The sequence below is a fragment of the Alosa sapidissima genome, chromosome 21 (genome assembly GCF_018492685.1).
Source record: "Alosa sapidissima isolate fAloSap1 chromosome 21, fAloSap1.pri, whole genome shotgun sequence".
In the NCBI taxonomy this organism is placed as follows: Eukaryota; Metazoa; Chordata; class Actinopteri; order Clupeiformes; family Clupeidae; genus Alosa; species Alosa sapidissima.
The window spans coordinates 19,891,701-19,963,789 of record NC_055977.1 but is presented as its reverse complement, the minus strand read 5'-3'; the positions used below and the strand labels follow the sequence as shown (position 1 = coordinate 19,963,789).

At 43.4% G+C, this 72,089-nt stretch overlaps 2 protein-coding genes across 2 annotated transcripts in view; both read left to right on the top strand.

Moving 5' to 3' along the window:
• Window positions 1–6,760, top strand: part of pvrl2l (PVR cell adhesion molecule related 2 like) — an 85,166-nt gene extending 78,406 nt beyond the window's left edge. Inside the window, exons 9-10 of the mRNA XM_042075711.1 lie at window positions 97–177; window positions 3,543–6,760. Of these exons, the coding sequence (XP_041931645.1) occupies window positions 97–177; window positions 3,543–3,746 (285 nt within the window). The 3' untranslated portion in view covers window positions 3,747–6,760. The remainder of the gene's footprint in view (window positions 1–96; window positions 178–3,542) is intronic.
• Window positions 6,761–37,015: 30,255 nt separating this feature from the next.
• atp1a3a (ATPase Na+/K+ transporting subunit alpha 3a) lies at window positions 37,016–64,098 on the top strand. Its single transcript, XM_042076517.1, has 21 exons — window positions 37,016–37,382; window positions 46,816–46,938; window positions 47,727–47,786; window positions 47,987–48,190; window positions 48,461–48,574; window positions 49,151–49,285; window positions 50,116–50,233; window positions 51,631–51,899; window positions 53,945–54,143; window positions 55,820–56,064; window positions 56,509–56,701; window positions 57,840–58,152; window positions 58,738–58,888; window positions 59,287–59,455; window positions 59,989–60,143; window positions 60,762–60,885; window positions 61,151–61,296; window positions 61,461–61,591; window positions 61,759–61,860; window positions 62,320–62,411; window positions 62,677–64,098. The coding sequence occupies exons 1-21, from the start codon at window positions 37,377–37,379 to the stop codon at window positions 62,703–62,705; spliced, it is 3,078 nt and encodes a 1,025-aa protein (XP_041932451.1). The 5' UTR covers window positions 37,016–37,376; the 3' UTR covers window positions 62,706–64,098.
• Window positions 64,099–72,089: the final 7,991 nt, after the last annotated feature.

The window sequence follows — 72,089 nt, the reverse complement described above, 5'->3', positions numbered from 1 at the left end:
TGTGTGTTTGCAGATGCACTCGTGTGTGTGTGTGTGTGTGAATGTGTGTGTGTCACTTTGTTTGTGTGTAACACTGTCCCCTCTCTGTGCTTTCAGCTGAATAAGCCCCACAACCCATCGACAGAGACACAGCCACTCAGTCACATCTACTACGAGACCGGCGGCGAGCCCATTACTGTAAGCACCCCTGCTTCGACATCTGAACTCTGACATTTCACCTTTTGTAATGCAATCTGTGTGCCCAGTCTCTCCCTCTGTACAATAATGACCTAAAATAACAATAATCTTAGTAAGTATAGTACACCATTCAGTAGCATGCAGAAAAGAAAGTGGTGTTCATGCAGCAAGCTGTAATTGTGTGCTTATTAGCATAATTTGTAATTGTGCACATCTCCTACATGAAATGTATATTATTAGGATGTAAAAACCTTCTGTCTTGGTCTAGAAAATACTTCATGGTCTGTATTTACTGTAAGTGTGTGTGTCAAAGTCAAAGTCAGCTTTATTGTCAATTTCTTCACATGTTCCAGACATACAAAGAGATCGAAATTACGTTTCTCACTATCTCACGGTGAAGACAAGACATATTTTACCAATTTAAGTCCACAGACAAACATAACATTCAAGTAAACAAAAAAGTAAGTAAATAAGTAAATAAGAGGGCACATATAATAATGAAAAAATAAGAGCAGCAAAATTTGGTTGAAATTGTGCATAGACAGTCAATAAAATACTAGTGCAAAGTCAGGCCAATAAAAGGCTTGGGTAGTTCTGTTTGACCTAAGTAAGAAAGAAAGTGGCATAGTGGTGCAAGTTATGTAAGAGCAGCTGAAGTGTTGTGTTTTCAGGACAACAACAACAAGTTTTAAAGTGTACAAGTGTGCAAGTGGAGTAGTGCAGGCAGCCATTGTGGGTCCAATGTCCAGGATGTTATGTAGCTGAGGGTGGAGGGGGGAGAGGAGCTTGGTGTATGAAGCTGTTGGTGAGTCTGGTAGTGCGGGAGCGCAGGCTTCTGTACCTCTTCCCAGAGGGCAGTAGATCAAACAGATTGTGAGCGGGGTGACTTGCATCACTCCCAATTTTGGTCGCCTTGCGGGTGAGGTGGGTGGTGTAACTGTCCTTCAGGGAGGGGAGTGAAGCACCAATAATCCTTCCAGCTGTGTTCACTATGCGCTGCAGGGCTTTCCTGTTGTATTCAGTGCAGCTTCCGCCCCACACAGCGATACAGCTGGAGAGGATGCTCTCAATGGTGCCTCGGTAGAATGTGGTCATGATGGCTGGTGGAGCACTTGCTCGCCTGAGTTTCCGCAGGAAGTACAGGCGGCGCTGAGCTCTCTTCGCCAGTGATGCAGTGTTGGTGGTCCAGGAGAGGTCTTCACTGATGTGCACCCCCAGGAATTTGGTGCTGCTCGCTCTCTCCACCACAGCACCGTCGATGGTCAGTGGCAGGTGTTGGGTGTGACCTCTCCGGAAGTCAACAACAATCTCTTTGGTCTTGCTGACGTTCAGCAGGAGGTTGTTGTCCCTGCACCATGTGGTCAAATGGTCGACCTCCAACCTGTATTGAGTCTCGTCGCCCTTGGTGATGAGACCCACCAGAGTTGTGTCGTCAGCAAATTTCACTATGTGATTGTTGCTGTAGGTTGCAGTGCAGTCATGTGTCAGCAGGGTGAAGAGCAGCGGACTGAGCACGCAGCCTTGGGGGGCCCCTGTGCTCAGTGTGATGCTGCTTGAGGTATTGTTGCCAACACGTACTACTGTGTGTGTGTGTGTGTGTGTGTGTGTGTGTGTGTGTGTGTGTGTGTGTGTGTGTGTGTGTGTGAAGGTGGAGTTCAGTCTAAATCTATACACAGACTAACTGTGATCCAAGGGACTTTACATCTCAGTTATTAATTAACACCTGAGATGGAGGTTCTCGCTTTCTGTGACATTTTTCATCAATGCTGTCACCAGCATCTCTACAGTCTACTACACCACGTGGGTGTTTTTGTCTTTGCCCCAGTTGTTTGGAAAGTTTCAACGTGCTCTGAAGTGCTGAGAGAGAGAGAGAGAGAGAGAGAGAGCTCAGTTTCCGCCAGTGTTACGGTAACCTCTTCGCTAAAATGGCCATTAATTGATTTTACGCCGGCTGTGTGGATCGCCCTCTGTTTGCTTTTGAGAGTACAAGTCAAGACACTTCATGCTCATTATTCAATCTGCAAACAAGCTCGTGTTCGCTATGCTGCCGCTCTAGCCACTTTCGCAAGGCCACCCCCTCCACAACAATGGCACGCCAATCAAAGTCTAGTGGCAGCGTAGCTGTTGCTTCTCTTCTCGCTGGCTGCGTCGTGCGGCGGATTGAGTTCTCAAGACCGCCTTGTCTGTCCACGTTCCTCTAATTGCATTGCATTTACAGTATGCGCGCTGTCGACAATTATGCCATTTTCGATCGCAGCGGGCTTCGCCGAGCGCCACTTAAAGGAAGGGTGCTGATTATCATACACACATGCCCACGTGTTTGCGTCAGGCGTGCGAAGGAGGTGGAGGTGGACGTAGCCTCGGTGGAGATGCATAATTCTCCCGCCTGCGTGTTCCTGTTATGAATTGCGTTGCCCCAAGCAACAAAGTGCGTTTTAAAAGAAAACTGAGTGGGGGACATGTGTGTGTGGGTGTGTGTGTGTGTGTGTGTGTGTGCGTGAGTGCGTGTATGTACACTGTGTGCATACGGCATACAGTGATGCGGAGATGTGTACTTGAGAGGGACAGGGGGCATTCAATGAGGATCTCCGGCGTGAGAAAAGGGCAGTGGTGCATGACTCACAGGGATCACATGAACTGTGAATCATGTGAACCATGGGAATGATATGGCCTTCGAATGGGTGCGGTGGACTGTGCCGTCTCCACCGCTAGCTCCACTGATTGGGTTGGGGTGTTTGGTGGGGGGGGCGGGATGTGGGGGGATGGGGTGGGGGCGGTGTTCGAGGGAGATTAACGTGATGAGCCAGTTATTTCATCTCCGCTGATAACCGTACAGCCAATTACCAGGCCTCCCCCGCTGCGGAGCGCAGCCCGAGTCTGTCACCAGCAGACAGGCAGGAGGCGGGCGGTGGCTGATTGCAGACCTGCCCCTGCTCATCTTACAGTCTGGAGAGACTGTCAGGCCCTGTCGTGTTACAACCGAACTGAGACCTACTGTTCTTCATCTTGCTGTCGTGAAAGGCTGTTTGTCTTTGTTATGTTAGAGCTGAACTGAAATATGCACCTCCTCATCCTGTATCACCAAGAGACATTGCTCGTCTCTGCTGAGCTATAACTGATCTGAGACCTGCTCCTCCTCACATAATAGTGATGAATAGTGATCTGTTGTGTTAGAAGTGAACAGAGAGCAACAATTCGATGCGTTGTTTCTGTATCGCCATTTTCAGACAGTTGTTGGAATTTGATCTCTGAACTGCCCTGATGGTAGCCACCGATTGTGTTCTGACCTAAGTTCTAGGTGTATGTCAGAGCTGATCTGCGAACACAGCAGGCTTAAGTTTGTGCTTTCTCTGTCTCTTTTGCAGGATCTGGATGATGAGGGCCAAGATGGAGCCCCAGCCAATGGCAGCGGGCCAGCATTGTGGGACAGCTCGGCAACCCACATGCCCGCTGATAACCATGCCACGGCCGACGACTCCTACCCCGAGGCCCCGGAGCCGCCACTGCCCAACAGCGGAGCTACAGTGGCGCGTGGCGAGAGCTTCATGTCCGAGCCCATGCTGGTGTAGAGCGGTCCACGGGGGGCACCCCCAACACACTGCCACCCCCTGACCCCTGCCCCCCCACCCCCCCAACTCAAGCTCCGAGATGTGCCCACATTGCCCTGTGCCTACCACGACTGTGCAGGGGCCAGTTACAACTGTGGACTCAGACCCTCCTCCTACCCAATCCCCACCCCACCCTACTGCCATTATCCGCCCCCCCTTTCCCCCCCTCTCTGATGCTGTCCAACCCTTCCATTCAGTATTGCCAACTCTCCCACCATCTCCACTCAGCTAAACGTGAAACCAATGCAAAACATGGGACAGCTTGAATGGTTCATTGCAATTTCCCCCCCGAAGTTAAGTATCAATCCCTGATGGTGCCTGCGAGCAAGGCCTGTCTCTCTGGCTTGTGGCATACGCTGAATGCCAAGAGTTGACAATACTGAGTGTGGATTTATTGTCGACAAACTGTACAACTTCTAATAAGGGTTTACACACACACATCACATATGGCAAAGCACACGGTCAATTATTCCTGCCCAATCATAAGAGACCATAACGGCTGCGAGTTTTAATGTAAAGTGTTCTGCGGTATAAGTGTATACTAGATGGTGAGAGCGCACAGCATATACAGAGAGGCGTAACGATGATAAGAGGTCGTTGTGAAAACCTATGCACTCAACAACAAGAGATACAGTGCATAAGAACCCTCTCGACTGACATCAAAGCGATATCAAAGCAGTGTATGCTGAGCCTTTCCGCATTTTATTAAGCGTTCTTATTTGGGAATATTAGAATTGTTCGTTTTTGTCTTTTGGGTGATGGGGCAGCATAACCAAATTGTTTTATTCTTTTGAGTTACCCAGCTAAACATGGGAGGGTATTAAATGACACGTTTTGTAAATACTAATAAGAAGTAATATATATTGTCAGGTACATATGTGCACAGAGTGTAGAAAAACACACCAACAAAATTAAACAAAAATAACAATGCCATTGTTGTATGAAATGAAAAAAAAAAGTGTGCTTTTTATTTCAACGGGTATATTCTGGTTGTATGCTGATGTTTTCAGTATGAAAATGACTTGGACTTCAATTCTATATAATATGCATGGCATGATTGATGGCTTTTTAAAGAAAAGAACTAAAATGTGGATGCATCTGCCATTGTCCATGGGCTCTGTGGTATCTCTTTCTTTGTTTTGTTCTCTTCATCTCCGCCTCTCTCTATTGCAGTCAAAGCACAAACGAGGGAACAACAATAACAACAACAACAAAAAAAAAGTTGTCGGGAACAAAAAAAAAAAATGTCAGTCATTCAAGAGGTGATCAATTTTTTTCTAATTTTCTTTCTTTCTTTTGAGGGAGCAATAGAATTGGCAGTGTTGAATCTTGTTTACATCGAATGGAACATGTCCTCTCATATAGACCCGTAGATCAGTTAGCACGCGCTTCTCTTCCCCATGCCACGCTTTCATGCTCTTTCGCTCAATTGTGCTCGAGTACAAGTTGGAGTCAAGCTAAATTTAGACAGGAGAGTCTCCCCATGTGTCCAGCGACAGGTCAGACGATGAGCGGGTGGGGGGGGGGGGGGGGGACCCACTGAAGTATTGATCTTGTTGAACTGTAGGGTCTGGCTTCTCTGAATGAACAAGTGGGTCATAGAGGAGGCCATCTAATATGGCACATACTGATGTACTGATGTCAGGTCTGTTGTGGCACATACTGATGTACAGATATATAGGTGATAGGATGCATGAGTGAATGGAAGTGTGGTGGGCTACAAGAGTGAATATGTAAGATAATAGATAGACTGATGGGATCACACGTTGTCTACACATTGGTAGTGTGAGATATAGATAGATAGGTAGATGGATAAATAGACTGGCTGGACAGATAGATGGAGAGAAGGATGAATGGATGAATGGAGACCAGTAGATGAGATGAATATATCAGCAAGTAATTCCACCAAAACATCTCACAGATAACTGTAGGACTAGACAGCTGACCTATAGCACAATTGATATACTCATCACACGCATGGCTTGACATTCTCTCTCTCTCTCTCTCTCTCTCTCTCTCTCTGTACCACACACGATGCACGCACATGCTATAACATTATTTTTAATCACTAGTATATTCTCCTTTTATGGGGCTGTCAAAAGTCTGCATGCTGCACAGTGCACAGTGATCCCAGCGCTTGCATAAAAAACACGTTGGATGGGTCTGCTCCCATCAGACGGCAGTATCAGACAATCACCGCATTGCACACACACCCTAAAAATGGTCAAAGGGAATAAGTTATATTTCTATCCTTTCCCTTATTTTGAACTGTGATATTCTATTTTAAAGATGTATTTTTTTTTTGTTGAGATGTACTATAGGCTATATATATTGTTCCATGCTGTTATGAGTATACGTTTGTGATCCAAAAGTGGATATAATGTATTACTGTACCAATATCCAGACAAGTTTCAACGACAATCATTTGTGACAAAGAAAATAATGATTAAGGGTATTGTCGGCTACCTGCTTGATCCGTACCTTGCATTGCTTATATTGAGTTGCTGAAACCATGTTATAAGTCTTGAACAAAATTAATTTAATAGCAGTTTAATAAGGCATTGCGCGTCCCTGGTTTATGATTCCATGAGGTTTTATGTTCTGATGCCAAATACACAAACTGTGATTATTAGATAACACCGGCCGATATTGGTTCTCTCTCACCTCGTCAGATTGTGCTTCGCTGCTTCAGTGTCAACAACCAAACGTGCCTTGGTCACCTTTATTTTTAGCTCTTGAAATAACGCATTGCATATTCTCTTCAATTTTACAAAGGTTGAGGTTATGCTTAGACTGCGTGGCAAATGCCAGACACTGGAGATCATTGTGATTGTATTTTTTTTAACGTTTTTTTATGTTTGATTTTGCTATGTTTATTTCTGATTGATCATTTGTTTTGTACGCATTTTGAAAACAAACGTGTTCTGTTTTATTGACTGATCATGGTGTTGTCCAATAAAAATGTGTAAGCCAAATCTGATCTCCCTTTTGGTCACTTCAAAAGTATTTGTATTTACATACTGTCTTTTTCCAATGTGCAGGGCAGTCCAATGGACTTATGTGGAACCCTGCACTTTAAAAAATATGCTGAAAGGGTAGCCAGTGTGTTGAAAAGCAACTAAATACTTTGATACTTTGATCAAAAAACTTTGAACTTTTATTATTATTATTATTATTATTATTATCATTATTATTAAAACTTATCATGTTCCTACACTGTACACCAAAGTTGCACTGTGCAATACCGGGTGTTCTGGGCATGCAGTGGCAATAACAGATGCCATTCTCCCTATTATGAATTTGTGTACCATCAAAATGAGTTTAAAGCTGTAATTGGGAGGGAAAATAAACTATAGTGTTTCTTCAAGGGGCAGGCATGAACAGACATGCATACAAGGATATTGGCAAGATGCCGATATAAAATAATGGGACATATTTTATATCGGCATCTTGCCAACATCCTTGTATGCATGTCTGTTCATGCATGAAGTTCCTGGTCTGAAATTTTGAGAGGTTATGTTTTGACAACATAAGTCTTGATAAGACAGTGCTGTTTCCACAACCTTTTAGCCACCCCACAGTTCCTGTTGACATTCCCAGTGCCTTTGTTTGGACACAGTGTTTGGGGAGTTTAGGCCTACGTTTCTTCTAAGGTCAGAGTTAGTATTGAGGTCATGTAGAACGGCTCTGATGTAACTGCAAGTATTCGTATCGTGCACTTCCCCCCTATTTCCTCACTGTAAAAGCGGCCTTATGCCTGTCACAACACACGGATCAATTCTTTAGATCCATCGTATTGTTTCTCATCCTTCGCCACTAACCCTAAGGGACTCAGCCAGCTCAGGGAAGACAGGAAGACGGCCTGTCAGAGTCATCGCACGCTGACGTACTTCAGAGTCAAATTGGCATGGCTGCCAAAAAAAAGACCTCCATGGCCTCTCTCTCTCCTTCGCCTGCTGTTTGATGTAGGCATGCGGCAATGGCTGGATATCATCTCCTAATTAGCACGCTAAGAAACTCCCACAAGCCATAAGAGATCTGAGGCTGATTCTGATTGATGGTCACAGCTTAAGATCTTCAAATACCTGGATGAACCTCGATAAGCAGCACATCTGGGAGTCTCAAATGGAAGAAAGGGGAGGGGGGTGTTTAATATATCAGTCCAGAGGAAATTGGAGTGCAGCCATTTGGTGTATTTTTGTTTAACCTTTGTATGTGTGTTTGTGTGTGTGTGTGTGTGTGTGTGTGTGTTTAGCCAGCAGGAGTTTAGCCTGCATGGCTATAACCACAGTGGCCCTATTGCTTCTTCTCCTGAGGAATCCCTGGCCATTTGTGACAAAGCCTCTTTGGAGACCTGTCACCACTCATTCGTTAGCCCCTTGCTTAATTAATGATTCGGATCCCGGGGCCCTCCCTTGATGAGATGCTTTGTGAGCGGGAAGATTGCTGGGTGTCACGAGCGGTCACATCAGCATGCCGATGCACAAGGAAGTGACGGAAGGCGGAATGGGGGTGGGCTGAAGATGGGTATGGAAGGGTGATTAAATGTTTATCATCATAATGTGCGATCAGAGACGGAGGAGGGAGGAATCCTTACGCTCACAGTTTAACCTTTGACTGCTCAATCTGATCAGGCGATGGAGAAGGAGGAGGAGGAGGAGGAGGAGGAGGAAGAGGGGGGGGAGGGACGGATTGATGGGTGGATGAAGGATAGAGGAAAGACCTCATGGGGATGGAGGGTAAATGATGGAGAGAGTGTCTTAAGTGAGGAGGAAAGAGGATGAAATGCCCATGGGAAAACAGTAAAAAAAAAAAAATATATAAAATTATATATAGAGAGAGAGAGAGAACATGAACGATAGAGAAGAGTGCCCTCTGCTGGTGGTACACACACACGCGCGCACACACGCACACACACACACAAGCTGTCTAAATGGATACAACAACAAATCCAAGCAAGTCCCAATACATAAAATCATGAGCATCCATTTTTATGGTTATTAGAATAGCAGGGGAGAAGTCTAAAGAACTCTGGCTAAGTCTCTTCACAGCAGTTTGTAACCCAGTCTCACCATTTAATGTTATTATTTGCACACTAGATGTAGGGGATGAGGGCAAATGGACTGTAACAGCTGTGGAAAAAGACTCCTTTGTTCCTGTTGTGGTTCCTGGATGAATGTACATTGAACTGAGCTGACCCTGAACGTCCATTTCACCTGCACTCTCCGGCTCACAGGGCTGACAAGATCTCATCAAAGATTTCTTTCAGCACATCAGCATCAACCGTGGCTGGCTCCACTGGCGAAGCGAGCGCCGCCTTGCTCAATTCCCTGTGCGTGAATGCCACCTGATCATCAAACACAGTGGCGCGTGTACCTGTTGTTGTGCTGGGAGTTGTTGGGATTGAAAATGACTACAGACGACGCAAATGTAAATGTTTCAACTCATCAAAGGAGAGCTTTTGGTCCTTATCAGATGAGATATCTGTCACAGAGGAGGAAGGCCTTCCTTATGTGACCACTTTGATCTCTGCCACATGAATCCACAGCAACATGTACCGGAGGTGTGTGTGTGTGTGTGTGTGTGTGTGTGTTTGTGTGTGTGTGTGTGTGTGTGTGTGTGTGTGTGTGTGTGTGTGTGTGTGTGTGTGTGTGTGTCTATTGCGGTGTCTTTCATCTGGTGTCTGTGTGCTGCTGTTTGTATGATGTTCTCGTGTTACAGGGTAAGTGGTGTGAGCCTGCTTGCATCACGCTCTCTTTCAGGCCTTGAATAAGAACATCGCACTGTTTTTTTTTTCTCCTTCGGTAATGCCCGCAAAGGCTTGGCATCAAAGGAGCAGGGGACTTGCATCAGTCCCAGATGAAAGTATGAATATTACAGCCGGTCTTTACAAAGAGATGGGATTTTCAATAAAAATGGGATGAGGAGGAGGGGAGACAGTGAGCACAAGACTCCATCCCTGTCTGAAGTATGTCCTAATGGAATAGGTTAAACTCATGAATTGATTAAGTTAAACATAAGTAAAAGCTACTGTGCTCTTCCATATCTCTCTCTCTCTCTGTGTGCTTTCATTTCCACAGTCTCAAGTACACCGTCAGAGGATCCATAGATGATGACACACCTAGTACTGTGTCCATTTTTAGTCTATGAAAGTGCATATTGGTTGATTGATTTATTTTTTATTTCTTTCAAAAATATCTTTTAAGTATATTTCGTCAGGTAAGAAATTATTTCAAATACCAATTATACAGTGACTGTGTGACAATGGGAGAAATACGCATACAACTAGAGTAAAAGAAATGATGCACAATGTTCCTATGTTCTTATTTCAAACAATGAACACTATTGTGATTTCGTCTAAATGGTATGACTTTACTTGGATAATCTGCCCATAGAGACTTGATCATAAGATTCAAGTTCAGAATGTAAAATTGTTGTTGAACAATTACTGAATATCACCTTAACCAAATCCAACCCCTAATTTCAACTTTAACCATGAACTGTAGTTCACAGTTGTTGATAATCAGAGCATCTGCTGGTGAAGTGTGATCATTAGCACTATACTTTAAGTCTTCAGAAGGATGTGTCGAGTGCCATACTACAGAGGATTCTGAAACAGAACCATACCAGTACTGTTCCAGGGTCAGCGCGTGAACCTATGGAGCTAATGAAAAAACTGGTTGCTTGTGGTCGACATGATCTTGGCCCTCATGTTAAGCAAACTAACAAACAAATAAATAAAATCACAAACCAATATGTAAAATAAGTCATGTGCGTGTGGGTGGTGGTGCCTAATGCTGCATAATGCTGCATTTTCTTCTTATCTGCAGGCACTCCAGAGTCTGTGCAAAGGCCAGGCCTGCAACATTATCAGCTCTAAATGGAGTGTTTACTGTCCCAGCGGACATCTGTGTTGGTAAACCTTGTTAACGATATAGCTACACAACCAGCAAAGCAAATAAGAGAACATGACAAGCATTTGTTAGATGCATAAAGATATTTCCACTCTGTGAAACACAACTGCATATCATACAAGACACCTATTAGGCAAATTAATCTCCCTATGCGCCTCTAAAGGAGATGGACACAAGGTAGTGTTGGTAGTGTTGCCTGACCCTGCTTGTTTTCCATTCATCACACTCTGGGGTAATAAATTACTCAATTACTGGGGGAATGTGACTTGACTCTGGCAACCGCTCTCTCTCTGATTACTCCAGCCAGTAAGGGAGAGCTCACAACAAAGTGCACAGCTTGAAAGTGTAGAAATAAATGGATTCCATCTAAATCAGCCTGTTTTCATTACCTGTCTTCACTTGTTAGAACACTTGTTTTTTGTCATAACAGAGTAATGAACATCCACCTACTGGAGCCGGAATGCGCTAAGCAGATAGACTGCATTTGTCTCCGTCACCGTCTGCTTAATTAGAGCCAATCTACTTGACTTGGCCGTAAATCCTTGGTGAAAATAAATATGTGGCGTGAAAGGGTGCTGTGCTCATTACCTTGCTTGCAGAGGCACACAGAAGATTGGATTGCAACCCGCAAAATACATTCATTACACAAATGGGTGGCCTTGATGTAAATACGATTACCCACATGAATGGACATGGCGAGAGCTCCCTCTAGCTAAGGCCTGTCAGTCAACAACACGAAGGTCATTAAATATAAGAGGTGAATCTTAAGTATTAAAGAGTAGAAATATGGATAGGATTTTTCTCTCTCGAAATGACAGTACGGGGTTTGTCATCATGGAGACATTTTAGCTGTTTATGTCATTCAGATCTAGAGGCAAGACATATGGAACCCTCCCAAGGGATGAGTAAGGCAGGGAGTAAAGTGGAGGGAGAGAGAGGGAGAGAGATAGATAGATAGATAGAGAGAGAGAGAGAAGGTGGGGTCTAAAGATAGCACAGCACAGTGAGGGAGAGAGTGGTGAGTGTGTAAGATTAGTCATCCACTGAAATATTGCATCTGCTCTTGTGAAGAGACTGCCCTCTGTGTCCAGTGTTCACAAGGCCATGCCATGTAGCGAGTAGGATCCTGCCCGCTGCAATGTGAAAATGACAATCTGATAAGAGACACAAGGAGGAGGTGGAATACAAGGGGAGAATGTTGAGTTTGTCAAAACAAAAGTGCAGAAGACTTAAGCACTCTTAATCCAGAATCCAAGTCTGAGGCCGAGAACAGGGGTTCTTGCCTCTCTGAATAAAAAGCATTCTTTCCTAATACTTTACATGAAAGATTTTGAACATTCCTGTAAGGGTTTGCTTTTAAAATGTTTATATTAGTGATAGCAATTTAGACATAGGTTGCATTGTATGATAAATGGGGAGAATAGCTCTTAATATTGAAAAGCCAAGAATGGGGGTTTAATCCAATTTAGAAATGTTGCCACTTTAAATAGGACCCTAAGGGACTGTGGTGACCCTTTTGAAATCTCTATCCCATATTATGGTTATACAAGAATACAGCCTTACATAAGGATACATTTAAACATCAAAAGAAATATGTTATCTTGGTGTGCACATATCACATCAACCACATCACATCACATCAACCATTTGTTTTATTCAATTATGCATGTATGGGTGGGAAAATGAAATAAACGAGGGTAACACTTTATTTTAATGTGTCGCTGTTACAGTGTACTTACCTAATTAGGTACAGTGGTACAACCTGTGTAACAACATGTACTATCAGGTACTATCATTGTACTTGCATTATGTATTTGTGGGTACCTACATATACTGTAGTTGTTACATTGTAATACTGAGTGCTTTTACAAAACTTTGCCAATTTGCCTAAATTTTCATCAGAGGCAAAGAGCTGACCTGAGACCTGCTGGATGGGGTAAATCTGGTCATGATAGATTTGATACAAAGCATTCTTAGCTCCAGTCAAGGCATCATTGTCTTCAGTACATGTAACAGCTGTGCTGCTACAACCTTGTTACTCTTTGATACAGTGAATACACCTATTAAGTGTACCAGTTAATTACTTACATGTACATATGACATGTATGTTATGTCTTCGATGTCTTGGAACAGGTCTACTAATTCACTACATAGTACATATATCAACTGTGTTGGTACACACTTATTGCTCTTTGATACAGTGGCATAAACCCATTAAAATGAAGTGTACCAGTTAAGTACTTACAATTACATATTACATGTATGTTGTGTCGTTGGTGTCTTGGAACATGTCTGCCATTACCCTACATACTGTAGTACATGTATCAACTGTGTTGGTACACATTTATTACTCTTTTGATACAGTGGAATAAACCGATTAAAATAAAGTACCAGTTAAGTACTTACATCTACATATATACATCCTGTCAATGATGTTATGCATCCTGCAATTGATGTGTTGAAACGTGTCTGCTGTTACACCACACAGTACATGTGAATTAGTAGACCTGTTCCAAGACAAGACCTGTTCCAGTTTATTCCACTGTATCAAAGAGTAACAAGGTTGTAGCAGCACAGCTGTTACATGTACACTGAAGACAATGAGGCCTTGACTGGAGCTAAGCATGCTTTGTATATCAAATCTATCATGATCCGATTTACCCCATCCAGCAGGTCTCAGGTCAGCTCTTTGCCTCTGATGAAAATTTAGGCAAATTGGCAAAGTTTTGTAAAAGCACTCAGTATTACATTGTAACAACCATAGACATAATATACATAGACGCCGCATCGACCGCTGCTCCCTACTAGCGCTGACGAGATTTGGAGCCGCCATCTTGGACCGGTCATCCACTCCACTCAGTGTAATCTGTTTGGCCGGTGCAATGAGCTGTCAGCACACTTAATTAATCATATCTCACTGAATACCGAACAGATTTTCACGCGGTTTTTTTTGCTGCAAAGGTCATACATGTAGCTATGATACAGGCCACATTGTTCGAAAATACAAAATACAACCAATAGTACGGTAATGTTAAATCTTACTTGTGAAAAGTAAATCCCCCGAGTATGGTCCGCCGATTTGAGCAGGAACATGCTGCACAGTGCTGTCATCTTGTGTTTTCTGCTGCAACGCAATGAGGAGTATGACCGGTCCAAGATGGCGGCCGCATTTCTTGTTTCCAGCAGCCAATGCGGCGTCTATGTATATTATGTCTATGGTAACAACTATATGTAGGTACTCACAAATACATTATGCAAGTACAATGATAGTACCTGATAGTACATGTTGTTACACAGGTTGTACCACTGTACCTAATTAGGTAAGTACACTGTAACAGCGACACATTAAAATAAAGTGTTACCGTGGCATAGAGTCAAAGAGTGCTGTTGCACCTGCATACAAATTATTTACATAAGGTAAAAGTCCCTGTCAAGTTTACCATTTAAAAATAGTACAATTCTATTGATAAATGTTTTTTGTCACATCTTGTATCACTAACCAACCATCCAGACAGACAGGTTCTCTAAGTTTTCACTGTGAAAAACTACCGTTTTCATTTAGCTGGGGATGCTGAGATCTAGCTCTGCAGTCTGGAGATCTTCTATGTGGAAAGCGGACATGACTTCTTTCTACCATACTTCTTCCATCAAGTCTTTGCTCACTCTATCTTGCACCAACTAGTTAAAATGCGAACTAGAAAAAAACACAGTTCCTCAGTGGCTCTAAAGAAGGACTGAATACGATGGGAAAGGGGGGAAAACAAGAGAGGAAAGACTAGGGTGATACAGAGATGGACAGGAGCAGGAGCTAGGCTATAGCAGCACTGGAAAGCAAAAAGAAGAAGAGGATGAAAAGAATAATAAAACATAGGTTGAAGAGAAGAAGAGAACAGAGCAGGGACTCCAGGCTCACCAGGAGAAGGAGAGGCAGCCGCTGTAGGATGAAATGTAAAGGGTACACCATGACCTGAAGTTAGGGCAGCACCTGAGTGGGACTAGATGCAGTAGCAAGTAGCTGTAGCGGTAGCATGCAGTATTATGGACCAATGTACCATCTGGTAGAAGAACAACAGGACCAAAGCCCTACCAAGGACTAGGCAATGGGGAATGAGAGCCAATACTGGGATTCTGGGACTGAATTCTTCCGAGGTAACCAGCCACTCTCACACTGGTCCTTCTGCGGCAGAAATAATGGATCTGAGACACTCAGTAGCTAGTGGTCTAGCTGCTGTTCCATCAGTGCCTTGAGTACGGTGTTCATTTTAGGACATCCTCAGACTCAGAAAAACATCGGTCATCTTCATACAAAACTGCCTCAGCGTCAGAAAAACCTCTGTCATCTTCAGACAAAACTGCATCAGCGTTAGAAAAACCTCTGTCATCTTCAGACAAAACTGCCTCAGCATCAGAAAAACCAGACTCAGGTGTCAGACTCAGAAAAACATCTGTCATTTTCAGACAAAACTGCCTCAGCTTCAGAAAAACTTCTGTCATCTTCAGACAAAACTGCCTCAGCGTAAGAAAAACCTCTGTCATCCTCAGATAAAACTGCTTCAAACCAAACTGCCTCAGAAAAACATCTCTAAGGAGTCGGGTCTCAGAAAAAACGCTGTCAGAAAAAGTGGAGTCAGGTCTCAGAAAATCAGGTCTCAGAAAAGTATTAAGTATTAAATAAAGACAAATGTAGTACGCTGCTTACTCCGGAATGTGCCTTACAGCAGCTGCTAATGTTACTAGCGAAGTGAGGTTAGCTAAGTTACATCCATGGATTTCCTACAATGTGTATACCATTGGATCACTTTCTACCCCTACTTATAATTTCTACATCTAACCAAGCACCAAATATAACATGCCAGTGACCAGGCTTGGAATTTCACCATTCTGGGGGCAAGGCCACTTGGCCTTCAGTTGGGCATATTTGGTGGGGGGCACAAAGGCCACATGGGCACCAAGGCCAAAGTTAACTATACAGTAGTAGGCTATAAAAATGATCAAAGTTGTATTTAGCCTATTCACTGCAGTAGACCTGCATCATTGTATGAAACATAACAAAAACATGAAACATGACATATTACATATAACTGTAAATCATCTGATCATCTAATAAAAACAGATATCTAGGCTATATATAACATTTATTTTATATTTGGCCTGCTATGAAATCATGTATTGAACAATTTAAATTTAAGCACAGCTCATCTTTAAGAAACTCAAATAGCCTAGGTGCATGCTTAGCATTTTGTGATCAGGCTACTTTCATAAACTCTTAGTCAGCTGTCCTCTGATTTACCAATATCTAGGCGATATTTGTAACATTTATTTTGTATTTGGCCCGTTATGAAATCGTGTGGAACAATTTGAAACACATTGTAAAACTTAAAGCCCAAATTTGGAGACATCAGTGCATGTCGAAATTTACTGCAAATTCAAAACTGGATTACTCTGGAACGGCTAACTGTACAGGGGACTGCTTTACACCTTTATGTTCGGTAAGGTCTGCTGTTTATTCTGATATGTGGTTTGTCATAAAGAAGGGTTCGTAAAGTATTCCACCGAGATGAATGGGTAGGGAGATCATGGACGCAAAACCTTCAGTAGAATGTATGATTAAATTGAATTATATTATTTACTTTTCTCGCGAACCGTTCAACACAGCAATTATCGGCTAACATCGTTTAAAAGCTGAGAAAAAGCTCTTTCATGTGACATCACTTGTGATGTCTGTGTGATGAATAGGCTACTTCGCGAGTAGTTCAACTGAGAAGAATGGGTGAATTTGGACGCACTTTCTTGCGATGCACTTTCTCCACTGCGTAAAAGACTAAATTAATTTGCGCTGTGAATGCTAAGATTATTTTGACAGGCCGCAGGATAAATAAAAATCGCTATTAGTAGGACACAAAGCAGAATATTGAAAGAAGGGGGCACCAAGGCCACCGTGGCCTGTAAACCTATGATTTTCAAAGGGGCTTCACGGCCAACGCAAGGGGCTACCACGGCCGTCGTGGCCGCCGTGAAATTCCTACCCTGCCAGTGACAGAATAACGTATTAAGCATAATATTAAACTCACCGTTCTGTATCCGTCGTCTTCTTCTGTCCCCACAATAACTTTTCATTTGAGACTTTTTCGTCTGACTCTGTTTTTTCTGACAGCGTTTTTTCTGAGACCTGATTTTCTGAGACCTGACTCCACTTTTTCTGACAGCGTTTTTTCTGAGACCTGACTCCACCTTTTCTGAGGCAGTTTGGTTTGAAGCAGTTTTATCTGAGGATGACAGAGGTTTTTCTTACGCTGAGGCAGTTTTGTCTGAAGATGACAGAAGTTTTTCTGAAGCTGAGGGAGTTTTGTCTGAAAATGACAGATGTTTTTCTGAGTCTGACACCTGAGTCTGGTTTTTCTGACGCTGAGGCAGTTTTGTCTGAAGATGACAGAAGTTTTTCTGACGCTGATACAGTTTTGTCTGAAGATGACAGAGGTTTTTCTGACGCTGAGGCTGTTTTGTCTGAAGATGACCGATGTTTTTCTGAGTCTGACACCTGAGTCTGAGGATGTCCTAAAATGAACACCGTACTTGAGACAATGCTCAATTTGAGATAATGGTGCCATTTAAATTCCTGTAAATAATACATGAATTGAGTTGGAGAGAGCTGGATATTCTGGCTTGGACTGGGTCTGAACATTCCTTAAGTTATTGTCCCAAGACACTGATCCAACTCAGTTGGCTTACCTGAAAAAAGAAAAGAAATATTGAACCCGAGACAGTTGATCACTGTGGCTAGTGTTCCATTGGAACATATTATGGATTCCCTCTGAGTATGACTATGACTATGAGGGAAGAAGAACATGGTGGCCAAGCCACTGGCTGCTGCTGATTCAAAGCTTTTTTGGTCTGCGAGGCAGGGGGAGTGATGTGCAGAATGCCTCTGCCAAACCCACATTCACTGCATTCACTGAGGTCTGGATCTATTCCACTGGATTCCTATTGAGCTGGGGGCGTAGCTCGAGTGTCAAAACAAATCATGTAAAAAAGAGCTTGCATCAGCTGGCTAGCCACCTCCAGATTGCTAATTGCTAATAAAATGGATCCAAAAGGCTGTCATGAAAATATTTCAAATGCCCTGTTTGTCAGCACCTCAGTTAATTACCACAATTCACTGACTGGTGGGTGGCTCAACATGTTGGTTTAACTAGCTTTTCATACTGTATCTCCTATGAAATATGAATATATCTGTTTATATAGTTTCTTTAATATGTTGAACTCATGACCTTATTGTTTGTTTTTATTATAAATTGATTAACCTCAACTGTAAAGCACTTTGATACATCTCCTGTTGTTTTGAAACTTTACAAATTCAATGTGACCTGACTAACTGACACCAGGTCCTGTCATCTAAAGCAGAGAGACTTTTTCCAGAGAAAAACACTCCAATTACCCATTAAACATCTCTCCAGCCTTGAGTGATTAGTTTCAATGCTCTGTAAAGTGCCTTGAGAGAACACTCTGCTGAAAGTGCTTTAAATAGAGTTGAAATTAATTATGTGAATGGTGTCAGGAGCTCATGATGAGTCGGGTAATTGTGAGAGTTGAGAGGCTTGAGAATATGGCTTGAAATAACACACAACAGTGCTCCAAATAAAACAAAACTAGTTCATAGTGATCAGTGAGCGGTGATTTTGGTCTTTCACTTTTGCTTGAATATCAACTTCAAGTGTGTGTATGTGTGTGTGTGTGTGTGTGTGTGTGTGTGTGTGTTTCTGTCTCTCTCTCTCTGTCTCTCTCTCGGTTTGTGTGTGTGTGTATGTGTGTGTATATGCAGATTTATTGTGAAATCAAGCACCTCCCACCCATCCCACACTAACAGCAGTGAGTGACTCCAACTACCCTGTGTGCTTACATACAGGACTGTTCTGTAGCAGAAAACAATCATGCCCCCCCCCCCCCCCATTTGCAATGTATCATACCGGAAACAACACAAAGTATTGGATGTACTGGGGGTCATTTTAACTGGTGATGAAAAATAACAACAGTACAGTTTTACATAAATTTCACTAGCCTCTCTAAAACGAAAAGATGACCCACATCCTACATTTCTGCACCAGATGGAATTTCACAAAACTTTGTGTGCCTTCAGAGGCTGTTGAAGTGATTCCTACATGTCACATTTTTTTGTTGCACACCTTCTCACTGCAATATATTGGCAATTGAAATGGCCAATTTTTTTGTGTTTGGCGTGATGTGTTCTTCCACACGAGATGACGGTTTTTATTCCATTCTGTTTGGAGATACGTTTGAAAATTATGCTTTTGCAATGTTTTGCGATTCTGCATGGGTACATCCCCTGTGTCAGTAGCTATATGCTCCGGATTGGCAGGTTGGCACTAATCAGAGTCTGATTCAGTGTGGTCCATGTGAGATAGGAACGCCATCTCCCATTGGCCTGAAATGATTAGTCTGGGTGAATCCAGACAAACATGTTAGCACATCTGAATTTGCTCTGCAGGTCAGTCTGGAAAGGTGCCCATGATTGATGTCCGTTTTTGAATCACCAAAAACCCAGGAACCTGTATTTTCTTTTGAATTGAGTAAACAACTGCATTTAATTTTTTTGTTTACAATAACATAACATAATGATGCGACGGTTCCATATGAATTCCCTGCTACTTGAAAACAAAGATGATGGATGCTGCTGCTGGCGAACAGCGCGACACGAGTTAAGCTTTTTTAAGTTGGCAAAAGTTTGATCAACCAGCCAACTAGCTCCGCTGGTGGGAAAACGCATGGGACTCATGAGCTATCCTATTGCATGCAGAGGGAATTTGAAAGACAACTGTTTATCCCGCCCCCCAGATTGAGCATTGCGAATGGTGAGTTCCCTGACCCTACATCTCGATGTGGGTCTGGCTCGTCGTCTGGTTCGTCATAAATCCCTCAAAAATGTTGCAATCTTGGGTGTAATGGTTGGCAAGATTCGGGGGGCTGAGTGTAGGAGTGGTCCACAGGTAACAAAAGCTTCTATTCCTTATGCCCACCAAGTTTCAGGTTCAGGTGTTCCCAGAACAACCAAAAAATGCTGGGAAATATCCCTCTGACAAAACCTATACAACCACGCTGTGTCAACGCTACAACAGCCTCTTGGAAGATTCCATACCACTGAGAATGCACCGTCACCAGGAAACCATTAACCAAAAGAAAGTAACATGGTCTGCCAAAGTGATTTGCTAACCTTTTCAAATTGGTCTTTCACATTCAAGTTTTCTTGTAGGAGCCAAAAGTAATTACATATCCTGAGGTCTGAATAAAAATGGCTTAGTTCTGAAATAATTGTCCGTCATCCTACGGTTGCTGAGGGACATTCGAATGAGTTGACGTTGAGTTGAGTTGAGTCAAAATTATAATTAAGAGACCACTACAACTTGGAATATGACATTCGAATGTCAGTTAGCAACCGTAGGATGACAGAAAAATATTGTATATTGTGAAATATTGTATATCTGTTTGTGTGTGTGTGTGTGTGTGTGTGTGTGTGTGTGTGTGTGTGTGTGTGTGTGTGTGAGAGAGAGAGAGAGAGTGAGTTAACCTATAACTTACTTTAACCACTTATTTTTAAGTCAATATGTCATATGCAAAATATATAAATGTGTGTATACATAATGTTGTTCGCCATATGGCTTTGTGTTCAGCTGAGGCGGGTGTGTGTTGCACTCCCTCAGGGAAGAACCATTTGGCACCACATCTGTCAGTGGTTAAAGGGATTTTAATGTACATAATTATAATATTCTTGTATCCTAATCTGTTGCAGTGGCTCAGGGATCGTCTGTGTCTGTCATGAAAGGTCCGGCGGCTATGCAACATCCGGTCAGGTTTCTCTTTCATCTCTGTAGTGCTTTTATTGTCAGCTACTGTAACTTTATCTTCATTTTAGTGAGATGTAATCACACTGAGTTGATTGTGCACACTCTGACTCATCTCTTCTCTTTCTATGTTTTTTTAATGTCTGGATTATGGCCTTATTAAAGCATCACTTAGGCTCCATAATCCTTTCATGGCATTGTATTAATCAGTGTAGCACATTTAGCCTCCTCCCCACTCTTATCTATGTCCAAGGCAGTGAGTGACCAAGTGACTTTTTTTCATCACCGCATGCAGATTTTGTGCTGAATGTGTGATCTTCAGACCGTGGGAGAAAACCCAGTCGTGTGCATTTTGGTCGACTAAAAAAGTTCTGAATTTAAATAATCAGATTCATATATATGGAGTAATGGAGTAACTCCATATGGAGTAACTGACGTGTACAGAGCTGACTGAACACAATGCACTCCAGATGTTCTTTAAAAAAAAAAAAAAACATGAAATAGCATCCAATAATAATAGCATCATGCAATAATATAAAGCATTACGACTAGAGAATGTGGCATAGTGGGCTAGTAGAGCTGCAATGTCAATATAAACTCAAACCAAAACCTATGCTATAAGGACATCTTCATAGTAGCCCACACTCATGGCAACATCCTATTTATTCTATAAACTGGAAGAAGGGTGGCTATGTTGTCTCAACTAATTGCCATATAAGTCTGTGCATTCCCGTGCATTATGTTTTGGATACCAAATGAGTCAAGACATAGTGAGGTCTGAATAAACACATTTTTATTGGTAGGCTAAGACAAGAGGGAAGATGTGAAACATAGTCAATATAAGAGATTTAAGCAATATACATAATTTTCGTCATAGTGATTTAATTTAGGATGGCATATTTAGTTTATACTTTAGATCACACATAATTTGCTGGGCTTAGTCAATAGGTGTACACTTCACACTTTAACCACTGGGTGCTGCTCTTTTTCTGAATACAGGACCGGACTGCCATGATCTTGAAACCCACCATCAAAAACTCGCATTAAATTCAACAAATTACTGTTTACATTTGTTTATTTTAAATACGATGAATCAAAGAACTGAACCAATATTCATCCAGTGTGCTAACTGCTAATATTTACCGAGATGAGGAAACTAACTCGTAAACGAAACAACCAATAGGTCTACCTATTTAACCGCCAGAGGGCGATGTCTATTATTTGATACCAATGAATGCTTGATATATATAGTAGGTGAGCAAATGCGGCCTATCACCACAGGCTTTCTGTGTGTGTGCAATGGTGGAAGGCGTCTCTCAAGGTCATTCATACTATTGATGGAGAGGACAGTGTGCATGTGTGAGTGTGTGTGTGTCAGTTCATTAGGTTACGTGTGGAACCATCTGCTGCTTTTCTGTTTTGAATCTTTCAATAGCAGTTTGCTTAATCAGTTCCTCCAAACAATAGACTCCATTAAGGATAAGGGGAAATAGGCCTGTTTGTTATACCAGAATATGAAGAAATGCATTTATCAAATCTCTAGGGCATCTGTAATTATTCTAATGACTTGTTTTCGCGACAGGGATGTAGTAAGCCTCGTAAGCCTCCTGTCAGCAACTAGCCCCCATGGGCTAGTTAGCTTTAACATAACATCAGCTCTCCAGTCAGCACTGAAGAGAGGAGTGTCCTCTCTCTGCTGTAAGTATCCGGTGGGATACAGCCTCATTGCCTTCAGGGATTAATTATTAAATTAAAATGACCTTTTGAGCCCAACTCCTTTCAAATTTCTGGAAGAGTAAAGAGAGAGAGAGAGTATGGGAGGGGAGCCCCATCTCATTCCCCTCTCTCTCTATATCTCTCGCTCCAGCTTTCTCTTTGTCTTGAGCAAACACATGTAATTTGGTGACTCATAATGATCACTGTATTGCTAATACCGCTGGCTTTTGTGCTGTGTCTACCACAGGGGCCTGTGACACATTTAAACAGCTCTGGTTCACAAATGCACTGCTATTACCATAATGAATATCGGGGACCATGTAGAGATGTCAGATACTGCTCCCGGTGGTAGTGAATACAAAAAACTGCAGACCCTCTCACTGATAACAATTGTTTCCAAGACAACAATTGCATCAGGAGCACGCTGTCAATCTGATCCTTTGATTCAGTGCTTTTTGTTCCAGTACAAATTACATTCTTTTTGTGTGCAGGAAAATATGCTTCATGAAATTGTAACCTTGCTGAAATGAAGAACTGTCACTGGGCCTGGGTCATGCCAAGCTTCCCTTTCTATCGTCTAACTTGCGGTAGAAATATACCATCAGATTGTCAGGTGACTATGATTCATTGGGGACTGTTTGCAGCTGCTGAGCTCTCAATCTCAGCACTGTATCTCATCCACCATCTTAACTGCAGCTAGCTATCCCACAATCCCTCTCTGTAGCGGTAGTCCCTCTGGATCCCCGTCTCATCAGAGGGATCTGTCTCTCTGTCTCCTCTCGTTCAGCATCACCAACTTCTCTCTTTCTTTCCTTTTCTCTCTCTCTCTCTCTCTCTCTCTCCTGTCTTGCATGATTGAGTGCACAAACACCTATATGCAAACTGCCACAAACAGGATTTGGAAATGAATACAAACAGATGTGTTTTGTCACACATACTGTACACACACATCTCTCAGTCCTGTTTTGCATCCAGGCTCAAACAAGAACTTATTCCATTTCTCTTTCACCCTCTCTAATGTAAAGATCCATATGGATGCCCCCTGCTGTACACTTTCTCACTGTCACACAGAAATACACACACACACACACACATGCAAGCACACTGTACCCTCTCTCTCCCTGTCACATACACAAACACACAGACACACACATGCAAGCACAGTATACACTCTCTCTGTCACATACACAAGCATATAGACACACACTTGCAAACACACTGTACTCTCTCTCTGTTACACAGGCACACAAACGCATACACAATGCACATACATGCTAATTCACAGCATTTCTTCTTTCTTTATTACATGGGTACAGACTCTCTCTCTCTCTCTCTCTCTCCCATATAACCACACTTACACATATGCATGCATACAAATTTCACATACACACACATAAATAAATGCACAGACACGCGCACACACACACACACACACCGCCTTCCATTCTCTTTCCCCTCCTCTACTGTGGGTGTGGGTTTCTCTCTCTCTCTCTCTCTCTCTCTCTCTCTCTGTCACCCACCATTTCCTCCCCACACTCCATTTCCCTGCCGATCATCGCGGCGGGAACCTGTGCAATAAGCGATCTCCATGGAAACAGCCCGGCAACAGGCTGGCCCACTATGCCCAATCAGAGCGCTCGGTGCCTTGGGCTCTCCTCCAATAGCGGCAGCTAGTACGCCGGCTGCCTGAGCCGCCAAGGTGAGCTGACAGGGGGCTTACTGGCGGTGATTGCTCACTTCCTGGTCTGTAGATTTTGCATGCCGACCCCACCTCTCCCTTCCCATCCCTTCCTATCTCATTTCAATGCTCTCTCTCTTTCTTTTCCATCATCTCTCTCTCTCCATTTCTCTCTCTCTTTCTCTTCCATCTTCTCTCTCTCTCTCACCCACTCTCTCTCATCCATCCATCCTCTCTCTCTCTCTCTCTCTCTCCATCTCTCCCGTATGACCATCCCTCTCCTCCTCCTCATACTCAGCCCTGCTGTCTCCACTAAAAGCCCAATCTAATTGTGTAGACTTGTGCTGGGGATTATAACCATGCTATTATTACGCAGCTCCTTACATAAGACTGCATTCCCGCCTGGAGGGGAAACAATAGAGAGACAAATGTGGCGGCCAGGCAGTCTGCATATGTGTCCTGTTCTGCGTGCCGATGGAGGTTTGGTGTATGGTCATTTCATCACATTGCTCTGTTCTGAAAACCTGCAGCAGAGGTGAGAGAGATAGCAGTCAGTGGAAGGGATATGCAGTGATTTTGTTCAATTGTGTTAGCTGTTTCTTCATTAACATTCTTAAGTACCAGTCTGCTGTTTCATTCCTTTGCTTGTAATCCTGTTCAGACATATACTGTGCTCCTAGTAAAGTGGTTCTTCAGTTTCTTATTTCAGGAATTTCAGAAAGAGGTGCTGAGGTTTTAGATGGATTTTCCTACCCCAAAGAAAAAAACTGCAGTGATTAATCTGAACCATGACTTTTGTATAACATTTTGATTGGTTCTCCTGTAGGGACAAGGCAATGTATTAGTTTTCTTAAAATGTATTCATAAGATTGTAATAACACCTTGCTTTCAAATACCGTGAGAGCCAAAAAAACAGGAACCCCTCATTACTTCCTTCTACCCTGTGCCTTTTGCACAATACTCCAGCTCGTCAAGTTCCACAGCTCCATGGCCGAAGATGTTCTTGGTACAGTTATAAATGGCTTCAGCCCTTTGACGGCCTGCTCAGTGGAGCATGGAGCTGTTCCCAGTTCATTCATGATGTGAAGGCTCGTAGAGGGAGCAGCGAGGGCTGATGATGTCACGGGCCTACGCTGGCCGCCTCCTACAGGGCTGATTATGTAACGCTACGGTGCGCTGTGATGTCACTGAGATTGATTAGGCTTTCTGCCCCGGGCCTTTTTTGTGAAGGTGATGTGTGTGTCGTGCATGTGTGGGTGAGTGTGAGTGAGTGGAAAAGGAAGTAAGAGTGTGTATGTGTGTGTGCGTGTCTGTGTGTGTGTGTGTGTGCACACGCTTGCGTGTGAATGTGTTCACATATGTGCATATATTTGTCAGTTTCTGCCTCTTCCTCTATTTGCTGTGTCGACATGTGTATCTGGTAAAAAAGTATATGCATGTGTGTGTATGCAGATCTTGTGTCTATATGCCTGTATTTGTGTCTAAGTGTATGTATGTGTGTCGTGACTGAGTGAGACTGCTTTCTGTATCAATGCCAGTCTTCCCCACCAAAGTCACGTGACCGACCGTGGTCTCTTAGCAACCACCCCTTCTTCGTCTTGTTCTCTCCCTCTCTCTTCACTCATCCTGTGATTCCCCTCTTCTCTCTTTCGAGTGAGTGGGGATGCTGGGGATGGAGAGGGGCAAACGTGAGGGGTATTTATAGCACTGAGGGCGACAAGAGGGAGAGATCCATGTTGGCTAAAATTAAACACTCCGTGCTCTCTTCCACCCATAAGCCTCTCCAGCCTCCCCCTCTCTCTCTCTCTTTTTCTCTCTCTCTCTTTATAGGTTTCTTTCCTTTTCTCTATATCTCTTTCGATGGTTGAGAAGGATCATGAGATGGTAATGGGTAAGACAAGGAAAGGGTAGAGTTATGTAAGTAATGGTTTATCAACCAAGAGAAATGGCTTCAATGGCTGACGAAAGAGAAAATGATCAAAAATCGATACAAAATAGAATGATTCTTTACATAGATATCAGTGCTCATCATAAGAACTAAGAACCAATGGGCAGGGTTCACAGAAAATACTGGGATTGTTTGATTCCCATGTTTGTAACACAGCATGTTGTGCTGTTGTGTTAATCATGGCTGAAATTGGGCTCTGAAACACACAAGGTGGCATTTGTCCCCATTAAATCATCTGCATCGCCTTGGCCCCGACAGTTCAGCCACTGAACTGGAACTTTTTTAGATGGAATTTCAAGATGGAGTGTTCGGGGAGGAAACAAGTGTGTGTGTTTGTGTGTCTGTGTGTGTGTGTGTGTGTGTGTGTGCGTGCTGCACGCATGTGTGGATTTCAATTAGTGTATAGGTGTGGAGAGTGTGTGCAGGAGATGGATGCCATTGATTGGCGAGTTGTGCTGGAATGATTGATTGGTCTCCTCATTTCACTTTGTTCTTTTAATGAAGAGTGAGAAGTACAGAGGTGAACACACACACACAAGTCAAGGACTTCAAGAAACACTGTGGCAGTGCATGGCCATCACTTGCTGCTTACCTCGGGCTATCTATTATTTACTCACTGGGTGCTTCCTCCTTCCTGTGGGCTAATTAAAATACTGACACCTTTATGGCTTGATAAACAGGCACTATACAAACAAAACACACAAGCCTAATAATCTTCTCCTGCCAAATACAATCTCCTCCATTTGTGTCCTCCTGCCATCCCATCAAATCTTTACACTACTTCTGTATGAAGAGTAATCTACATTTACATGTAAGCATGCCAGCTCACTGTAGTAATGGTGCACAGAGGCAATTCTGAAAAGAGGATTTTGAAAAGTGTATCTTTACAGTTGATATTTAAGCCAAAAATAGATTCACAACACTGTCAATGTTCTCAGAATTAGTGCTGAGATTGTGGCATGTTTGAATCAGTGTTTGTATAGATGTTATTTAGATGGTATTCAGGTTAGATAAATAAAAAATGTCAAGGCATACCAGACTACCCCAAAAGTGTCTGAGTGTTACAAATATTTGGAACGCTGGTATGCTTCTCCCTTACTCACTACAAAGGAAATGATTTTCATCAGGAGTCAGGCTGTCTAGCGCTGGAACCGAAGAGGATGCTAGAGTTGTGCGTGATGTGAGGTGCAACATGAGGGTGTGCTAATTTAGGCACCAATGAAACAAGTCCTTTCAAATCATTGTCCTTTTATCAGGTTTTCCTTTCATCAAATACACACATCTGACTGTAAAATAGATTCTCTAGTCTCTTTAGTTTCTTTCTCTGGTGATGGAAGCAGGTTTTCTGTGCCCCCTACTCTTGCAGCAAAACCACAGAGGGAAAGGAAAGCAGCATACAAGAAAGGGGTCACATTCAGCTCTATTGAACACAGTCATCTGGAAGGCCAAGTCAGGTGTGACCTTGGTATTGCCCGTGCATTTTTATTTGGTAAAAAGCATATTAATTAATGTACAGTGCATGAAATACACAACTGTTTCACACATGGTAGAATGCTGGGGGGTATTGTGTGTGTGCCTGTGTGGCTGTCAACCACACAATGAAACAGGATGTTGTTAATGTGCATCTTCTACCACTAGACCAACCCTTGCATACCTGCATTGCTCGTGTATAGTGAAGTGTAGTCCATCCTTCAGTGGAGAGCTAGCAGGACATGATTCCTGATATATGAATGTATGAGCTGGGGGATGGGTGCTCTCTGTGTAAGTGTGTGTGTTCATGTGTGTTTGTGTGTATGAGAGAGAGAGGGGGTGGGGGTCTTGGTTCATGCAACACCCATGCAGGCAGAGTGATTATGCAACTCACTCACTCACTCAGAACCTACCAGACAGGAGGTGGAGAGAAGCAAGGGAAAAAAAAGGAAAATAAGGAGGGATGCGAAGGCTGAGGGAGGAGAGAAGGATGTGTATGCGGGTTGGACCACGGCTCAGTGGCTCCTCTCATCATGGCATCCAAGTGCACTCAGAGGTATTTTACACACCTCCATTAATCTCTCCCTTTAGCTCTCTCTTTCGTTCTCTCTCTTTAACTCTCTCATTTCCACCTATCAATCACCTCTCATTCTCACACATTCTGCCCGCCCCCCTCTTTCCCACCAAGGTCGTTTGCAAGGACGCCCTCATCATCGCAGCTCACCACATGATTGGCTGGTGCCGGCTGCCTCAATGCCTCTTAAAGAGACAGTAGCGTTCCTCTGGAAAAGGCCTTTCCTGTCCACCAGCACCTCACCCAGCCGAGGCAGCTCATGTCAGCAGCACGTCCATATTTCTCCTTCAGGCAGGTCGTTTACCAATCACAAAGCTGCTTCCTTTTTCTACACACAAACACACACATACACACACACACAAATGTCACACACATGCAAATGCTCGTGGAGGGATAATTTGCTCTGGGCCCTCGGAATCAGTGAGGCAGGGCAGGCCCAGACAAGGTCACGCAGGGGGTTAAACCGAGGATGAGCCAGTGGTGTCGATCAGCTTGGAATAGGCCCGTCACAGTGCCCAACCATGACCCATCCACACAGACCCCAATGTAAAGATTTACTATAGCCCATGCTATAGCAGGGATATGATATGGGCAGGGAGAGTGGATGAGGGTGGGGGAGGGGAAGTCAGTCCACTGGGAAATGGTGGACATGGAAGGATGGGGAAAGAGGGATAGAGAGAGTAGGAGAGGGAAAGATAATATTGATAGAATTCTGGGGGACAATCCTCATGGATCGATCAATGGAATTCTCTCTTTCTCTGTGCGTGTGTGTGTGTGTGTGTGTATGTTTGTGTATAAATTGCACTGCAGCAGGTTGAGTTGCATATACAAATCTGACCTGAGCCATGGGGGAAGTCTCCCCAGAGGAGAGGGTGACTGAAGCGTACAGAGAGAGAATACCAACTCATCGCTGCCACTCCATCACAAACACACACACACACACACACACACACACACACACACACACACACACACACACACACACACACACACACACACACACACACCACCACCACCACTACCACCATAAACACACAAGCGCACACGCTGACACTCCATACAGCCTAAATTATTCAGAGGTGCACTTTCCCAAAAATGTCCCTGTTTGCTTTGTGAGAGGTTCGGCATTGGGCTCGCTCCAGTGAGCACAGCCTCAGGCCACTACTCCTTCCTCCAACCTGAAAGAGTGCAGAGGAGGAGTGGAGGAGAGAAATAAAGAAAACGACAGGAACGAGTGAGAGAGAGAAAGAGTGGTGGGAGAGAGAAGGAGAGCAGTACTGTGTGGGAAAAGTGCTCCAGTGTAGTATTCTTGACACAGTCTCTGAGAGGCCTTACATAAAGCACTTCAAAAGCATGTTTTACCATCACAGCCACTTGCACTGGCTTAATGCATGTCTTTGTGTCTCTGCATCTTGCACAGCTTTATAAAGGTGTACAGACGACAGAGTGTGATGTCTCCACCGAGATGTGTCGGCAGGAGATGCTGTTTGCAGCCGTTTGAGCTTTGGTTAGATTGTATTGGTCTGTCACCTAGGTGACTGGCACATTTGTCCACAGAGTTCACACTTTGCAGGTGTGTATAATTGAACACATTTTTCTCGCCACTCTCGATTTTCTCTCTCCGTCTGCTTCTCTCCGACGTTTCTTTTCTTCCTCTTCCTGTTCCCTCCATTTTTCTTGCTGTGCAATGGTACTTCAGTGACGGCAACCGAGAGAGATGGAGGGAGAAAGATGGAGGGATGGAGGGAAATGGAGAAAGAAGAGAAAAACATTGCTGATTCTTGTAAAATGGGGTGACATAGAGAGTGAGCGAGAGAAAGAGAGGGAGCTAGAGAAAGAGAGCAAGTTAGAGGGGCTTCCCAGACATCAAAATGGAACAATTGTGGCAGTCATGGCTCAATCCGTGTCATACTGTGACTATTTGAACAGAAATAGCATCGTCTGCAGACAATCAATGAAATGCATTGTTTTTAGGTTATATGACCTTCTTCCAATTTCATCCGTTCATTCAGCCACTATCAATAATGGCTTCAATACACAAAACAATAAATGTCCTGTATTCTGGTGAATAAGAAAGCCAAAGGCATTCTCTTTCTCTGTGCCTCTCTTTCTCTCTCTCTCTCTGTCTGCCAGTCTCTCTCTCTCTTCCCTCATCCTTCATGTCACAGTGCTGAGCTCTCTCATCCACATCCACTTCAAGCTGAAGTATGCCAGAAGGACGCTCTCTCATTGTCTCTCTCTCTCTCACACACACACACACACACATACACACACACACATGCATTGCTGTTATGGCATAGTCTATGTGTCTATGTAAGAGAAACAGAAGGAGGAGAGACGAAGCTATCTTTTGGAGAGTGTGTCTGAAAGCACGTATACAGTACATGATTTTAGGCCCGATTTTCCAGACAACAGCTCCTGTGGAGGCAAGTCAGTGTTCTATTGGCGAATAGCTTTGTGTGAAAATGCAATCCGAGAGGCTTAGTAACATGTTGCAGACAACTACATATCTAGAAGGCTTGAGTCTGAGTCTGCATCAGTGTGTGTGTGTGTGTGTGTGTGTGTGTGTGTGTGTGTGTGTGTGTTTTGATCGTGCATGTATTTCCATTCCCATTCAAACCCTCTACGATGGATCTGTTCTCTCTGAAACCGTAATTCTGGCCACAAACATACATATATATCACACACATAGAAACACACAGATGTAAAGGTTGATCCCTCCCTTCCCATGCTCATTTTATTCTAGTTTTATTTTAGTCTTGTTGCTACGTTGCTAATCGGATCATAAATGGCCACAAAGAGAAATCACCAAAGAATTTGTAGTATTTGTTGGTAGATGTTACCAAAGAATTGGTTGGTATATATATACAGTATATCAGGGGCTTGCATATTGTCTGGTTATGTTGCTGATCGGATCATTAACGGGCACAGCAATGAAGAATATTGGCTGAAGACTGTTGGTATTTGTCGGTAGAGAACCCATCCTGAGTGTGGAGGTGGCTGGGTCTAGGGCGCCAGACACCACTGTTGAGGCTTCTGGAGGCGTTTTGGGCTTAATTCAATGAAACACAGATGAAAGAAGGTGCCTGCTATTTAACCTCAATAATGAAATGCTCTTGAAGGCTGTTTTGTTGGTTATGCTTTTTTGCCCACAGAAGTTGTTTTGTTGGTGATGTTGTTTTTGATGGTAAATAGGCTTTACCATATGAAATCCCCTAACTATAGCACAATGAAGTTAACACCTCTCCTATGTATATCTGAAAAAAAGGAATCTTTCTTGTTTTTATTACTGGTATATGCCATGTCATTTCTCTTGCTCCATTCCATGTTGACTTCCAGATTTGGTTATTTTATCTGTCTTTCTTTCATTACGCTCTCAACAACAGGTCACTGCAAGCCTCCCATAAATCCTGGAGAATCTGGAGCTTCAACCCTTCCATGATCCATGCACAAACATACACCACACACACACACACACGCACGCACACACACACTGATGATAAATGAGGGTCTATCAATAACATTGCACATACAGTATATACAAAGCCTACAACTTGGTCAGGTTGGTACAAAGTACATCTCATGATATGTATGAACCTCAAGGCTGCCAACAAAAATCAGCTTAGAGTGAGATTTGATAACTGAGAATGTGCATGTGGAGCATGTGCCAAAAATGTTTCAACACATCTAAATAGGCTAAATTATATTATTACTGTTTCAACACAACTAAATAGGCTATATTATCTTATTACTGTTTCAACACACCTAAATAGGCTACATTATATCATTACTGTACAATTTCAAGGCATGACTTACCTGCACACTGGTTTTAGGGCGTACATTTTACCAAATCAAATTGACTACTACAGATTTGGCAACTCAAGTGGTTCAAACTCAGAGATACAGGAGGAGAGGTCCCTTTAGGTCGCCCCCAGATTATAGTAAACCCTGTAGAGCATTTATCAGGACCCCGTTATCTGGCTCACTCTTTCACCCTCTTTTCCTTTCCTGCCTTCATTCAGAGACCCCTCGGCTCTCCTCTCCAAAACTGTATTCTGTGGAAAATCGGGCCTAAAATCATGTACTGTATACGTGCTTTCAGACACACTCACTAAAAGATAGCTTCATCTCTCCTCCTTCTGTTTCTCTTACATAGACACATAGACTGCGCCATATGGCATTGCATAACAGCATGTGTGTGTGTGTGTGTGTGTGAGAGAGAGAGAGAGAGAGAGAGAGAGAGAGAGAGAGAGAGAGCGAGAGAGCGAAGCATCCTCTTTCACCCTCTTTTCCTTTCCTGCCTTCTTTCAGAGACCCCTGGGCTCTCCTCTCCAAAACTGTGTTCAGGATAAACTGTTTGTCCTGTCTTTTTTGTTTTATAAAGAATAACAAGTCCATCAGTTTGTATTCTTTGATAAAAGCCTATGCCTATGTTGGGCCCTCATATGACGGTTTGAGCATGACATACGTCACGACCAAACGTTAGCGATTGGTTATGGCAGATCCAGAGTGGCTCTGGGCAAATCCAATTGTTTTAAACTTCAACAGAGTCGCCTTCATGGAAGTTAACGCTAATAGAAAGTGGCCAGACTCTCTGTACATTATGAAATGTACGAGAGTCTGGTAGGACCAGGCCACTGTTGTGGGTCAACCAACCAAAACAATCAACAAACCTACCACAAATTTGCTGAAATTTGTGTGAAATTTGCTGACGACACAACTCTGGTGGGTCTCATCACCAAAGGCAACGAGACTCAATACAGGTTGGAGGTTGACCTTCTGACCACGTGGTGCAGAGGGGCAACAACCTCCTGCTGAACGTCAGCAAGACCAAGGAGATTGTTGTTGACTTCCGGAGAGGTCACACCCAACACCTGCCACTGACCATCTACGGCACTGTGGTGGAGAGAGTGAGCAGCACCAAATTCCTGGGGGTGCACATCAGTGAAGACCTCTCCTGGACCACCAACACTGCATCACTGGCGAAGAAAGCTCAGCGCCGCCTCTACTTCCTGCGGAAACTCAGGCGAGCAAGTGCTCCACCAGCCATCATGACCACATTTTACCGAGGCACCATTGAGAGCATCCTCTCCAGCTGTATCGCTGTGTGGGGCGGAAGCTGCACTAAATACAACAGGAAAGCCCTGCAGTGCATAGTGAACACAGCTGGAAGGATTATTGGTGCTTCTCTCCCTTCCCTGAAGGACATTTACACCACCCACCTCACCCGCAAGGCGACCACAATTGCAAGTCATCCTGCTCACAATTTGTTTGATCTACCCTCTGGGAAGAGGTACAGAAGCCTGTGCTCCTGCACCACCAGACTCACCAACAGCTTCATACACCAGGCTGTTAGGATGCTGAACTCTCTCCCCCCTCTCCCCCTCCACCCTCAGCTATATAACATCCTGGACATTACTTAGGTCAAACAGAACTACCTCAGCCATTTATTGGCCTGACTTTGCACTATTATATTGACTGTCTATGCACAATTGCACAATTTCAACCCAATTTTGCTGCTCTTATTTCTTCATTGTATATGCCTTCTTATTTACTTTTAATTGTTTACTTGAATGTTATGTTTGTCTGTGGACTTAATTGGTAAAATATGTCTTGTCTTCACTGTGGTATAGTGAGAAACGTAATTTCGATCTCTTTGTATGTCTGGGCATGTGAAGAAATTGACAATAAAGCAGACTTTGACTTTGACTTTGACAAGGAAACCAACAGAGCTATTCCATGCAAATACGTGGTAGTTGTGGAAGCAAACGTCTAGACAAGTAGACAATGCAACTTCGTCATTCAATTATGAGGCAACAACCTGTCTGTTTTGCACAAGGACAAAAAACATCTAAAGCGCCATTGCCACCAAACATGCAAATGTGTAGCCTGTGAAAGGCAGGGACGCTGAAACCCATTTCTGTTTGGGGGTGCTTTGAAATGGATGATGTGTGCATGGCACCTATAGTGCACATGGGCGCACTTAGGCCTTGACCCTTAAAATCATCAGGTTGGACTTTGATATAAACGGGGATTTGGGGGTTTCTCTCCTGAGAACAAAACTCAAATTATGGTTGCTAAACACAACACCTTAACATAGTTTGAGACAGACAGATAAACTAAAGGCCTACAACCTACAGCCCGCCCGTTTAATTCCCGAATCATGTTAGGAGTCCAATCCATGTCTGAAAGCGGGCACATTTTAACACATTTTTTTTTTTAAGTATATATTTTTTGGGGCTTTATGCCTTTAATGATAGGACAGTGGAGAGTGACAGGAAGCGAATGGGAGAGAGAGCAGGGGTGGGATCCGGAAAGGACCACGGGGCGGGAATCGAACCCGGGTTCGCCGGCATACGGTGCAGGTGCCCCAGCCAGTTGCGCCACCACAGCTGGGGCCTTTTTAACACATTTTAATTGAATTAAGAATGCACTTGCAACGGAGACGTTTTAAACAGCTGATTTTTTTTTCTTTTCAGGTGAATATATTGCTTTTCCAGAACGTCCAGATTGCCAGTCCGCCCCTGCACACACCGTCTCTTGGCTTCTCTCCCACACTAGTGAAATGTCATGATTTTGTTTCAGCTTTTTCCATTATATACACCTTACTGAAGCCCCTGCATCAGATTGGCTATGACATGCTCTGAGGGCACATCAAAAACGTCAATCACTCAGCGTTATTGCTATTACATAAAGTGGTATATTTACTCATGATTTGATAATCGCCCATGTTCCCTCTCCCAAGCGAAGCAAGCACAAGCCACATTTTCAGTGAGCACGTCTCAGGTTTTAATTTCCAAATTCATTGTGTTGATTCCCACACCCTCCATCTCTCATATTGCCTCACTCAACTTGTCTGCGATGTCTTCCTGGACAAGGTCACCTGGCATAAGGGAAACAGTGAAACAGTGAGTGGTGGTTCAAAGTGGATCTGATGTCGGCCATTTTTATTTGTTTTGAAAGACTGCTGTGTGACTACTAAATTGCCTTGAAGGGATGTAGTTGAACTGTGCAAATATTTTACCTTATTTAGAGAGAGAGAGAGAGAGAGAGAGAAGACAAGAACATGGAGGTGTCTAAAACTGATAGAAGAGCCCTGAAATCAATTCCAACAAATGAAGGGATTTGCTAATGTGATAAAAGACTCTAACTATAATCTAGTCAGGCTGATAAAAATGGCTGTTTAATTATCTCAGTGTCAGTAATGGGGAATTTGGTACATACATCACAGAGTAATGTTATAGTCTTAGCAGATATTACTGATATGGTTATTGGAGATCGTTGGTGTCAACCCCTTTTGAAAGCATGAATGCAGATAATGCATTGATACAACTGACAGATGAATTACTCTGTTTAAAAAGATTGCATAAAATGTTGTTTGAGTGTAATTGGGTTATCTCTGGTGTTCCCGCACTCCAGCAGGACAAACACAGGCCAGTGATGTCTGAATTTAATACACCTCAAGTATTCATTACCGTGATAGTATTCAACTAAAGCTTTTACTCACGTGTGTCTTTCCCTCCCCCCAAACATACTATCCGCATCCTCCATTAGGCCTCTACTAATCATTTTAGGAAGGTAGGCTACTTCCTAAATTCCTTGTACCAATGCAGGTATCAAAGGTAGATCAGTCAGTAACACACATTTATACAGCATGAAGTTTCAAAACAGACTGGCAAGTACATTTTAATCCACTCAATGCATGCTTTGTGCATTTCTCTCCAGAGATGTTTCTCTTTTTTCGATTACTCTCTCTCTCTCTACCCACTCATCTCTCCTGATTTCCTGTGTTCCAGTTTCCCCACAAAGCTCTCTTTCTCTTCCTCCTGTTTCATCCCTCCTCTGGCATGTTAGAGGTCCATTTGTCATTCTGTGTGCCTCCAAATTGAACTCAGACTGAGTCATGTATTGACAGCGGCAGAGTCTGCAGTAACAGAACATCTCACTCAGAATGTATGTACACATTCTCAGAACGTTAGTAGTTCTCATTCTGTTGGTGTATACTCCTTGTGCACTTCCTTGTCTGACACAGTGAGAGCTGTGTGGTAAACTCAGACAAGCCTCTATAATGGTCCTTGTATGCGTTGAATGTTTTAGAATTCTGCATTTGTGTGTCCTCCCTCGTTTCCTGCATCCACTTCTTTTCTTAGGGGCTTTTATCTTCTGTTTCCCCTCCATCCTTCCCTGCATCCTTTTTTTCTGTCCATCGAGGGTCAAAAGGGACCGTTTGTGCTGCCGCTCTCTTGCTCTCTCTCTCTCTCTCTTTCTCACACACACCACACACACACACACACTTTTTTCTCTCACTCAGGCACACACACACTCTCTCTCTCTCTCTCTCTCTATCTATCTTACTCAAACACTCTCACACACATAGATTACAAATCAGTCTGTGTTCCTATTTGTGGCACCATGCCACCCTGACATTTCCCCAAATCCAAGGTTCTGAAAACACACTCTAATTACCTAATCTCCACGCAACAGGTGCCGGCTTTCAAAATAAGCATGCAAAGCTTTGGGTTTATGTCAGAAAGGCCTCCTTCCATGATGCTAACCTGTGTGTGTGTGTATGTGTGTGTGTGTGTGTGTGTGTGTGTGTGTGTGTGTGTGTGTGTGTGTGTGTGTGCGTGTGTCTGTGTCTGTGTCTGTCTGTGTCTGTCTGTCTGCATGTATTCTATGCTGTTTGTAACTGTTTCATGTCATGGTTGGACATATTGACCATGCACTGTCCATGCAACATCAGCATTTAAATGATGTGAGGAGTTTAAAGACACTTTAAATATCTATATCCATAGAAATTGATTAAATCCGCCTCACTGTACAGGACTGGAGATAGATACTTTTATAAACTCTTCGCCCAAGACATGTCAGATTGAGATAAATATAAAAAAGGATAGAGTCCTGATACACTACATTACAGTAAGCTAATCACTGAAACAGTGCTTTGCCATATACGACTCCACGCGGAGTCGTATATGGCAAAGAAGGGGGTGCCACGGCAGCTGGCATCATTGGCGGAAGAAGACGGCGAGAAGCGCCTCCGCTCTGTCATTCACCGGCATCATTTGCGCCTGGATCCGAGCACCGCCCGAGACGGCCACATCACTACGCGGTGTGCAATTTCAACACCTTATCACAAAACAGCTCATGTGCTTTTAAAGCGCATGCAGCTCCCCAAAAGTGGCAATCGATAAATTATTGTTTCTACATGAAGCCCCTTGTCCACACACGCTCTTCATGATATCGTAGACGTTTTTACATTTAATTTATTATTTTCTATAATTGAGCCAGTTGACTGCCGCTCGTGATTGCAGCGGTCCTTTTTCTCCAATCGGACGCGAGCTTAAGCACTTCCCCTCTCATCACCACAACTGCTCTGGTTGAAGTCAGCCACAACCCGTTTGATCAGTTGAAGAGACCCGACTGACTGCGTCGCTATGGGGGTAAGCGGATCATCTTTTAAATTGAATTTGCATGTTGATAAAAATAATGTACGATTGATTGATTAATATTCGTTATGTTATGGTGCTCTTAATGTGTATTCCGAATCCATTTTCAATTATGCAAACCAGAAATGATTTGAACGCTTCGACACAATGGAATTTGATCAACAAAATTGTGGAAATGACTTGGGGTGGGTCAGCGAAACTAGGCTAATTGATATAGGAATCTCTGCAACCAAATTAGCATGTTTGATATTAGTTCTGCATGAGGCAGTTTACCAGTCTTGTCGGTCACTGTATTTGCCAATATAGTGTTTCAATGCAATGAATCTGATGTGCTTTAATGCTTTTCATCAACGCCATGACAACGTTCAACAGCTGTAAAACTGTATATGTTGCGATGTCTCAAAATGCATCGTGTGTGTGTGTGTGTGTGTGTGTGTGTGTGTGTGTGCGATGTCTCTCAAAATGCATAGTGTGTGTGTGTGTGTGTGTGAGATAGATAGATAGATAGATACATAGAGAGAGTGCAAGGGCTCGTGTGTGTATGTGTGTGTGCGCGCGCGCGTGTTTAAACCGGTGGCCCATTCTCAGCCGTACACCCCAGCCGGTGCGTCATAATGCGGTTATGAGGCTAGACGGACCTGTTGTTAAATTTTAGAAATCAAGTCGACACCAGTCATATTATAGGCTAAGTTATCCGGCACTGAGAGACAGAATTTTCGCGACATTATTTGCATTCCTGGCATCCCACATCCAAACCAGCACACATCCAAACCTAAATGATCTATACCTTGCATGATTTTAAGGTCATGCTTGTGCATTAGTCTATAAGCTGTGTTTTAAAACAGTGGCTTTCTTTATTAATCACTCGCGCGTGTCATTTTCGAATATCCCAGTGTTACTGCGCGCGGTGTTTGTCCTTCAAACAGAATGTGGACATTTCCCAGGAGGAAATAAATGGCATCCGTGGTTTTACTATAGAGCTGATATACTAGGCGATGAGATGATGCGTGCATAAGCTAAATGTATTCAGAACATTCGTGACGACCTTTTCGATCGCCTTCTTCGGCACAGGACTTTGTGCGCAGTAGAAATCGAAATAATCGATGGGTTTGGGGATTGTTCGGCCTGCCAGAATGCTCCACGTTTTGTCGTCTGACAAAAAACTGACACAAAACTGACACAAAACCCCTTTACCAGAACGTTCCAATCCTCCACAAAAGATCTCCAACTCCAGCGATGCGATGACTCATGCTGCTGGCTAGAGAACGGCCAGTGTCTTTCAACAATCTCGGCTCCATCAAATATTGAGTCAAGGGAGCTTGCATGCACGTCACGGATCCCCCTCTCTACCATGGAGATGTCCCATACAAACCCTGAGGGGAAGCCAAACGCATGACTCGGGCTACTGCGTGAAAAAAGAGGTTGCCCAGTGGAAACTCCCTAACAAGGGCTGTGATTCGTTGACATTCGGCTATGGTTAATTTGGGTGGGGGTGAGGGGGGTAGTTGACAGGGACCAAAGGCCAACTATTCCATCAATACAAGGAGGCAACCCATAGCGTGAACGACTGGGTTGCAGCACCAGCATAGCTGAAATGAAGGCCAGACATTGGAACCTGGCATGGACCAAGAGAGGGGGGAGGGAGAGAAATTGCTAGAGCGAGAGATTGTATGGCGTGTAGGAGGGAGGAGAAAGAGGAGGAGAGAAGGCAGTAGTGAGGAGGGAGAGAGAGCAGCATGGAGAAGGGAGTGAGCGAGCAGTCAAGCGAGCGATGGTGGGTGGGGTTTGAGGGAGCCTCCGCTCGGTGTCACCTTGAGAAGGCCCAATGCTACGGGATGCTGGCAGACTCTCAGGTGCGATGACGTCCAGTGGGGGCTTGTTTTTTCCTGTGTCACAGCCAGGTGGAGGGAGGTCCTCAGTGGGGTCTCTCTGAGCTGGAATGGCCTTGGGCAGCTGGGTCAGGGCACTGGAGACTGAGTGTCTCAATGGCGGAGGATGATTTGAGATGAGGGGGTTGATACAGTTGACCCACCTCAGTCATCCCTCTCTCTTCCTTTTTGGGTATCTCAAGGATTATTTTGTTCTTCTCTTCCTCAGTGCTCACTGTCTTTCTCTGACCAGCATCACTTCCTGCTTCTGGTCCCTGCGCTGCCATTTTGAAGTGGTGGGGGTGGGGTTTTCCGACCTTTCAGTCCTCAGGCAGTTGCCACACACACACACACACACACACACACAGAGGCAGATTCCCCTGCTCCATGCTCTGGGTTTCCCTGAGAACACTGCATGGGAACCTGGGCATTATGTAACCTGGAGGAGGTGGTGTTTGGGCACCACTGCTGAAGACAGAGAGAGAGAATGAAGGATAGAGAGGGAAAGAGAGAGAATGCAGGAGAGAGGAAATGAAGGAGAGAGTCAAAATGTGATTGTATAACACAAGGCTTGATCGGTAATTGAATTTCATGAAACAGAGAAGCAGATGTCTTGAATTTCCCCCTGGGGATCAATAAACTATCTATCTATCTATCCATCTATCTATCTATCTATCTATCTATCTATCTATCTATCTATCTATCTATCTATCTAGGTTTGGTTATATAATACACAGAGGTTGATTGACAAATAACACACATGCGTAAAACAGTGTGTGTGAGAGAGAGTAGTTTTCACCAACACAATCAATCCATAATGATTTTGAATCTGGTCAGAAGGTCAATCCAGTGTATATCAACTATAATGATGTCATGGTGATGTCAGACAGCCTAGAATCAATAGGCTATATGGCCCTCAGATTCACATGTCTGAATAATCTTACAATGTTATGCTTAAACAGTACAGCAGTATTTTCAGCGTGTGACATTGAAAGGTTTAATCTAAAATATTAAAGTCACCTTGTGAATTATTCACTATTTGAGATGTTGAAGAATAATAGTAGGCCTACATGAATGCATTTACTTTCAGTGTAGTCGTGTGGCTTTTAATAAGTGACTTAAACCACAGGTGAGGTATGAGTTTAATCTGGATGCCTGGATCCTGGGAATCAACACCATGACCTTGCCATATTTAGCACATCCCACAGCCTGTTCAGCAACACAAGAAATGGAAGATGAGAATATGTGAATATCATTTTCAATTATCAAGACAGAAATCTGGGATATCTGAATGAGCAAATCAGTGATCTTTGCTATGTTAATACTGACCTTCAGAGATGCTACCTAATGATGTTAAGCAGAAAACAAACAACATACATACATATTTTACTATAGAGGAGGATACAGATTGATTATCCACTAAACACCAAGATATCAAACCTTGGATGTCACATCTAGGACACATACATCCCTCACCTCTTAAATTAGACATGAGAGTATAGCCATTGCAGAGGGCTCCCCCAAATTTGTTATTTTAATTCTGAATCCAGCTAGACGGCCATTTAAAAAAAAAAAGGCTACCCCTGCATCTCCAAAATGGCTGCTGTGAAGCAAATCACAACCCAGTTTGCCAGGACCAGAGCCAAAGCCACACTCACAGATTTCCCCTGGCCCACCATCACAGCTTTCATGACTTACAGAGCCGTTATTCGCCGGCTCTGTGAGAAGGAGCCGAGGCTGAGTCAATGTTTACTCTTGAAACTCTCCCCTCAGCCTGATTAACGCACCCTCTGGGGCTAAGGTTATCAATCAGTCGGAGCAGGTTGTCAATAGTCGTCCTGTTGTTTGGCATTAATGATCTCCTGTGGAGTTGCTAGGCCATGTATCTGGGCATCATATTACAAGACTGTTTTTGTCAGGAGCTTTGTCAATGTGTGCAATTGTGCAGTGGTATGGCCATGCCCTCATGTGTTTTGTAGGACTATTTGATCAATAAAAATTGACGCCAAATTATGTACATGGTTCAGTCTTTCATTTTCAAGTTTTGGCTGCTGTATACATTCACTGTCAAGCCCAGTCTAACACAAAAGGCAGTCAGTGTCTTGATACACATGATCCAAACACACACACACACACACACACACACAGACACACATGCACAGATACACACTTCTAGGCAGCTCACTGGGGAGTGATGGATAAAGAAAAGAAAGGGGGCGAAAAGCAGATGGACATGAGTGGACACTGCTGTGGATAAAAAAGGCCACTGTGTGCCTCTGCCCTGTAATACCCACGTGCGAGGCAGTGCCCACTCCACGGATGTCTGGTGCCATGCGGAGATCCTTTACATCCTGGTGAGACTGGAGACTCTGCAGATGACAAGAGCCTGACTGCTCTGAAAGCAATCTGCCATTTTGTGTGAAGATCTGCTGCAGTGATTGTTTATCAGATCTCCCATCTCAGCATGTGCATTCGCCTCGCCCTGTTAAAGGGGATCCCCAGCTGTCGATAGCTACAGACAGAGCTAACCACTCACACACTAAGTCACAATGGGGTTGCTTTTAAAGGACCATAGCATGGTGTTCTCAGGAGCTGAACCCAGGCTCCTGGCCTTGCTCAATGCTCAGTATAACCAACAGTTTTGGTCACAGACAGCGCATTCATCTATGATTTTCAATCTAAAGACAGGAGACCAGTCACACTGCTCATCCACTTGCAGGCTTGACTGGGGTGCTGGAGCTTAAAGAAAGCACACTGATGGGGGGGGGGGGTGGGCAAGTTTGAGTTTGGTGATGCATTTTTTTTCTCTTCAGTCTAGAGGAAGAGAAAGGGGATGACATGGTGCCCCCATTTCTACAAATTTCATTTAGCCTTGTAGCATTTGCACTGCAGGTAAAGGAAGTATAAACACCAATGCAGGCCAGCAATGTTGGACCAAAGATTGAGCCCCAAATAATTGTGTTGAAATGCATCATGCCTGCACCATGCTCTACCAACTCATGCCCAGAATCTACTTGTAGATATCTGTGGTTTTATTCCTGATTTTATATCAGCCAATAGGAGCCGATAGGCTTACTGGGCTAGTTCAACTGTATGGAGCATTAGCAAATGGTTAACAAGCTAAGCTGTGATGGCAGGCAAAGCAAGCAAACATAATGGATCAAAATGTTACAATCATGGCTCCAAATGGGAAGTAAGAGAAGTGCGGCTAAGATGTTGAGCAGAAACTGAAGTTGGTGACAGTGAGCTCAGCACAAGTGTCAGTGGCATCTTAAGCAGTGCCAGTCAAGCTTCCATGGCACCTGAAACCAGAAACCATGCTTTATGTTGATCTCTGATTTTGTTGTAGGATGTTTTTGGAATTTGCAGTTGGCTGAATGAAGGAGCAATGTATGAGCAAGTGAATTAAAATAGATGGAGACAAGTATAGAGGGATAGAAAAAAAGAGAGGAGGAGAGAGTGAGTGAGATTTACTATTGTTCACTGGGTTAATCCTGGGCTGTAGTAAACAGTCCTAATCCTCCTCTGATATCTCGCCCAGAGGAAATCGGGGAAGTCAGGACAGATGGCCTACTGATCTAACACACAGTCATACACACACACACACAAACACACACTCAGTCATACACACACACACAAACACACACTCAGTCACACACACACACACAAACACACACTCGGTCACACAGACACTCAAACACGCACTCGGTCACTCAGACATGCACGTGGATGTAGTGAACATATTTTGTTTTTGTCTTTTTTTTTGGCCAAAAAAAGGGCAGTGTGCCCGGCTGTCATTTCGTTATGACCAGTTCTAGCAAGACATTATAAATAGATACGTAATAAAAACAATGAAAAGAATTTAGTTACATCAGATGAGCAAGTGATATTTGCCAAAATATAAAGGTCTCTTTTCAGATTTCAATTATGGTCACATAATAAGATATTGTGTGCTTATTTAATATAAATATGACGTTACTATAATGGCAATACTAGTCAGTCAGTAGGAACAATAAAGGATGTCAGCAGCCTAAGCCATTAGATACCACAGGCCATTCATGACGGCATGGCAACATCTAATGTAGGTTAAACCAAATAAGACGACCCTCCCCCACACTGAACTAGTGCAGTCCCCCGCATTACACCCCCCCCCCTTCAACTACTCACAGGCACATGAACATGCGCGTGCACACGAGTCATCGACACATGCGTATGCACACACACACACACACACACACATACTAGGTGAAGAGGGCTTGAGGGCATGTCAGACAGTGCAAATGGGAACACTTTGACTGTGATGCTGTGTGTGTGATAAAGAGAGAGAAAGTGTGTGTGTGTGTGTGTTTCCGAGTGAATGTATTAAGTGTGTATGGTATTTCCGCTGTGACATTTCCCTGTAGCCATAAGCCCTTTGAGGATGGATGTTGGGGCTGTGGATGGTGCCCAGGCACTGGGGACACAGAGAGGGATGCTCGGTGGGACCCCTCCAAATCCCCAGCTCCTGCTATCTCTTCTGTTAAGGCCCGCCGTGTGTTAATTATTTTTCCCCAAGCCCTTTCATTGTCTTAGCCCTCCCAGCAGCTTATGCTTTTTTTTCTTGGGGAAACACTGTGTTTAAACCATCAATGTTTATCTGTGGGGATAGGGAATGTATGTAAGTCAACATAGGACAGACTTCAAGAAGTGTTCTGGGCAGTTACCACAAGGGTCATTTCCTTGTTTCACTGGCGCTAGGAGAGTCTGTTTTGAGGAAGGCAAGATAATGCCTCCAACCAATTTAGTGTGTAAGATAGGTCCTCTCTTATAGACTTAAAGAGAGGTGGATCCTAGACATGTTGAGTGACTCTTTAAGGCAGCCAACTTTTCACACTCTTGGCTTCTCTTAACTGAAATGGTTCCTATATAGCACATTAGTTGATTGATTTCATTCTTTCAGGTCAATCAAAAGGCATTCCAGATAGAGTTGGTTACTGCACTAACATATTTGTTGCCCTAATATGTCCTTGTTGCACTGTACTTTGATTGTTCCCTTTTTCTAAGTCATTTTGGGATAAAAAGCATCAGCTAAATGACTAGATGCAAATGTAATATTTTCAGTCAAAGAGCTTCGGACTTTCTGTCAAAGAGCGCAGAAAACCTGCAGGTCAGATGTCTCATTCTTATTCTTAGTCAGCATTGATGTTGAGGGAATATGAGTCTGAGAAGAGATGACTTAAACCATTGCCTCTTTTGAACCATGCAGCTTAATATAACTTTAGAAGAAATCAACGTCTTCCTGGACGTATAAACTGAAATTCAGGACCATATTTAGCCTGTGTTTTGCATCCTAAACGGTTTAAACACTCATGCCCATGGCCCATGGTTGTTTTTAGATAGGCTTCTGCTTCAGTGCAAATGTGTTTTGGCCATGGGATGTGTCACTCTCTATTAAATTCTGGTGAGTGTGTGTGTGTGTGTGTGTGTGTGTGTGTGTGGGCACGTACACTAGAGAAATGCAAGAGAGCGAGAGAGAGGTTGAGTAAGTGAGTGGGTTCATATGTGTGTGTCCTTTCTTTGGCAGTGGGCTGAAGTGTGTAGCAGACACATCATAAGGGCCCATGTGTAGCAGACACATCATAAGGGCCCATGTGTAGCAGACACATCATAAGGGCCCATGGCTTTTTGCTGCTTGGCGGCCCCCATTATAAGGGTCAACTGTTCCTGTCCTAAAGCAGACATCACTATGGCTGTGTAAGCAGATGGACTCATTTGTTCATTTGTTTGACAAAGATAAGAGGACATTGACATGCTGAGGTCCGTCCCTCTCTTTCGACGTGTTTGCATGTAGAGATTAGATTTATAAATCATGTCTTATCTGGTCTTATCTTCACAATGATACAATATGTGTGTGTTGTTTAACACAAATATTGTAAGCGATATTGAACTGTCATGCTTTTTATAGCAGGGGTTCTGTCCAGGATTTTATTATATTGATCATATACTGTAGGTCCTTAAGCAATGTATATTTATGAACGGCACGCTCTTTCAGTTTAACTTCGTTGAATAGGGTGCCAGATTTCTACAGAGCCTTCCACGCGAAACCTCGGCTACAACACACCGTAAAAAGGCCTTAATATGGCAGCATGCAGGTCACTTTGTCAAACTATGGGCCGTGGTCCGCAATGTGGACAATGGTCTGCAGAGTGAAATTATTCCCGGGCCATCGTCAAGGAGCCGCCCGGGCGCAATTGGTCAAGGAGCCGCGGACAGAAAAAGAAAACAAACATTTCTGCTATTAGTAGGAAATTAATTTGGTGTCATCAAACATAGAGGCATAGAATTAAGTCGTGGTATGAGCGTTTATTCAATGCCTGCGTGTGCACGTTGGTAGCAAAGCTACAGTAAGCTAAGCTTCAACCTATTGGAAGTATAAGTATATATACTTTTTTGATCCCGTGAGGGAAATTTGGTCTCAATCGGTGAATTAGTGAAACACAAACAGCACACAGTTTGGCTGATGTAGACGACAAAGCAGCAAGGAGGCATCATATGATCATTTAAACAAGTTTTATGACAAGGTCGGTGAGGATCCTGGGATGGGAAAAATCGTACATTTGTGCAAACTTTGCCCGCACTTCAGTCACAGTCATTATTAATTTAATCATTAAATAAAATACAGTACACGCTTGGTTCAATAGGTTACGTGCAGTCATTTTAATATGTTTTACTAAACATTGAACCAGTCCGGCCCTCGGCTTGTAGCAAATTTGTTTTTTTGGCCCTCTAATGTATTTGACTTTGACATCCCTGGTCTAGTTGTTTGTGCTGAAAGCTTTAGTATTGATATCAGCTAGCAACAAGAGTAATAGTGTAGGTGAAAACAAGTAAGCTAGTTTCATGTCCTTTTGCCCTTTTCATAAATTCTTCAGATTGTGCAGGCCTGTGTGTTAACTCTTAAAGACCATCACCTCATCTTTCTGTCCTGAATACTACAAACCCTATTTAGGAAGATGGAGTATCTGTCCCAAAGAGGCCATTTTAGGTTGTGCATGCTGTCTCTTTGGTCTGTCATTGTGCTTTTGTTGAGTCAGTGTCACTAACTGCCTCTTAACTGGTAATTTAGTCATTTCATTTAAGAATATTTTATTTGATGCATCTTTCATACTGGGCCTACATGACGTAACATTCTTATACGTGTTTTTTCCTGATTTACTACTATATGCTGCTATTCTACTACGATTTTAAGTTAATAAAACCCCCAGGTTCTCTCTGAGATGCTCCAACAGTGATTGTTTATTTGGCAGAAGAGCTGTTGAGTAACTGTTGTCATCCTCTTCTTGAACGTATTGGCTCTGCAATAATACATCTTAGCCTGGCTAAGGCCACACCTCGGTATAGTGAAAAAAATGTTTCCCTTGATCACCAACAAATCATTGTCTTTTCCAACTGTTGCCAATGGTTTGGTTTCTGTGTAGAGAAGATGAATGTCTGTTGTCAGCGCAATGTGTGTTGTAACATAATTCTGCATGATCACAGTGAGCCATACTTACATTGTGTACGTTTTGTGTGTGTTGCAGTACGGACGGTCGGACAGCTACCGCGTGGCTACCACGCAGGACAACAAGGATGTCAAGGAGTCGCCCAAGAAAGGGGCCAAGGGAGGGAAAGACTTAGATGAACTGAAGAAGGAAGTACCACTGGTGAGACACTCAAACACACACACACACACACACACACACACACACACACACACACACACACTCCCACACACACACACACACACACACACACACACACACACTCCCACACACTCCCACACACACACACACACACACACACACACACACACACACACACACACACACACACACACACACACACTCACTCACTCACACTCACACACACACACACACACACACACACACACACACACTCACTCACTCACACACACACACACACACACACACACACACACACACACACACACACACTCCCACACACACACACACACACACACACACACACACACACACACACACTCACTCACTCACACTCACACACACACACACACACACACACACACACACACACTCACTCACTCACACACACACACACACACACACACACACACACACACACACACACACACTCACTCACTCACACACACACACACACACACACACACACACACACACACACACACACACACACACACACACACTCACTCACTCACTCACACACACACACACACACACACACACACACACACACACACACACATACTCATACTTATACTCGTCTTTCCACCACATGTGTAACCAAATATTTCCTTGATCTCTGCTGATTATTAGGCTCTTAGTCATGGTTGGGTGGAACAAAACAGTTCCATCAAACTAAAAACACACTCACTGACTCACTGTCCCTTATCCTCCTCTCTTTCTCTCTCCCTCTCTCTCTCTCTCTCTCCCTCTCTCTCTCTCTCCCTCAGACGGAACATAAGATGTCTATAGAGGAAGTTTGCCAGAAATTCAGCACTGACATTGTGCAGGTAAGACCTTGGACTACTGTCACCAGAATCACCTCATAAATTACTGACATGGCCTGTCTGCAATTGCACACAACACTTGAACATGCTTCATGGCACTCTTTCACACCTGCCCCTCTGTCATATCTTCTGTCATTGCACCTCTCTGTCAAACTCTCACTGTTTCTCTCCCCACCCACTTTCTCTCTCTCGTATGCAAACAGGGTCTGACCAACGCCAAGGCTGCAGAGTACCTGGCCCGCGACGGGCCCAATGCCCTGACCCCTCCGCCCACCACCCCAGAATGGGTGAAGTTCTGCCGGCAGCTGTTCGGCGGCTTCTCCGTCCTGCTGTGGATCGGAGCCATCCTCTGCTTCCTGGCCTACGCCATCCAGGCCGCCACCGAGGATGAGCCCGCAGGGGACAATGTAAGGGAACACACACACACACACACACACACACACATATACACACGCACACACACACACACACACACACACACACACACACATACACGCACACACACACACAATGCTTCTATGTTGTAGAAAAGTAACGGGAATGTTACGATATTGATTTGCGGCGCTGGTCATAAACACAGCGACATATTGTAGTTGTTAGATTCACAATGCACACACACACATACACACACACACAACCTTGTAATTGTGTCGCTCTCTCTCTCTCTCTCTCCACAGTTGTATTTGGGTATCGTGCTCTCCGCTGTGGTGATCATCACTGGCTGCTTCTCCTACTTCCAGGAGGCCAAGAGCTCTAAGATCATGGAATCCTTCAAGAACATGGTGCCCCAGGTAACACACCCTGTCCATGACCCGAAAACACTTTAGTTCTGCTCTCTGGTCAGAACCGAAACTTATAAGGCCATTTTCATGTAAACTAAATAATGGTAGATAAATGGTATCTCAACCTTTTGTAAGTAACCCAATGATGTCCATTAGCCACACACAGGTTTCCATCAGCTTTTCTCTTTCTCTCTTGCTTCTAAGATCTCTACGGAGTGTAATGTGATATTTAATCTCTGAGAGAAAGGAAATAAAGTGTGTGTGGCTGATCTGAGGTCAGATGATGCACGGTTGGGGAGCTGGGAGAGCGTCTGTGGTCAGGGTGTAAAACAATAACAGACAGCACCAGACCAGACACACTTAATTAGCCACAAACACTGTGATGTGTGTGCTGATGGGATAGGTGTGTGTGTTCATATTGGTGTGTGTGTGGACAGGATGTGTGTATGGACAGGGTGTGTGTATGTGTGTGTGTGGTTTGATGATGGGTATTTGTGCAGACATTCATGCACACACTATGTGCCTGTGAGACAGTGTTTGTTTGTGCGTGTTTGTGTTGTAACAACCGTGCCCTGTGGCTCACAGCAAGCCCTGGTGATCCGTGAGGGGGAGAAACTGCAGATCAACGCTGAGGAGGTGGTGGCTGGAGACCTAGTGGAGGTCAAGGGCGGAGACAGGATCCCCGCTGACCTGCGCGTCGTCTCTGCTCACGGCTGCAAGGTACACACACACACACACACACACAACACACACACACACACACACACACACACACACGTGCATACTAGTGCATAGTAGGCTACAACAAATGGCAGTACAGACTAGAGCCATTACACAACTTGTGACCCAGAATATATGTAATATGTTATATTGTACACAAATTCACAATTAATATCTGCTTATAGTGGCACACTCTGACATAGACATTTAACTTTACTGTTTAAATAATACCTGCTAGATGAAAAAAGCATAACTGATAAGATGAATATGATGAATATTTTATATGCACTCACATATAATTTACATACATACACATCCAGATAAGCTGTAACCAAATACAAATGAATAAGTCTACTCTTAAAAACATTTTACGAAAGTATAGAGTGCTGGTAATGTTGTCTAATAGATCTGTTGGTTACACTTTACTTGAAAGTATCGACATAAGAGTGACATGACACTGTCATGAACGTGTCATAAACAAGTCATAAACATTTATGACATAACGCTTCTGTTATTAAGTGACATTCGGTTTTTGTCATAACAAGTTAGGGTTAGGATTAGGGTTAGGGTTAGGGTTAGGGTTAGGGTTAAGGTTAGGGTTAGAGTTAGGGTTAGGATTAGGGCTAGGATTAGGATTAGGATTAGGGTTAGAGGATTAGGGTTAGAGGTTAGGTGAAGGGTTAGGGTTCATGTGTAATGACAGTGTTGTGTGTTCATGAGAGTATCATGTCACTCTTTTGTCGATACTGTCAAGTAAAGTGTTACTGATCTGTTGATATACATCTGTCATGTACAGCATGATTGTTTTCACATTCTTGTTGTTGTTGTAGGTTGACAACTCTTCTCTGACTGGTGAATCAGAGCCCCAGACCAGGTCACCTGAAGGTACCCATGACAACCCTCTGGAAACCCGTAACATTGCCTTCTTCTCCACAAACTGTGTTGAAGGTATGGTTGCCATAGCCACTGCAATGATGACACAGTCATTCTTTCTCCCTGTTTTTTTTTTCTTGTTCAGTCTTCTTTCGTTTGGCTCCTGTTGCCATGTCATCCCTCCATCTCTGCTCTCGTCCGTCCTGTTTTTCTGCCTCTGCTGTTCTCTCTCTCTCTCACAAAGCCAACTGAACCAAAAGTGCTGCCATGGTAACAGCTTAGCTCTGACTCTTTCGTTTAGCGAGTCCTTATCCATCACCTACGCACCCATTCTCCTCTCTGTTATGCCTCTCCCCCTTTTTTCTTTATCTTGTCTCTCACTCCTTTTAATTAGAATACTGGCCAGTTTCTTCCATGAAATTGGTTGTCTTCCTCCCTGTCAGTGTCGTAAAGGGTTAACTTCTATACCTTGATGATGAAGCCCTGCGTACTGAAACACATTGGATTAATAGAATTTCTTTTCTAATTTCCTAATATGAAGTCTGTTTGGTCTCTCATCCCCCACCACTGGCCTGTATTTTCTAAGTAGCCTGTTACAACAAAATTAAAGAGATAATCACCTCTTCTCCCTATTCCAACATTATTTCTAGAGAGTGCAAAGATTATAAGTCTTAAATCCTGTCTTTTTTTGCTTTTCTGTCTTCCTGTTGTCTGTTATGTCTCACCCTCTAGATTTCTCATCTCTCCCTCCCTCACTGTCTCCATGTTTCTCTCCTGAGCAGTCTGTTGAACTCACTCTGTTGAATGTCATAGAGTTGCTGTGTGAGGTCTTGTGCATGTCAGCGATGTTAAGTTGTGGTCTGCATGGTCAGTGGGCAGCATATGCTTGTCTCACTGTGGCCAGTAAATGAGCTGTGTTGCCCCTTAGCTGTCAGGCCTCTACAGCTGTGCCTCTACTGCCATCTGCTGGTCAGTGCTGGCTAGTGCACAATGCACATGTTATGCAGCCATTTCTCTGTTACAACATTCATGCAGCTGAAAATGTTAAATGTGATATTAATCATTTTGAGCATTAATATAGCCCATGTTTTAATACAATCAGATAATCATGGAGCCAACGTTGTTTTAAAAGTAACCACATACCCTTTTTGCTAGACATGAGTTAACTATCTGCAAGAAGTCAAGGGCACTGCATTTAAATTTACTGTAAACAATAATAATTTGCCTGACAATCTACTTACACCTATTACAAAATCTTATCATTCCAGAGGATAAAAAATTGATTAAATATGTTATATTAAGTTATGATGATAATAATAGTGATCATTACTATTATTATTAGTAGTAGCAGTAGTAGTAGTAGTAGTATCTTTTATAATTTACTTTAATCATGAGATGATGGATACAAAGGTTTATTATTAACAATGAATAATTAATAATAACTAATTATTTTCTCTTTTTCCCTCTCCTAGGTACTGCTCGTGGTATTGTGATCTGCACCGGCGACCGCACCGTCATGGGCCGTATTGCCACGCTGGCCTCAGGCCTGGACACGGGCAAGACGCCCATCGCCAAGGAGATTGAGCACTTCATCCACATCATCACGGGCGTGGCCGTCTTCCTGGGCCTCTCCTTCTTCATTCTGGCCGTCTTCCTGGGCTACTCCTGGTTGGAGGCCGTCATCTTCCTCATTGGCATCATTGTGGCCAATGTGCCCGAGGGCCTGCTGGCCACTGTCACCGTGAGCACCTTTCCTTGGTCAAAACAGTGGTTGTGTGTGTGTGTGTGTGTGTGTGTGTGTGTGTGTGTGTGTGTGTGTGTGGTGTGTGGTGTGTGTGTGTGTGTGTGTGTGTGTGTGTGTGTGTGTGTGGTTGGATAAGAGAGAGTGTTGTAAGTGTGCCTTTTTCCTGTGTCTGTCCCCACTCTTTCTTACTAGAACTTTCTGTAGGCTGTGCCATCCCCCATGTTTGTTGATCTACCACTGATCTCAAAAGAAAAAGAGACCAGAATGTAATCAGTAGTTATTAGAAGAGCCTTTTCTCCTGAATCCATGTGTCTGTATATCTCAATAACTCCACTAGGCCAGGAGTGGACATTCCTATCTGCTTAAGGGTTGGTATGGCTTGTAGGTTTCATCACAACCAAGTATACCTGTGTCGACCCATTGGAGGTAGTCAGCCATTCAAAGATGTTTGTGCAGTGTTGAGGTTTCTAGTCATGATAATTGACATCCTACAGACCCCAGTCAACCTACTACAATTCTTGATAAAAAAGTATGTTTTTTTTTTTATTTATTTTTTTAACAATGGCGACAATACAATGTAACAATGCTTTTCTTGCTTGTTACTCGCTAGTGCATTTCTGAAGAGAGGATGAAATTATCTATGTGCAGTGACTACTGCACTTGAAGTAAGACATGCAACCTCAATCTAAGATAATGTACTGTACACATTTTCTGGAAATCTGGAATTATAACTGGAGCCCTTAATCTCCGTACTGATCATAATCTTGAAAAAGATGACTAGCTATGTTTGGTTTGGTGCTTGGTTGATCAAAAACCTGAAACCACAATACATCCCAAACCAATTACATACCTTTTACATACCTTTGACTGTGTATATGTGTGTGTGTGTGTGTGTGTGTGTGTGTGTTCTCAAAATTACTTCTTGATTAATTTATCTATAATCTATCCGTTTTATGTGCAATTCTATGTACATTGCAAATTAAGGACACTTCAGAGACCACTTTGTCATTTGGAGTCCCATTCATGACTTCTCACGACTATGACTCTCTCTCACCTCTATGAACACCATTTGTTTGTCTCTCCTAATCTCTGTTGTTGTCATTGTTGCTGTTGTTGTTGTTGTTGTTTTTGTTGTTGATGTGGTAGGCTTGCATCTCTGATGTCTTGATCCGTGAGACTGTTTTGTGTTCTCTGTTATTTGAAACTCTACAGCTGTGAATCCTTTGTTTTTCTGACTCTTGTGTACCTTGTAGCTGTGTGACTCTGTGTTTGTGACTGTCGCTCTCTCTTCTCTTTTCTTCTCTCCCTTTTTTTCTCTCCTCCCTCTCGTCATTCTCTTCTGTGTTTGTGTCTCCTTTTCTTTCCTCCCTCTCTGTGTGCTCTTTTTCAGACTCTCACTATTGAAATCGTAAACCAGTCTGAACACTGACAAAAACAAACGTGTAAATTGACCTACCTTTATAATGTGGTACCAATGCTAGTTGCCTGTTAGCATTTTTTCCCTTTAGCTGACAGTATGCGAGAGTCTTTGAGATGTTGCTTGGCTTCTGCTTGGCTAGGCTGCTCTTCTTTTGTCCTGCTGGCTGTTTTTGTGCACTGTAGCCTACATTGCTTTACTGTTCTGCACTCTGCTTTGCTTCTGTTGGCTGAACTGAACTGTACTGTCCATACTCCACACTATACTGTATTTTTTACTGAAACCTTCATAGGTTTGACTAGACTTGCTTGACTATACTCTGACTCTTTGCATTGCATTGCACCGCAACCTTCTGACTGCTCTCAGATGGGGTTGGATACTGACATGCTTTCTGTTTTTCTCTTTCTCTCTTCACTGGTGTTTCCTATTCGCTTCCTCTTGTTTTTCTTCTCTTTTCTTCTTTTTTCCCCTCTCTATCCCTTCTTCCTCTCCTTTTTCTTCTTATCTCGCTGGCTTTCATCTTCCTCTGTTTCTACTCTGTTCCTCTTTTTCCTCTATCGTTTCTTTCTTTCTCTCTCTCTCTCTCTCTCTCTCTCTCTCTCCTCCCCCTCCCTTCTTCTATCAGGTGTGTCTGACCCTGACTGCCAAGCGTATGGCCCGTAAGAACTGCCTGGTGAAGAACCTGGAGGCCGTAGAGACACTGGGCTCCACCTCCACCATCTGCTCCGACAAGACCGGCACCCTGACTCAGAACCGCATGACGGTGGCCCACATGTGGTTCGACAACCAGATCCACGAGGCCGACACCACCGAGGACCAATCTGGTACGGTTTGGGTCCATACCGTAATTTCCCAACTATTAGCCAAGGTTTATGCATTGATTTTGCAAATTTTCTTAGGCCATAAGGTTAATACACGGGGACAGTTTATATGACATTAATATGGTTTCGTTTTTTTAACCTGCATAAAACACTGTACTGCGGTTTATACACAATGCGGCTAATACACAGGAAATTACTATAAATTCTCATCTGGATTATTGTATTAGCAAAATGTTATAGATTGTGACTTTAACCCAGGGATGTCAAAGATATGGCCCATCTGCAGGTTTCATATGCGCCCCCCCCCCCCCCCCCCCCCCCCCCCCTCTGAGATGGTTTGGGTGGGAAGAGAAAATTATAAGTTGAATAAAATAGATATTCACATCCAGTTGTCATCGACTATGTGAAATAGTTTGCTGCATCGACAATTACATTATGTTGGTGCAGTCATATACTCTCTATGCAGGTGAAAAAGAGAAAGACGGTAGGGTATTTCAAGGAGGTAGGTTTAAGGAGATTTCAGAGATTTCAGGGTATTTCAAGAGCAGTATATGACAGCAGTATATGATGAACCTATATGATTTGTGTGTTCAGAAGTGGGACATAATAAAGGAGTAAATCACTAAACCACAATCTCATGCCCCCAAGAGGTCCCATTCCAAGAAATCCGGCCCATTGACACCCCTGCTCTAGCCCATTCAGACTGGAATCACAGTTATGCTCTTCTCTATGCCCCATTTTCAGCTGAAATGCAATCACAAGCGCTTCATCAGTAGTGGCCTACTGGTTAGGGCTTTGGGCTTGAAACCGAAGGGTTGCCGGTATGATCCCCGACCAGTAGGAAAAATGTGGGCGGGGGAAGCCCTCCCATGCCCACATCCATGGCTGAAGTGCCCTTGAGCAAGGCACCTAACCCCTCACTGCTCCCCAAGCGCCGCTGTAGCAGGCAGCTCACTGCTCCGGGTTAGTGTGTGCTTCACCTCACTGTGTGCTGTGTGTGTTCACTAATTCATGGATTGGGATAAATGCAGAGACCGAATTTCCCTCACGGGATCAAAAGAGTATATATACTTATACTTATACTCATCTTTGGAAAGGGAGAAGCTCATTAAAATATACAATAAGTTCAGTTGTGATTCTAGTGCTGATACGTTGTTATTCAAGTCCCTGAAACAGTTGACTGAATTTCACATCCCTGTCTATAAACTTTTTTGGCAGCCTGGTTACCATTAGCTTTCATTAAATTATGACCTGACTTGACTTGACTATAATCACATCTGACACAAACTTGAAGGCAAAGGTGACAGAAGTTGAAGTTGAATGTTGAAGAGAAGTCATAAGCTGATATTCAGTCAGTGATAAACTGACAACCGTAAGTATAAAGACCCAGAGCTCATATGGAGCTCCATTCCTTCCTTCCTTCCTTCATTAATAGGTAACCATGAGAAGAGGAAACAGCTCGTTTCCTCTTCTCATTCAAGTAATTTAATAAAGTTAGAAATCTCTGTCACTGGTTTAAATTCCAGCATGGCATTGTTTTCTACTTCAATATCAAATTAAGTCCTTCTAAGACAGAAAACAGTGCTGTGGCTGAAACGCAGCAGAGCCAGACTCAGTGGGAAACCCATTAGGGCACCTTCTCACTCCTCCCTCTCTTCTATCTCTCCGTCCATGTCCAGGCGCCTCGTTCGACAAGAGCTCTGGGACATGGGTGGCCTTGGCACGCGTGGCTGCCCTCTGCAATCGCGCCTCGTTCAAGGCCGGCCAGGATACTCAGCCCATCTTGAAGCGCGATGTGGCCGGCGACGCATCCGAGTCTGCCCTGCTCAAGTGCATCGAGCTGTCCTGTGGCTCCGTCAAGGCCATGAGGGAGAAGAACAAGAAGGTGGCCGAGATCCCATTCAACTCCACCAACAAATATCAGGTGAGCAGGAGAGACTGGGAGGCCAAGGCTCATAACCTCATTGTGGAAAATCATGGGTGTTTGCTTGGACAGAATATTCTCTATGCCATCTTGGCAATCATGGGATCCTTCAATCAATCGTAAAAAACTTCAAGTAATCATGAGAATAAGATCTTTTTGACCTCTGATTAGTGGATACAACCCTAATTCATATCATATACATTTCCGTTAGGATATAGGGATCTATCTAATCTAATAGATTAATATTGATATAATCTATCTAGGGATCTATCTAATAATCTAATAGATTTTACATGTCAGATGCCTAATGTTAGCCCAACTATTATCTATAACTGCATAATGTTTTTGATTAATAACATTCAATAACATCTAAGTGTCTCTCTCCCCCCCCCCCCCTCTCTCCCTCTCTCTCTCTGTCTCTCTCTCTCTCTCTCTGTTCTCTAGCTGTCCGTGCACGAGACCGAGGATGAGAACGATAACCGCTACCTTCTGGTGATGAAGGGCGCCCCTGAGAGGATCCTGGACCGCAGCTCCACCATCATGCTGCAGGGCAAGGAGCAGCCCATGGATGAGGAATTGAAGGAGGCCTTCCAGAACGCCTACCTGGAGCTCGGAGGACTGGGAGAGAGAGTGCTGGGTGAGAGAGAGAGAGATGTTTGCATGTGATGAGTGTCAATTATGCCATAGGTCAGCTGTCTAGTCTTCCAATTATCTATGAGATGGATGGAATACTTGCTTATATATTCATCTCATCTACTAGAGAACGAGAGATAGCGAGAGAGAGAGAGTAGGGGTAGGAAGGGATTAAGAAAGAGAGGTCTCCATTCTGCTAAATGCATAATTATGCCCACATGCTTCTCTTGGATTAAGAGAGAGAGGGAGACTGTGAAAGAGAGATAAAGGGGGGATTTGAAGCGAGGGATGAAAGGAAGGATTGGGTGGAAAAGGATTAAAGGACTGAGGATGAGTGTGGTAGAATAGCAGAAAAAAGGGAATACTCTTACCATTTGCCATTTTCGATAAAGGCAAGTTGTCATTTAAACTCTATACAGCTCAGTGGGTAAGAGAAAGATAAGAAAGGAGATATGAAAGGAAGATGAAGAGGAGGATGAATAAGATAGAGAGAGAGAGAGAGAGAGAGAAAGGGAGAGAGAAAAGGTTGCATACTGGTATTTAAATCAGTGGCATTTTAGAAGACCAAAATGTTGTGCAGTAGAGAGAAAACATAAGATTCCAAATTCAATTCAGTCAGCACAAACAGGAGAACATAGTAACCTGAGCAACAAGACAAGGAAAATAAAGATGTCTTTAAATAAGATTCACTGGTAGAACATTTTTAAATATTGTGATAAGACAAGGCCAGAGATATGACATAATAAAAGACAAAGGGACAGCAGACTACTGAAGTGATATCCAGTCTCTTCACTTTATCTGTCACAGTTGGGTAAAAAAGACTTTCATTGAGAATTGACTCTTTCATTGAGCATATTCACTGTGTGTTGTGCTGCATTTACTGTCCATCCAACTTCCTTTGATGAACTTCAAGTGAAACTATAGTCAATGATTTTTTTTTTAAATTGTCAGCGGAGTCCTTATGCTGTCGGCTGCAAAAGGGACTTTATGCTGATGGCAGCACTACCCAGTAGATACAGGGAAAAGGAATGGTTCAAAGCCTAGTGCAGGCTAACAAGTTTGTCAATATAATCAATACCCAGCTTAGTCATTTGACCTGACCCCTAACCTCTGACCCCTGTTCTCTCCCTTGTGCTCCACAGGCTTCTGCCACTTGCTGCTTCCTGAGGACCAGTTCCCCAAGGGCTTTGCCTTTGACACCGACGACGTGAACTTCCCCACGGAGAACCTCTGCTTTCTGGGCCTGATGTCCATGATCGACCCGCCCCGCGCTGCCGTGCCAGACGCCGTGGGCAAGTGCCGCTCCGCCGGCATCAAGGTCATCATGGTGACGGGCGACCACCCCATCACAGCCAAGGCCATCGCCAAGGGCGTGGGCATCATCTCCGAGGGCAACGAGACGGTGGAGGACATCGCCGCCCGCCTCAACATCCCAGTCAGCCAGGTCAACCCCAGGTAGGCTCACTCACACAGGCAGTCATACAGTCATGTCAGGGGCAGCCGTGGCCTACTGGTTAGGGCTTCGGGCTTGTAACTGAAGGGTTGCGGTTCGATCCCCGACCATGTGGGTGGGGGAAGTGGTTGAGCACTGCTCTCCCATGCCCACATCCACGGCTGAAGTGCCCTTGAGCAAGGCACCTAACCCCTCACTGCTCCCCGAGTGCCGCTGTAGCAAGGCAGCTCACTGCTCTGGGTTAGTGTGTGCTTCACCTCACTGTGTGTACACTGTGTGCTGTGTGTGTTTCACTAATTCACGGATTGGGATAAATAAGTATATATACTTATACTTACTTATACTCATACACCTGTGCACAGATAGATATACATACACAACCACATACACAAACACATACACAACCACATACACATACACATACACATACACATACACATACACATACACTCATCTACACTTAACACCTGTTAATATACTTAGGCTGAATTTACACTAGCAGGGCTTGATGCACGGGTACCGATGTTTTTGCCTATACCAATTAGCTATTTTGTGTGTGTGTGTGTGTGTGTGTGTGTGTGTGTCAGGGATGCCAAAGCATGTGTGATCCACGGCTCAGACCTGAAGGACCTGTCCCAGGAACAGATGGACGATGTGCTGAAGAACCACACAGAGATCGTGTTCGCCAGGACTTCCCCTCAGCAGAAACTCATCATCGTGGAGGGCTGCCAGAGACAGGTACAGGCACACCACACCGCCATCTCTCTCTCTCTCTCTCTCTCTCTCTCTCTCTCTCTCTCACTCTCTCTCTCTCTCTCTCTGTGACTTTATTTCTGTGTGTTATAACTTCATATCCCTTTTTCTCTGTTTCATGTTTTTCAAAGCTCTATGTTTACTTTCTCTCTCTTAGTTACTTTCTCTATGTGTCAGCTGTCTTTCCATGATACATTAGATACTGTTTTGCTGTCACAGTGTTGCTAGTCAGTATCTTGTACTGCCACTGCACCCAAAAGCTTTATTTACTGCATGCTAATTCATGCTACCATTTATTTACTAAATGCAAAAACCCTACCATTGTGAATATTTAACTTTGAGTATCCACTCTCTCTCTTTCTGTCTGTCCCTATCTCTCTCAGGGTGCTATCGTAGCTGTCACTGGTGATGGTGTGAATGACTCCCCCGCACTGAAGAAGGCTGACATCGGCGTTGCCATGGGGATCTCCGGCTCAGACGTGTCCAAACAGGCTGCCGACATGATTCTGCTAGATGACAACTTCGCCTCCATCGTCACTGGAGTGGAGGAGGGTGAGAAAGAGGAAGGAGAGAGATTGAGAGAGAGGGAGGGAGGGAGGGAAAGAGAGAGTGACACGCATGAAGAGAGGGAGTAATGAAAAATGGAGCGAAATGGAGGGAAAGATGGAAGACTTAGAGAAGAAAAGAGAATGACAGAAAGGACGGACGGTGAAGAGAAAATTGCACAGAAAATGGTCACTGGATGACTTTTCAGAATGCCAGTTATTAGGTCAGAAATCTCAGAGATCTCACAGAAAGTAAGATAAAAAAGGTAGACACACACAGAGAGAGAGAGAGAGAGAGAGAGAGAGAGAGAGAGAGGCATGACAAAGTGCAAAGAGAACAGAAAGAAAAGGGTTGTGAAAAGAGATGTGAGGATGTGCAGATGAGAGAATACATAGAGCTAAAACATTAGTCACACACAGTTCAAGTAAGACCAATGACTCAAAACAACTCCTGTGTGTGTGTGTGTGTGTGTGTGTGTGTGTGTGTGTGTGTGTGTGTGTGTGTGTGTGTGTGTGTGTGTGTGTGTTTGCTTGTCTCAGGCCGTCTGATCTTTGATAACCTGAAGAAGTCCATCGCCTACACCCTGACCAGCAACATCCCAGAGATCACGCCCTTCCTCTTCTTCATCATCGTCAACATCCCACTGCCCCTCGGCACCATCACCATCCTCTGCATCGACCTGGGCACTGACATGGTAAGGCAACAGAATACCGACACACACGCACACACCGACACACACACACACACACACACACACACACACACTCACACACACACATAGACAAACATACAGGACAATGGGCTAAATTGGCTAAACATCTGCTGTCAGTTAAAGAATAGCAACTTGATTATACTCTTGAATTATGAATTATGTTTTCCTACCTCAGTCATCATCCCTACTACTACTACTACTATGTTACATTTATATAGCGCTTTTCTCAACACTCAAAGCGCTTCACATGGAAGGGGGGACCTCACTAACCACCACCAATGTGTAGCACCCACCTGGCCTGACCTCTGACCTTTAACATGTCTGTGAACTTCGGGACTAAGTAATTCAGTAAATCAGCTTTAGCTCAGTACCTTTAGGATATCTTTGCTGAATATCTTCATCATATCTTTACTATACATTGTGAGAACTCATATCTATACAGTTCTTCAGGGGAAAGTCCCTAATGACATCACATAAATTCCATGACATTCTGACAACCCACACTTTTCACATCTTAAAATGGAGAGAGAATTGTGTGTGAATAAAAGCTAATTTTCAGATGTGAGTGAAAATGAAAACTAAAACCCACCCCTCTATCAGGTGCCAGCCATCTCCTTGGCCTATGAAATAGCAGAGAGCGACATCATGAAGCGCCAGCCCAGGAACCCCCTCAGGGACAAGCTGGTGAACGAGAGGCTGATCAGCATCGCCTACGGACAGATCGGTGAGGCTGCACACCTGCACATGAATGACAGAGTGAACAACATGCTGTCAAACTGTCATACAAAAGATGAAGGCACAGGGTTGCTGCTCTACACATTCCCACCCTGAAACACATAGCATGTTCATCTCGACACATACCAACCCAGCCAGAGCTGACCCACTACCTCCACAAACACAGCTACACTATCTTAGTATTTAGTATTCAGTAAACTGCAGTTATGTACTCATTACACAGCTGCACTATCTCTATCTTGTTCTTTCTGCAGGTATGATTCAGGCCTTGGGAGGTTTCTTCGCTTACTTTGTGATTATGGCAGAAAATGGCTTCCTCCCCTCTCTATTGGTGGGCTACAGGCTTCCTTGGGATGACCGCTATAACAATGACCTGGAAGACAGCTACGGACAGCAGTGGGTAAGTGCAGCACCATGCTCTCTGTCTCTCTTGTACAGTAGACTATTTGCTTATACTACTTGTTTTTACTTCAAGGAGTCCTGTCAAGAACTATAATTTGTTGTAGAATGAGAGTGTTGTGGTCCTCTTCATCCCCTCCCTGTGGTCTCTTGTCCACTCCTCAGACGTATGAGCAGAGGAAGATTGTTGAGTTCACTTGCCACACCGCCTTCTTCGTCAGCATCGTGGTGGTGCAGTGGGCTGACCTGATCATCTGCAAGACCCGCCGGAACTCCGTCTTCCAGCAGGGCATGAAGTCAGTGCCCCCTTCCTCTTCCTCTTTTTCAATCATTTTCTTTCTTTTGCCCCTCTGCTTGATTGTCATTCTCCTCAGTGTTGCTGAGTCTGATGCATTTTACACACTGTGTTGTGGTAGCATTGCTCGCGTGTCTCACCCTGCTGTGTGATCTGTCTGCTGTGCAGGAATAAGATCCTGATCTTTGGCCTGTTTGAGGAGACAGCCCTGGCTGCGTTACTGTCCTACTGCCCCGGCATGGACGTGGCCCTCAGGATGTACCCACTGAAGTGAGTCGCCCAAACAAAACTGACTTGACTTGACTTGACTTGACTTGACTTTTATTGATTACTACAGAGGTACATTATACAGACAACAGATGATGCTGGCGTACACTATATGATTGGTGTCATCAATACAATATATTTCATGTATATATTCATGTAGAAGTTACCTGCACCACTATATATGGTTGGTTTGGGATTATAATTACCTTAATTGGTGACATCAATTAAAGAGTAACATTGATGAACTGTGTCAGTTATTGTGGAGAAACAAAAAGATGAACCCAATCCCATATTCCAATTTTTTTATACTACTTGAGACAATTCACAGTATCACTCATTAGTACCCCCTAGTGACAAAGCATGGGAATTGCATTTGAAGTGCCTGTGACTGCAAATGTTGTGTGAGTATGCGTTGAACTGTATTTTTACTGATGTTTCTCTTTATTTTCATTTCTTTTTCAGGCCTAGCTGGTGGTTCTGCGCATTCCCTTACAGTTTCCTTATCTTTGTTTACGACGAGATCCGAAAACTCCTCTTGCGTCGGAACCCAGGAGGTTAGGCACTGGTTTTACTCGTAGACGTACTCCTAAGCACAGAGATGTCTTCAGTGCTCTATTTGCCAACAAATTTGCCAATAAAAATGATTGTTCCTGTCTAAACCCTATAACTTACTATATGCAAAGAATGCTGTCCACATAAATCCACCATTTTACTACTGTTCTCCTTCTCACATAACATAAATACGGTATATATACTTGTAAGTAACAGTGATATTAACAAATGTTTTTTCTTTTGTCTTTTTCTCTCTCTCCTCTACAGGTTGGGTCGAAAGGGAGACATACTATTAAATTATCATTCATTTATTACTCTTCACATCCCCCCTGCCTCCTTTCTTTCCTCCTCCTTCTTATGCATCCATTCCACCTTCTCTCGATCTGTCTCTCTTGTCCTCCCCTCCCCTGTCCCTCTCATCACTCCTTCATGTAAGGGAACCCCACTTTAGAAATCTTCCCCTTGGTCTTGCCCCCCCCCCCCCCCCCTTCCTCCAGAGAAAACCTGCCAAGAGAACGAGGGGACCAACGACGGAGGTGGAGGAACGCCGTGGGAGGGACGGGTCGCCGCCCGTACCCACCCTCCCTCCATCCCTCCCGTCTTTTTTTATTTTCTTTTTCTACCCAAAGACTTACAGCGTAATCTGCCAGTACTGTTGTTACGTCTCCGATACTGTTATTCTTATTACTGACAACTGTGGCTATCGTACACTGCCTCTGTGCCCGGTCAAGCCGGTGTTACTTCTTACGCCCTTATCCGCGGCAGCTTTGTCTAGACCCACTGCCCCCCGCACCCCCTCCCACCTGCCCCTTTCTGTCTTGGTGACGATGCCCACCACACACATTTCACCACACCCCTCCCAGCCTATCCCACTCTCTCTATCTCTCTCTTTTCATCCCTTCTCTCTTTTTCCTCTCAGTCCTTCGTTCCACCCCCTTCCCTTGCTACTGTACACCCATCCGAGAAACAGAGAGATCAAACTGCTGACACCATGAAAACCGTCGCACGCTCACACTCTCTTCACAAGTTGGAAAAAATGACAACCCTCTTTCTCTCCTTCTGCATCCCCCTCTTCTGCTACTCTTCCCTCTCCTTACCTCCTCCTCGTATCCCTTGCTCTTTCTCTCTTGTCTGTTTTGTCGGCTGCCGTGTTGGTGTATTTTAATAGACGACTGAGTGTTTTTTTAATACTGCCATTGGGTGCTCTCTTCAGTTTTTTTTACATGTTCCCTGGTATTTTTCCGTCAGGAGTGAGCATGAGAGCTGCCTGTTCTTTTCTCCCCTTCTTCGACCATGACAAAGCACACCTGGCACCCCATCTCACTCTTTTTCTCTCTCACTCTTTCTCTCCCTCTCCCCTCCCTCGCTCTCTCTCCTGCACTACCCCTTCTAGCCTGCTTCTTCTTCTCTCTCTCCGTCCGTCTGGCCCTGTCTGTCTGTCTGTTTGTGAACAACGTGCAAAAAACCCTCCCTCCCTCCCTCCTGCCTCTCCTGTCCCCCCACTTCCCCCTCCCCAACCCCTGTTGAAAAGAAAAAAATTACAATCTCTCTGTGTCCTAGGAAAAAGAGATTTCTCTCCAATTTCATTATTTAACGAAGCGAAGATGTGGAATAAGGTGTTGTACCTTACATGCGAAACAGCAGCAGCAGCAAAAAAAATGAAATAAAAAGAAGGATCTCTCTTTTTCAGTTTGGTCTCTGTTTCTATTTGTGTGAAAGACGATCAATGATGGAGTGACAGTTGCAAGCTTGTCACGGTACCTGCATAAATCAACTCATAAGGACATTTAAGTAGAAAATGCTGGAAAATGTTTTCACAATTAAAGGACAAAAAACACATCACTGATTCAGAGTGCCAGTGGATAAACACTATTGCTGTGTTTAGTTTTTCACACACAGCACCCTGACACAGACATCAAAGCAGTGCTCCCTCAAGAACAGACACACAGGCCAGCCCATGACAGCCATGAGTAAGCACTTATGCTGAGTGATACTCCTTATTACCACAACATTACTTTAGGCTCTTAGGACAGAAACCCTCAACAAACCACAATTCAACCATCACCATAGATAATAATAATAATAATAATAAGTTTATTTTATATAGCGCCTTTCTCAAACCCAAGGTAGCTTTACATAGATAGATAATTGGATAGATAAAGGATTGGATAGATAAATGATATCTAGTTGAAACAAGACACACACAGTGTCTCCTGTCTCTTGCGTGTGTAATTTTAATGATTTATCACTATCTGAGTGTGTTAGACTTTTTAACACACTATTTGCATATTGGTCTTAGTTCATTTGTGAACTTGAGTTTGTTCTTTAATTATAAAAAAAATACTGTAGTCATCTACACAACTCACAGAGGCTTCCATGATCAGGATTTGGGGGACGAAAGAATACTAAACAAGACACGTGTGCAGTTCAGTTTTGACAAAGCAGCTTGTCCTAAAGGACATCAGTTTCTGAAACTATCATACCAGCAAGCATATGTATAATACAAAAATGAATAACAGATGCAGGAAGGGTCACTGTCTATGGTTTAAACATTAGTGAGGGCATCTGTGATTCATGAATAGTAATGGATCCATTGCCTCTGTGTGTCGATGCTGGTGTGTGTGTGTGTGTTTGAGAGAGGCTTGTCCATTTACTAAAGGGGCACACCTATACCCCAGGGATATAGGTCACCCGTTTACACATGATTAGCGCAGGGTGGCTAGCTGGCTTGCTGAGAGTGTTGATCTGTTCCCTTCTCCAGCCGCGGCAGAGAGGGGAGAATCAGGGAGTCATCAGGAAGCCAATCTGAGCTCCCGGAGAGCTGGGGGAAAAAAGAGAGATCGCTTTGATGAATTCCCCTGTTTGGTTTCCATTCGAGCTCTGAAACAAACAAAGAACTACTACAGCACATAACGTACGTACACTCACTCTCAGACACACACTCTCATACACACACACACACACACACACATTCATACATGCCCACATGTGCATGACTTACACACAAACACACATGCAAGTGTGTGTGTGTGAGTGCGCACGTGCACACACACCGTCTCCTTAACAGAATTACAAACATGCCTTGAAGCCACCTCTCCATAACAACAGAAATATGTCCCCTCATTATGATGCACACACACACACATACACACACACACACACACATATACTCACACACACACACACCCCTTCTCTTTTGTCAGACACCCTCCCCTCCTCTCGCTGCAATCTGGGCTCACAGCCCCCTCTCCCTCTTGCGCTCCACTGTTCTGTGTGATAGAATATCGATCGGCTGCCTCCTCTCTGCAACCAGGGGGGAATAGGGGGGCCTGGTCAGACATGCTCCAAGGTCGTCTCCTTGGCAACTGCAGGATGGGTCAGAGGGTTGCCATGGCACCTAGGTCGCTGGGGTCAGGTGTTGGGGGAGGGGTCAGTGACTAGGCTGGTGATAATATTTGGGTGCTGGATAGAGGGTTTTTTTGGGGAATGGGAGGTCAGTGGATAGTCAACGCTGATGGAGAATGGACATTTCTTTGAAAGTATGAAAGAGAAATGAAATTAAAAAAAAAATCACAATTTGATAAATCTTTATGTGGTTTTCATTTAATTTAAAAATATTGCACTTGGTTAATGTCCATAGAAAAAAAGTAGAAAAGCATGTGCGCTATAAGAGAAAGTGAGAAATATTTCAGTAGCTTTAATAGCTCACCCTATGACTAGATACCAGATGGCTTTTTCCCCTTTTTTTTCTTTCAAATAAATGTATCCAAGGCTACAAATACTGTCTTCAGGATTCTGTCTATTATACTTCTTGTTACAGACTCACAATAACTCATAAACAAAGAGATAAAATTACAGTAAGCTAAAATAAAAAACAAAACATATATGAACTTGTATTATCTTTGTTGTGCCCCTTTCGGCATCTTTTACATTACAGGGTAAACATTAATTTCACATTATCGGTGAAGCTAATGTGTAGAAGGACATCAAATGTATTAATTGACAATATATTTTTTGTAGCATTTCATCATGTAGATATACCACAAGAAAACATAAACAACAAGCTCTAAGCAACCAGCAGGCCTAATACAAAAAGCCTAATTCCACATTCAGGGAAACGATTCAAAGCCTTCATTCTGAAAAGTGTTTAAGTGTTTTCTTGTCACATGATAATGCAAAAACAAAATAATAATAAAAAAATAAGATCAATCAAGATACTGAAATGAATCCTCACTCCTGCATGATATTATTGCCCTATGTGATGTCAGACTGTGAACAGTCACTTTCCTCAAGGTGCCGGAGACTCCATTTTGCCAGACTAACTCAAGACACATCCTTAAGTGACATTCAACACAATAGGTTTGATTGACAACAAAAATTTTGACAATTCAGAGTTTAGTAAAATCAGAGTATTTATAGAAAACTAGCAAGGGATAAGGCCTGACAAAGTTTTGGGGCATGCCGTATATTCTGGCATTATGGAGGACTACAAGGCAAAACTGCAAAACAGGATGTTTGTGTTGCATCTCAACTCAACTCCAACCCAGAGCAGTGAGGTGCAAAAGCCATAACCATTACTGATACAGTGAATGCATTCTGTATGTTTCCTACAAGGACAGCAAATGACAAGCCACGATTCTTGTTTTCTTTCTCTTGCAAGGCTGTCTATATATTTTTTTACATCTGTCTCAAATAAAATGCCACTCAAATATGAGAGAAAAATTGAGAGGAGAGGAGGTATATGTTGGCTTAGGTGGACAAAAGAAGAACCCAACATTGCCAACAAGAGAAGACAACACACGCAAATATGTTGCATTTCTGCTAACCCACCCACATGTGAGAATTAAGTATGACTCTGTTTGTGATTTCAGTAAATAGCCAACTTGTTAATGTTAAAGGCTGAACATGAGACTGTACATCTTTCAGTGATGAATACCATTTCTGAGTAACCCTACTTTTGTGGGTAAACATGTTTGTTAAATACAAAACCTTACATAATAAAAGTGATGAGAAGAATGCAAATGGCAAGCCAAAATTCTAGTTTTCTTTCCCTTGCACTCAACAAGGCTGATTATAATATGAGGGGGGAAGCCAATTGAGGTTAAGAAATATAAGGTATTTATTGGCCACTATATTTAGATGGCCAAAACAAGAAGCCATCATGAGAAGACAACATTGGCATGCAAAAATGTTGCATTTCTGCTAACCCACCCACGTGTGAGAATTAAGTATGACTGTTCGTGATTCTGACAAAAAGACAACTTGTCATATTAAAGGCTGAACGAAACTGCATTTTTCATTGAGGAATGCCGTGTCTGAGTAACCTACAACAGGTAAACATGTTTGTTAAAGACAAGACCTTGCATATTAATAGTGGTGAGAAGAAAGACAAACTGAAGACCATGTTTCAAACCACTGGTCGGCGAGCCGGTTGACTGAGACGTTTCCCTACGCCGTGCTTCGGCAGAAGCCATCCGTGGACGGAGCGCGTCATTGCACTTCTTAGCCACAAGATGGAGAGCATGTTCTTTTGGTGCGGCGGATAACTTCATCAGCCAAATGGAGCCACTGAAAAGTCCATGTAAGGTTATTATATCAAACAACACTATGCAACATTTTCCCACTGTTTATGTATGGGTTTTATATAAAAAGATGTCGTTTTGATATAATCTTCAATTTCATTTTGATTGATATGATAATGTGAAGGACAGACAGGCTACATAACTCCCACGAGCTATCGAGGAAAAACACAATGCACCTAGTTCTATGTTCCACGAGGAACACCCCACGAAAATGTAAGGGAATCTTTCATTGCTCAACATTGCATCGCCAAAAACCAGCTAACAAGATTTTGTTAAATGTGCTCAGTTGGATGTTGGCTTTCGGGACGTTTTTTGCATGACCCTCAGGTAGTTATGGGCCTAAATCGGATGTTTTAGACCAGCACATATTACGATTGCTTTCCTGTCGTTAATGTAAGTTAACCATTGGTGTATCCTATACTGTACATTACACAGACGTCCTTCTATAGTTGTTTTGGGGCTATAGATATGGCTATATGACCTTTTACGCATAGGATATTACAGTACAATGAATCAAAACACTACAGAAACAAGACCACTATTCGAGATTAACCTGGTGTGCAGCCATCTCTTTTTCTGTAGCGAGAGCATCTTAATCTAATACCCTAACATATTAATCAGGACCAGGTTCGCTAGGCTTCAAACACGATGTTACTCAAATCACACTTTTGTTATTGAATGGCTGCTACATGGAATGTGCTATACAACAGGCTCTACAATATTCCGTATAAACTCCCTACCCCTTTTCACATACTATGCCATATGCTGGTGATGAATCTGAAACCACATTGCTAATGGTACAAAGTACAATACTTATTTTAACACACATTAAGAATATTCACATCATGTCTGTAGGCGCAAAGTCATATTTAAAATAACAATGCCCAAGCCCAACAAAACCCAATTCAAGTCGACAATAAATCAGCTAGGCCTAAACCTCTCCAAATTATATAGCCTAGCCTAATAATTCAGGCATACATTTACCAGAACCACAAGCAGATTAGCTAGATAGTTTGTTTCTCACTTGTCTTATCTATTTCTATCGCTTCCCTGTCTTTACTGCAAATAATTTTCTGCTGTCCATCTGTCCAGAGTATCTCCTCTTACCTATAACTAGACTTGCTAATTCTAGCACTTAGCACTTACTGCTGCACTAACTTTCCTTATCTCACTTGACTCTACCTTGATGGTTTCCCTTGTTGGAAGTCGCTTTGGTTAAAAAGCGTCATCCAAATGTAATGTAATGTAATATAGGGGTTAGTTGTTTCGAAATCATCATAGGAAACTATATCAATACTAATTTGTATGAATTATTCCTGCATTGCCAACGAGACAACCTCTTCTTTTGTTTTACTAAAGTGTGGCAAAAAGAAAGCCTACTAATTAGTGGAGTTATGTTGATCTAATAAATGTTGAAAAACGGGGATACTCGGGAAAACATTAGTGGTGGAGAAGGGTACAATGCGCCCCTCAACAATGAGAGGGCCATTATTCCATTATCCTGATCCTTATTTTGAGCGCCGATTGCTGCGTGCGCACATCAATAAAACCACAGATATGCACTGCAAGGTTAGAGCGTCTCAGCTTAGTTAATCTGCGTTGCTTTGACATTGATAGAAAGAGATCCAATTATATTCCTATTAATATCATAATCAGTAATAATAATAATTTGCTGCCAAATAGGCTACATGAGCTGAAAACCTGATCTTATTTACTGGGGTGCAGCAGTTCAATACTGGGGCACATGCCCCAAGTAGGGGTCTGGCGACAGTAACATGAAGCTGTAATAAAAAGTCTAACCCTCTTTATAAAGGCTACGGTAATTTCCTGGTTTAGATAGGCTTGTCCGTCCGTCAAAAATATAGTCTCTCACAAAGTTTTCAGTTACTTTGGTTTTGAAACTGCCTAGAGGAAACGCTTTCCATAGCAACGATTGAAACGATAGTTCAAAGGATTTTATTTGCATGTTGACTCACTCATTGAGTCTGACTCACTTTTGGCCCGCATTAACCAACCTCATGCTGCTTTCATGTTACACAGAGTTAAAGGAGAAAAGGCCAGTTTACCACAACATGGTGCTACTTTCATATTCCCAGGCAACAGAGAAGAGTGAGAGTCACAAGTGAAGCTGACAGTTAAGTGAATCAAATAAATCAGAAATATATTCACTATTCATGTAATCTACTTGGTTGTAGGCTACCACTGAAGCCTTTTTGCTGAAATCATCTATGGCCTCCACAATAAAGATTGATAATAGACAATAGACTTGCCCACAGCACAAGGTGATAGTGAAATGTTGAGATGAAATTCAGTGATTGTAATGTTTCTAGAAACTTTTCAGATGGGTTTACAATCAGTTGCATTCTATCGATAATAAATCCCACTCCTGATGCTTGGACACACACACAACAGTCAGGTCAGGAGCCAATGTCCATCACCTGCTTTAATCCCCCCCCCCCCTCGCCTCTCGCACACTCACGGCAGCAACTCAGTTGTCATGGGAACAGCCAAGATGCTGAGCAGCTAGAGAGAGAGAGAGAGAGAGAGAGAGAGAGAGGGTGAGAGAGAAGGTGATGGCGAGTATGAGGAATGGGGAAAAAGTGGTTGAAGGTCGCTAATGGATTAAAGATACGTGTCTCTGTGTGTTTTAAAAAATGGTCTCTTCCTCTGCCTCTCTCTCTCTCTCTCTCTCTCTCTCTCTTTATCTCTCTCTTTCTCTTCTCTGCTGTGTGTGTGCCCATCCTCTGGACCCTCTTAACCTAACACAGCCCCTCTACACACTTTGGGCATTGTGTATGAATCTGCTCATGCAGGCAGATGAACTGCTCCTGAACCGCCCTCAGCCTCCCTGGCCCTCGTCTCTCTGTCAACCGCACAGTACTCTATTCTCCTGCACCCTCTGTCTGTGTGTCTGTCTCTTGTTGGGGGGAGAGCCAGATGGACCCGGCCCTTTATTTGCTGGGGCCCCTCACACGTGCCTGCTTTTGAAAGCCTTGAGGCGTTTAATTCATGAGACACTTTTCCTACCAGGGAGGCCCCAGCAATACCACCCCCTCTTTCTTCTCTCTTTCTTTCTTGCTTTCTTTCTTTTTTCCCTTCCCTGTTTTAGGGTACTTCCCTGAAAGAAATGGCAGTATAGAGAACTCCTGTGTCCAGGTTGAGATATAGTCATTTTGATTCAAAGGTGATTTAAGACTAGTACGAAGTGCAAGATTGTGATTTCACTTCAGGCGCAACAAAGTTAATCAGACAGAATTTGGAACATGGGTGCAGACAGTAAAATCAGAATCTTTGATGAATTACTTGCTGACGTATGTTCGGTACCACAAAAAAAAAAACAAATGTTCCCATTCTAGAAAATTCTAGAAAAATACATGGATATATATTTAAAATAAACCACACAATTGTTATTGTATTTAGCAGACTTACAAGACACAATTACTTATATTGTAGCTTGTGTAAATGGTCTTTACTTTTCTTATTCTCCCTTTAGTTCTCTCAAAACAGGAACAATTTCCCTCAGACAATTTGAACTGAATGTAGGCTCTTTAAACAGCTAATTGTTACTATCAATTAAAAAAAAGCAATGTTCATACACAAATACATGTTTACATTGAAAAGTCTAGGCAGCAAACACTGCTTCATAGGGGAGGGAATGCCCCCCCCTCCCCCCCCCCACCCACCCCGATGGACGACGGGCATTCAGATGACCTTAAAATGCGGCTGCGGCCCGCAGTTGGTGTCACCAGAAATAGGATTATTTAGTACAGCCGAACCGTAATTGTTATTGAATGTGATCAATATTTATTCGGCAGCCCCCGCCTGACTTCCGTTAACACGAAAATAATAAGGCTCTACTCGAGTGGCCGGTATGTTAGCGGATATCAAGGCCGATACGCTGTCGAGGGGAAATCGATGAACACACTGAGTTAATTATGAGAAATCAATTAAGAGGAGGGAATTGTGGTTTTAAAAGAGCAGTCTCACGACCGCTGAGAAATTGACAGGAGTAAGAGGAAGAGAGGAGAGCTTCTCTCTCCCTCCCTCCCTCCCTCTCTTTCTTTCTTCCTTTTCCTGACGTCCCTTTGCCCTATGTGG

Bases quoted from the DNA above. Each gene is read 5' to 3' on its own strand.
- atp1a3a (XM_042076517.1), top strand. The intron at 56,065-56,508 runs GTGAGCAGGAGA...TCTGTTCTCTAG, and splicing joins ACTCCACCAACAAATATCAG to CTGTCCGTGCACGAGACCGA. The intron at 61,592-61,758 runs GTCAGTGCCCCC...TCTGCTGTGCAG, and splicing joins GTCTTCCAGCAGGGCATGAA to GAATAAGATCCTGATCTTTG.